The 65,660-nt window shown below is 45.0% G+C and overlaps 2 protein-coding genes across 2 annotated transcripts in view; one reads left to right on the top strand and one right to left on the bottom strand.

The window, feature by feature from the left end:
• Positions 1 to 9,557: 9,557 nt before the first annotated feature.
• Positions 9,558 to 25,395, bottom strand: LOC142579194 (uncharacterized). The gene is made up of 4 exons (XM_075689174.1): positions 24,352 to 25,395; positions 16,741 to 17,122; positions 14,651 to 14,764; positions 9,558 to 12,474 (listed from the first exon to the last, which is right to left on the bottom strand). Exons 1-4 carry the CDS (start codon positions 24,397 to 24,399, stop codon positions 11,693 to 11,695), a joined length of 1,326 nt encoding a protein of 441 aa, XP_075545289.1. The 5' UTR covers positions 24,400 to 25,395; the 3' UTR covers positions 9,558 to 11,692.
• Positions 25,396 to 57,847: 32,452 nt separating this feature from the next.
• LOC142576441 (uncharacterized) overlaps positions 57,848 to 65,660 on the top strand; it is an 11,494-nt gene continuing 3,681 nt past the window's right edge. The window contains exon 1 of the mRNA XM_075686609.1: positions 57,848 to 58,701. Coding sequence (XP_075542724.1) covers positions 57,880 to 58,701 — 822 coding nt within the window. The 5' untranslated portion in view covers positions 57,848 to 57,879. The remainder of the gene's footprint in view (positions 58,702 to 65,660) is intronic.

Genomic DNA, 65,660 nt, shown 5'->3' with positions numbered 1-65,660 from the left:
CTATTGGCTGAAGAATTTGTTCTTACGAACATCTTTAGTGGAAGAAATTTTGGTAAATATGTACACATGGCACGTTTTCAAAAAAGACCCTACTCTAGAGTTGTTCCATAGAGCAAGTTCCAGCCAATCGTGGTGCTTCACATAATATTAATGAGGGTGGTCGGCCAAAGGCAAACAGCACTAACGAATGAAAAGCATTTTTTGTGAATACGGCCCCAGATCCAGCCAAGCGTCATAACGAACAACGCGACGTTTTTTTTTTTTTAATATAAGGTTTTACTTGCCGAAGCCACTTTCTCATTTGAGGCACGCCGTAGTGGAGGATTCCGGAAATTTCGACCACCTGGGGTTCTTTAACAGGCACCTACATCTAAGTACACGGGTGTTTTCGCATTTCTCCCCCATTTAAATGCTGCCGCCATGGCCAGGATTCGATCCCGTGACCTCGTGCTCAGCAGCCCAACACAATAGCCCCTGAGCAACCACGGCGGGCATGGGCGTTTTCGCATTTCACCCCTGTCGAAATACAGCCGCCGCTTTCCGGATTTGATCCCGCGACGTCTTGCTTAGCAACGCCACACCACAGGCGCTAAGCCACCGCGGCGGCTAAAAGTGATAAAGAAGGTGATGTCCATAACAATAAGAAAGGAAAATGCATGCGGTTCTGCATGTATACCTACTCCGGAAGCTAACCGCCACTGAGATGAAAGCAATCGGAGATTTGTGCTGATTCTGTTATTCATATGGTGTAACTATGATTCATATAATAAATCATATAATGGAGAATATTTTTTGTGATATCAACGCTAATGAGGTGCTAGAGGCCTAGTGAGGTGACTATATAATGACAACTTTTGCCCCAAGCATCGCAAGAATCATGTATAGATAACCAAATAAATAAATAAATAAATAAATAAATAAATAAATAAATAAATAAATAAATAAATAAATAAATAAATGACCTTGCTAAGTCGGTCTTGGCCGAAATTACACGTTACCACGAACATAGTTTGCCTGCTTGGTATCCCTTGATTGTATTTGAAGAAATAGTAAAATACACGTTTCATTTATTTTAATACCACCGGGGTGAATTAGTGGCTATGGTGATGCTCCGCTAAGCGTGAGGTCGTGGATTCGATCCCGACCGAGGCAGCTACATTTCGACGGGGGCGAGATGCAAAAATGGCCGTGAACCATGGATTTGGAGCACGTTAAGGAATCCCAGGTTGTCAAAATTAATCCGAAGTCCCCACTACGGCATGCCTCATAATAAGATTCTGGTTTTGTCAGATAAAGCTCAGACCTTAATTTCAAAATTTATTTTTTATACATTTATTTCCGAAAATATGGTGAAATCGTGAACAAGAAACTTGTGGCCATAATGATCCGTATATCACCCAGCTCCACAAGCCTCTCCTAACCATCACTTAGAACTACATTGAGAAATGCTCCATATAAACGCATTTGCTCCTTTGCTCAGTCGGTCTCAAGGGTCAAAGAGAGCGTCGAGTTAGGAGGGTTACAAATTACACAAATCGAGGGTGACAAAAAAATGAAGAAAAAAGTGGAGAGGAAAGGCAGAGAGGTTGACCAGTTTAGCTCAACCGGTTTGCTACCCTACACATGGGAGCGGGATGAAAAGTGTTCATTGGAGTATACGGTACAAAACGGTGCTTGTAAAACTTAGTATGCGTTTCGTGATCAAGGATGCAAAGTATATAATTTGTATAAAATGCGACACTCTGAAATTTCGATAAAATTCTTTCTGTGCCTCGCAGTCCTACAGGATTTCGCGGTTACGTTTGCATTCTGATATCTTCGTTCGCATGCTATCCCCTAGTTGTTCGCTTAGTTCATCCTATCATCAGCATCATAAGGAAAATTATTAAATAAATCGACACACTAAATGGAAGGTAATTGCGTCTGCAAGTGTATAGGTCTAAAAACACAATCTGTACTAAGCGAAGTTTCAAGCGCAATAGGAAGTCATCGTATACGGCTAGAATCACAAATAAGTATACCTAACGATGAACATATTAAAATTATTGTATACGCAATGATTTTATATTGTGGCGCGCATTTTGTCCAAGTCATATCACGCTTTAAGATTGTCACAGTAAGTGATGAGTTTGGAAACGTTTGTTCCAGCATGCGTGTTACTTCTTGCACGAAAACATTGCATGTAACTGTTTCAACGCAACATTTTTCTTGATTTGGGTAGGGCTAACTTCTGCTCAGATAGCCAACCAGCACATAAATGACAACAATTGTGATGAGCCCACGCTGCGGTCGTCGAATCCAATCCCGCTGCTCAATTGCTGCCCGCTATTTACGCTTGCATGATCGTGCCTTCTGCACATCCCTGGGCATTCTCTAGTGCTTGCGTAGATTCGAGATTCCGCTACACTATTCGTGTCGCACTTACATATTCCTCAGACACGTCTATCGCGCCCTTCAAATGGCGATAACGTTCACGAAGTTTCCGACACAGTTAGTGCATCTTGCTCGAGGACGGTAACACAACAGCGATAATTCTGCGAACAAAGTTCCTTGAGGCATAGCCTCATTGTTGCAGAAAGCAACGAGCAAGTTGCCGCAATAGCTCAAGTGGACAGATCTCTGAGAGCACTTATAGACTCGCTGCCCATATTCAAGTGTATGTGCAACTAGTGTTCTCTCTCTCTCTTCTCCCATTTTTTCCATCTCACTTCTTCCCTGTGTCCCCTTCCCCTAATGCAAAGTAGCAAACCGGATGCACATCTTGTTAGCCTTCCTGCCTGTCTTCCTTCAAACTCTCCCTGTCAAAGGAAAATAACGCACGCACGGCAAGATGTTTTGCACATCTTTCGTACATAGGAAGCTGCGCACATGTAGTACCTCATTCTTCCTATATAACAAAAAAACAGTGTCATCAATTACGCGTCAGAATGTGTTTGTCATTGCGAACAAAATTATTTCCAGTGCAACATAATGCACTACTTTTCAGGGTCATTCATTTTACGTTTATGAAAAGCTTTAACCCCACGAAACATTTCGAGTGGTGGCGAAAACGCAAACTTCCTGCACCTCAGCTTAGCACGACTCGTCACACGGCTTTTCGTGCATTGGTGGCTTCAAGTGCAATTACTCAAATGACGTGATTTGAATGCAGCCGGCGATAATACATTTAGCAATGTCGCTACTCGCACTCTCAGTGACTCGAGCTTTAATCGCTGAGGTGTTTTCCCGGTAAACTGTGCCTACCTTGATCGCTAGGCACGCCACAGCGTTATTAAAGTTAAGGAAGAAAATTACCCCTTCGTTGCCGTGTGGCTGCCTGTTCCATAGAAAGCTACATCACGGTACGCACAGGGTTAGCAACAAAAAAATTTGGTAGCGGGAAACCTCCTAGTTATCACGGGGACGCTCTCTCTCACACCATAGTCATTACCTTTTTTTTCTAAATTCAGTACTACAAATTAAAAAAAAATAGCTTTAGAAGTCACGTGCACGAAAAGAAGCAGCTGCTTGGTTTTTTTGTGTTCCTAACGAAGTTCTCTGCCCTCCATGCTCATACTTCTAATTGTATTCTAACTTACATTCACAGCTTTCCGAATACCACGTATATTGTCACCATCTCTTGTCGTTATCATTGTCAGTGAACACTATTGTCTTGACTACAGGCACATCGCAAATTCGACAGGGCGCACAGACGAAGACACACACGGTACTGTGCGCATCTCGTCTACATTGCGCTGGGCCAGTAGTCGTGATTAACCAACAAGCCGAACTTACCGCACTTTTGCTATGAACTTACATGCTGCCAAAGCAAATATGTCTATAAATAAACCGATTGAAAAAAAAATGCTGTTGCTTCTTTCCCTGCTTTTGCAAGCGAGCCTTGTGAGAACACAAACTGGTATGCTTATTATAGTTTTTGTTAGCTACTGTTTCATAAGCATTACTTTGGTTTTCTTGCTGCCTACTTGGATGATTTTAACCATGTATCTTTCGTGGGTCCCCCTCCAGTTTCGGACTATGGAACCCTAGTCTGTAAAAAGATTTGTCTATGCAATTGTATCGTTACTTTATGCCAATAAATTCTGAATTTCTGAATCACGCTGACAAAAACGGGATGCCACACAGGGTCCATGCAATTAGGATACTTCAGGCTGTGTTTCCGGCATTGCAATACTTTGAAAACAACGCCTGCCTATGATGTCCTACTCGAGAGAGAGAGAGAGAGAGGAAAGGGGAAAGGCAGGGAGGTTAACCAGAGAAAAAGATCCGGTTGGCTACCCTACACTGGGGAGAGAGGGGAGGGGGAGGTAAAGTGGTAACAAAGTAGAGATAAGGAAAGGAAGGAGCGTAGACACACAGTCACCATCGGTCACTGGCACCGAATACTGTCATCGCACAGCACAGTGACACTTGCCACACTATCAACATTTGTTCAGGCTACAGCCGCCTGTCCAATCATGTCGCCCTCAAAAACCGCAACAGTGCCCTCGTCGCCCTCTGCTGCGATGGCTTGTGATGGCGGTATTGTAAAATAAGTTCCTCTGTGAGAGGTCTTTGGTCAAAGCGCGCTATCGCGGTTGCGAGTGATTGTCTCTGCAAATTATATCGAGGACAGTCACAAAGAAGGTGTTGAAAAGTCTCCTCGTTACCACAGTCCTCACACGTGGCGTCGTCGGCTCATCCAATTCGGTAAGCGAAAGACTTGGTGAAAGCCACCCCTAGCCATAGTCGACAAAGCAGGGTAGCTTCGCGACGGCAGAGTCCAGCTGGAATACAAAGGCGTAGAGAGTAGTCAAGATTGTGGAGTCGGTAGTCGTGAAAACTTCCAGCGTTCCACAAGGAGAACGTGATGTCACGGCTGATCATTCGAAGTTTTCGAGCGGCATCTGTCCTTGATAACGGTATCGGCTCCTCTTCGTCCCCTTGAAGAGCCGACCGAGCAGCGTTGTCAGCGTGTTCATTCCCTATGACTCCGCAGTGACTTGGAAGCCACTGAAATGTCACGTGGTGTCCTTTCTCAGTTAAGGTATGAATGAGTTCTCTAATCTCAAATACCAGTTGTTCGTGTGGTCCGCGCCGCAGGGCCGATAGCAAAGATTGCAGTGCAGCGTTCGAGTCACTGAATATTGACCACCTTCGAGGTTGTTCTTGGCTGACGAAACGAAGTGCAGCGCGAAGGGCTGCAAGTTCCGCGGCCATCGGTGTCGTAGGGTGACATGTCTTGAAACTGATGGTGGTGGCTTTCGCTGGGAAGACCACGGCTCCAGAGGAACACTGGAGAGTTGTCGATCCATCAGTATAAATATGTACGTGTTCGGCGTACTTCTCGTGCAAAAGGAGCAGAGTTAGTTGTTTAAGACCAGGTGATGACAGCTCAGATTTTTTCCTGATTCCTGGTACGGTGAGGTGCACTACTCGAGATCATCAGGCCGGACATAGATCTGCACTGTAAAGATGAGTTTTAACGTCACGAAGCTGAGCGGTGAACTATAATGGATGCCCTATTGGAGGGCTGCGGAATTGTGCTGACCACCTGGACCCTTATGCACAAAAAGCTGCTATGCTAAAATTGTTCGTACGAGAAAAAAATCCAGGCAATCATGATGATGGACATATCATCAGTGAAGGCGGCCAGCTAATGGCAAAGAGTTCTTACGAACAAAGAGCTTTGCGAATTCGGCCGCTGGTATTCTTTAACGCGAAATAAAAAAGCAGCATACGTGAGTGTTTTTACATTCGGGTTCCATCAAAATGCTGCCGCCTCGGCCGAGAAAACAACCCAAGGCTTCGTGACCAGCAGCGATTCACTATAGACACAAAGTTACCGCAGTGGTCGGTAGCTTATTTTGTCATGTTTTTATTGCTGTATGCTTCTCCCGAGTGTCAATGTTGTTTTGTGGGTTCGAGAACTTAGTCAAGCGGCCGTCTAGATCCCCCCCCCCAATTCTGCTTGAAACTGAACAGAAATAAAGTTGGATTTGATTTACTTATTGTACCGGTACTTTTTGTTGGGGTAGTAATAACGAAACGCCATTTGTTAAATACATGTGTAGTCATAAACGTTAAAAACATGTGTTCTACACACGCTAAAAAGATTTCACAGATGGAAAGTTCTTACTAGTTAAGGTAAAAAGGAGAAGACCATGCTATCTAAATTTTTACTTTAGTAAGCTGCCTGCTGACTCAGAAATAACATAAATGAATGGATGTTGAACTGCGTCAAGCTAAAAAGGTAAAACTAGCTAAATGAAGCATATTTATGCGTGATGTCAATATTTATGTGCTACAAACAGTATGCTGTATGCTGGATACCTTGCAAAATTTTATGCTGGTTGCTCTTAAATGGAGCTTACATCAGAAACGATAGTCATGGACTGCACTGAAGGCCCTTTGAAGAGGTGTATAGCTTCTCTCTCTCTCTCCCTGTGTAATGACGTACGTAACTGAAAGCATCCGTTAGAATTATCTGTGTAGAAGTACAGCGCACCTATCTGCCTATATATGGTTGGAATATGAAGTAGCGTTTCTTTTTATTTTCCACTCGTTTCAATTTTTAGTGTTCGTTTGTTTTTGTGTGTGTATCTCATAACCCTGAATATCATGTTTTGCGGAATGTGCAATAGGAGTGCAAATGGTTTATTCAGCCTGTGACTGGTGGAAGGGGAGGGGTGCTGCGGTTTAGGATTACGTATTCAAATGTTTAATAGCAAAACGTAAACGCCAATTGTCATATGGCATGCTTTAACTCTTTATTTCATAGGATGAATGCACCCTATGATTATTTATATAAACAATATTTTGTCAAGACGCATTGTCTGGATGAATTGCACTATGTTCATTATTAATAAGTAGTAAAAGGCCCTTTCTCTGGTTAGTACAAGATGCAAATTTTCTAGCCTGTGTTGCACTACTTCCCGAGCTGCCATGTCCAGCATACAAGCACCAATGCTACTGCAGGCTAGTCTTGTATATGTGCTGTAAAGCAAATTTTGAATAAATCACAATCATCCTGAAGTAACCTGTGGTTAGGAACCTTCATTGCACTCTGGGTGTAGCGACATTGGCCTGTTCAAAAAGGAAAGGAAAATGAATGCCAAAGCATGTTAACGACTGTTCGTGAAGAGTTCATTCCTGGTCAGTTAAGTTATAAACGATGCTTTGCAGAAACGTTGCAGAAAGAGCTGATCAAACTTTCTTTATAAAGCGGCAAAAAATTAATAATCTATGCTGTATATACCAGGTGTTTCTGCGAAGACGTTAAACAATTTTTAAAAATTGGCTGTGGCAGACTGCACAATTCTACTCCTTGATCTGGTCCATTCAAACAGGCGGTCATTACTCGCCCGAGACATCAAAATACATAATGGTCTACTTAACAAAAATCACTATTTATTTTCTAATAATGAATTTATGGTATATATATATATATTGCAAATTAAGAATTGTGTCTAGCGAGTTTCCAAGGCATATCCACTGTGAGGGTGTACTAAGGACGGCACCAGTTTTGAAGTAAGCGCAGTCAAACTTGACGTAAAAAGGCACATTCGTTGCACTTACTCATATAAAAAAACGTCATTTTATGCATTGAAGCGCAAAATTAATTCGGATGCCCATGTATTTTGTCGCCAACTACGGGGATTTTTATCTTGAAACTGGTGCCATCCTGAAAATTTGTTGTAAGTGGGTAGGCCTTGCGAACTCACCGCTACAATTTGCAAATTGCCATATGTACCATAAAGTAATTAATTGTAAAGCTCCTTAGTGATATTTTGTTGGTTAGGCAAATATGCATTTATTTATATTTTTCGTGCAAGTAATTTCCGCCAGTTTGAGAATTGCAGCTCAAGGATTAGAAAGGTGCTATCGGCCGCAGGGGATATCTAAAATTCGTTAAACTCTTGACTGAAAAACCCCGTATACCACCCATACAAATTTGAATCTTGTATTAACTTACAGCGAAAATGAAAAAAATCCGGGGCGTCTGGTTCTGAATGTCGCCCACACAAGGTATGTCCTGTTAAAAATTTGTCTCGCTGAACCGGTATTATGAATGTGTTTGAAATAGCGTGAGAATATGTTCGCGTTTTGAACCTTTCGAAGCTTCAACACAGGCCGACATGAGGCGTCACGCTTGGAGTGCTCAATTGTTTGTAGCCTTGGCAGGCTATTTTTTTACCATGTTCAGTTTCAAGACTTCGAAGTGGCCTTAGTGTACCCTCAGAGTATGTTTGTGGCATACTTTGAGAGTAACGACCTAACAAGTATCTGCAATAAATTGGATGAGCGGTTTAGTCTGTCACCATGCGCTGTGTCTTGCGTTTGATAAATTTTCTTCATTCATTTTTATTACATTTATTGCGTTATAACATGGATCTAGGTATTTCGTTTTCTAGTACATTCTGTATTTTAGTGTGGCATACTGACGAGTTCTAGCACTTCATTCTGGCGTGCGACACAGGCATTTACAAGCCAGCTTTGCTTTCATCTAAATGGAGTAGCCGAAAGTAGCTTTCCAACGATTGAAGGAGAGTAGCTAGAAAGAAATTTGGTGCAGGCTCTCCACGCAATCGTCAACGCAGTCTTAGTCCTGCCTATCTACCTCCCTTTTCATTTAATGAAGAGAGGTAAGCGACGCCGTTATTTTTTTCTCAACTTTCCTGCAAACTTTCTATAAACAAACATCGCTTCACAGTTTCTCATAAAAATATTTATTCTGTTATATTTTATACGGATCACATTGGAACATATTTTACTGAAGAGTAACGTGAGGGGAGGATGGTTCATGATGCGGTACAGGTTTCCTAATTTCCGTTATGGATCCTCAGCATGGTTTGACCATCAAGCGTGCAGTTCTGTATAACAGCGTCCTGTAGATAACAAAGGGAGTCTATGTAAGATATTAGGTCGCATACATTCACGTTAACGAAACAACAAATGTGTGACTTAGTCTTTGCACAAAAGACAAACGAGTCGGTCCATACGAGCATGCAGTCTCCGTGGTGGCGGCTCGATGATACACACTGCTCGGTGGCTGGTAGCCTTCAAGCAGTAAAATTAGAATACATGATACTTAAATCGAATTCCTCTTTTGGTAGAAATAAGCAATGGTCAAATAACCTACACGAAACGGCTATACGTTGCGCACTTTGCATCTCGATCACGCGAATGGGCGAACGCCGATGTCAACCGTGTCTGCTGCAGCTGCCCGCCTTCTTTTCCTGTAGAATCGCCAAACCCTCGTGGACGATCGCTCGCTCACATTAGATCGCAAATGGCTTCCGATACTTCGGCGTAGCACAGTATGCTACCCTACCCTTGCAGGATTTCACCCTGTACGAGTGTATACAACGCAATGACACATAATGCCTCGCATGAGCCCACTCATCATTATGCGTATGACAAGAACAGATTCTGCATCGGATGAATGAGCATGGTAGTGTCCTGGCCCCAGATAATTCTGATATCGTGCACGCTTTGGCGGCAAAAACCGTGCTAGAAACTCAAAGCAGGGAAGTTGACCTTGCGAGGCGAGAGAGATGGCAAAGAAAGAGAACGTGGAAAACAAAAAGAAAAGATTTAATTCATCGTCAATACGGCAGCGAAATTGTATCGATATCACAGCAAAATTGAACCTGAAACAAACGACGGCGTGTATACTCTAAGTCTCAGGAAATTTTTGAGCACTTTGTACTCATATACGAGTATAAAATGTTCAAAACTCGACAGATGTACCTAGTACTTGAAAATGACAGGATTTTCGGAATCATAACGGCAACTTACGATGCTTGCCACCCTTTATTTGCGCTAATATTTCATTTTTTTTCTTTTGCCATCGGACGTGCTATTTTTCACTCTATTCTTAATTCACGAATAAATATTTCTATACAAGCAGTTGAAAGCAGCCTGACCAATGCGGCTTTCTATTACAGGCTCTTAATATAAGAGCCTCGAAAAACGTTACCAAGTCTTACTTATGCATGAGGGAATGCATCAAGGCTGCTCCGAAACTTGGTCATATTTGGCATGAAGCATAATGTTAAAGTACCTTTCAAATAAAAACTTGACTTCCTGCAATGACTACTGTTTTTTTCTTAGTAACCAAACCTCTTATCCCCAAACCAGGGTTTTGCGCTGCACGTGCACTGTTACATAAACAAAACTGGCACCCTAGTTATGATACAAGTTTGGCACTTGTAGTAGTTGGTAAGCACGGTCTTAGTGAATAAGAACTGTCGTATAATAATGTGGTGTAAGCGTAGCCTGTATGCACGTAAAAGCTCATCTCTGTGGCAACAGGCTCGTCGTGTCTTTTACAAGGTGTAGAAATGACACAAAGTTACGCAATCGGCACTACTCTATTAGATCGTAGTGATGTATAAACGAACACATATGGCAGCTGCTGTGTTTAGGGTCCTTTTACCTCAGCAAATGGACAGAAGAAATTGCGATTTATTTATCACAAAAAATAATACAGTAGAAAAAATTGTTGGTAGTGTCATAGGTCAGAAGGTTAACAAGCGCTCCACAAGAAGAAAAGTAAACTTTCCTGAATACCTAAATTGCAAACATCCCTGTAAAGAAGAGTGCTCTTCTCCGAAAAAAAAATAGGAAGGGAACGCTGGAGGCACAACAGTGTTTGCACTGACACCTATAATCTTCCCGCAAGTTGCATTGCGACACCACAAGCACCTGAAACAGTCGCATCGTTCCAGGTCTAGAAACGGCATTTACTGTGCCATGTATTCTTCTGCCAAGAGAAATTTTGTCTAGAAAGAATAACACTATCGTTTTCAATGGTATGCTTACAACGCTGCCTTCGGACACTAGATGGTACCTGGTCACTGCTACGGCATTTTTCAATAATGTGTCGATCCTATCCCGCAAAGTTTTCTGACACATCGAGTGTTTTTCGAGAGTGGCGTCAACACAAGAATGCTCGCTTTTTTCTTCGCCCTTGAAATGTTCTCGCCCTCAAACTAAGGACTGAAATAAAGATCGCTGGCAGTATAACGCTCTTAGAAATTATTTTTGAATGAGTCTATGAGAAAGAAATGGTGACACCTTTGGAAATTGCTGCTCCTGTTACTTTTCACGGCATAAAAACACTTGTATGACACTTCCAAACACAAATACATACAGGAGAAGAAGGAACGACTGTGGCAAAAATCAAGAAATTCTGGTCCGCTGTTCAAAAAGGGTTAAGAAGCAAAATGTCTCTAAACATTCTATAAGAGAACTGCAGTGCGACACCAGCATTAAAGAAATGCACGAATGCAGCCACGCCGCATCTAAACACTGTGATCCTTTGACAAGCAATCAGAAGTCCAAGCAAATTTCCATGACCATGCATAGCATAATTCTGAATGCCTGGAAAGACATAATAGTGTTCAAGTTGAGTTTGCCAAAACTACCTATTTGATATGTTCAAGGCACACAATTCTTTTGTACCTGTATGTGTCAGCTATACGCTGAGAAATAGTAGAGTAAGAAAAGCGAGGCTTTAACGCACTCCTGGTAGTGCGTTTAACGCATTATTATTACGGTACATGGAAATCGGGCTTCCTCGATTACACGTAGAGCAGTGTCTATTAGTGCTAAACTCTAGTAATGAGTGTTTATTATTACTGCTCAATAACCAGAGTGTACGCGCACACATTGTCGTTTGATTAATAAAACCACGCGCGAAACGGAATCACTTCCTCTCCGCGAACCCAAAGCTGGTCATTTGGCCAAAGGTAGACGTCCTTCCGAAGATGTTGGCTGCAGTGGGGTGTATTCCGGCACCAGTCGCGCCCAGAACACCAGCAGCCGCGTTCTCCACAGCCTTCTGGATGTTCACAAGCCCCGGATTGAAGAGACCCGCTCCAAATGGCAGTGGCAAACTACCGGGTACGTGAAATCCTGGGTTCGAAGGTGCGAACGGGTTGTTCGGCAAGGAGGGCAAGCCGAAGGACCCTACTCCTCGCTGTAAGGGCGATTGGTCTACAACTCCTCTTCGCGCCTGGTCTAATTCCTGCGGTGGCAGGGGTTCGTTGAAGCCACCCGGGCGACTGCGGGGACCATTCATTGGTGGGCTGCCTATAATCAAGCCACCGTCCAAACGAGGCCCGTTACTTCGGTCGGGCACTGCAGAAGGCCTGTTCGCGCCACCCTCGTGTTGCGAGAACGTGTCGGTCGGCGGATGACCGATGATGATTCCTCCACCACCCTGTGAGCCGCCAGAGTTGCCTGGGCTGGGCGACAGCGATGGTCGCTGTTCGTTGTGCGGTGGATACGTGTTCGGTGTTGCGGGTGTGTTTGGAATGTAGGTAGGCGACTCGTCATCTGTGTAAGCGGACGTTACTGGAGCAGGGTAGCCCGGAGACACCCCCTGGTGGTTCCAGGGCATAGCATTGCCGCTTTCTCGGTTCTGGTTGGGCAAGCCACCCCGATGCTCGTTGTCAAAACCGTTAGCCTCGCGCGGGCGATCTGAACCTGCATGTTGAGAGCCGAAAGAAAGAATGAAAACTATATTTTATGTTTCCACAATTTGCTGCATCAACCTTATCGAAACATAATTTGACACAATTCCTTCATCCAGAATTAAAAAAAGTTGAGAAAATAAGGATGCATGCGCGAGCATGGTTTCCGTGACATGAACAGAAAAAAAGAATATGTATTTCTAATATCCGTTTAACGTGACAATGCGCAGTGGCGGTTATAATTTTACCAGATGTTTGTGATTATAAAACTGTTTCTGTATCCACATTTTTAAGATTTTGTACGTTGAGTTTGTGGGGTATACGTGTATCGAGCGATAGTAAGTATAGTTCAAAGTTCAGTGCCCTTCTTTTTCTCCTCGTCATCTAACTTGTCCTTTGCCCTTTCGTGCCGTAAGACGTTCACCACGATCGAAAACAAACTAGGGCTTCACCCAGCCATAAATGTCCACCGAACGTTTAAAATGAGGAATCGTGGGTGTAGAAAGCAAATGCAACCTGTTACTTCAGTGCCGCAGAGGGGATTCATGTCGCTATAACATAAACTACTACAGGTGCACTGCACACTACAGAAATCTATACAGAGGTAGTCGAAGCGGCGCCAAATCCCAACCATGTGAGCCATAGAGTTTCTCACTATATTACCTAGAGGGAAATCTGGCGCTGCTGCGCTGGGGTATGCATGGAAATGCCGGTATATTGTGACTTCGGATTGGCATCGTTCTCGGAGAGCCAGGCAAGCGCCGTTCCGTCGGTCACGATGATTAATTTTCTACTAAAACAGCGCGTAAAAAGCTGTTTTAGCTTTATTATTACCCAAAAGTATGTTTTGCTTAACTATGAGAACTTGTTATTGCATGTACAAATATATGAAACGTTAAAAGTATCAGCGGGCCGCTAAAGTTGGAGGACAGACGACAACATTCGTGCTTGTTTTGGAACAGTTCGTCGTCTCTTCTTGCTTTTCTTCGCTTGGTTATGCATTGTAGGTGAGTAAACTTCACTGGAAGATGTAATATGCGTGAATGGATACATTTTATGAAGATATAACTTTAAGAACGCGTTATTTGTGTTGCCATATCCACGTTTTAGACGAAGCCTCTTACAACACCAGCCAACACAAGTCTCGCAGACACATATACCGTGATTCCCATGATGGCACAGCGCCCCTTAGGAAACTCCCATAGACGGTGGCGCCAGATTTCCCTCTAGGTGTCATAGTGAGAAACTGTATGATTTGAGCTAAAGGGATACGGAACTTTCAGCCATTCATTTAGTGCTTCAAACAGCACTAAACAAACAACCTACTACGGGGAAGCAGAATGTATATATATGCACCACGTCTGATGCAGCCGTCAATATGCGACATCGTTTCTAGCCCCTTCAGTACAATATGAGCTCGACATGATTTTATCAAAAATAATAAATAAGTTCCGGATTGTAACATTTCAAGAATTATTACAACTTTCTAAACATCGATATTCGCCTAACCATGCTAAGCGGCAGCGAAAGTTGCATTAGTGTGTCACATTTTATGTAATATGTTCGAGTTAAGAAGCAGCATGTATAAAGCGACACAGTACAGCGAACGAGGCATCAGATACATACGCTGCATTCTGTGATGTCTGCCGCCTGCCAGTTTTCGAGTACCAACACACAGATTTGTCCCAAAGTAATACTTATACAGAGAAAGACCTAGAACTAGTGAACATATATACGTGTTTGTTGCCCTAACGTGTAAAAAGGCAGGTTGAAGTAGACAGGAAAGGGATTTGTAACCTTTCGTTACATATAGCTATGTAATTCAAACTGACAACTATTTGAACTACATTGACGCTTTTCTTCCATTTGTATAAGTGTGGTTAACAGCGACAAAACTTTGTTCTTATGCCAAGGACATTCTTATGCACCCTCGTATGATTCTTTTCTGCTTGGCTGGAGCGCAGCAATAAAAGCAATCCGCTCGTTTAAACTGCCAGGGTCACAGGTTAGAACTGTATTCCCATTTCTTAATTCCAGGAAAATTTCCCCTTCTACAGTGCAGGGTAGCTAACCGGAGATATCCGCTGGTTAACTTCCCTGCCTTTCATTTTCTTTCATCTTTCCCTTATTTCAATATGTTCAGAACTGAACACGGAGAAATGTTTAAATAAAGTGTCCGGACGACTGACCGAAGTCTTGTGGCCGTTGCCTGTCCACAGAGGAACCGCCGCCAGATGCACTGCTGCCTGGTAGAATCCCAGGAGACAGGTTTGGACGTGAGTTGCCAGCATTTGCACCTGTGCCTGATGGAATACGGGAGTAGGCGACAAGAAAAGTGTAACCTCATTCATGTGCAGGAAGCATTAATTATGACTAGAACACAAAGCCTGTATGGCAGAAGGCTAAGGATTACTTGCTCGACACCATTAATTTCCGGCCAAACTACAAGTTATGGAACAATAATTTCAGGGTAACCAAATTCATCCTCAAATAAAAAGGAGAGGTAGATAAGGAAGGCAGGGATGTTAACCAGTCAAGAGTCTGGTTGGCTACCCTACGTTGGGGGAAGGAAGAAGAGGAAGAGAAAGATGGGAGAAAGAAAGAGGTATAGTGAATTTCTACTGGTCCCAACTTGTATTTTGAATTACTTCAGCTTTAAAACTTCACGCTTTCCATTCCGATATTATGTGCCGCCAAAATATGTCCGCATGCTCTACTCCACAAGCAGGTGGCGCTTGGTTGATTTAATTTTTCCGCTGACCACAGCCAAACGGTGCCGTTTGTTGGTTCTTACCAACAAGAAAATATATTTTTTCAGCCTACATTTTATATATTTTGGTGACTGAATTCCTCCTGACATTAACCTTGCTTCCTATTTTTCACTTATTCCTTTTGTTTTGGAAGAAACGCTACTTTTTTCGTTGTGGGCTTTCTGTACTCTCCCCATCCATGATCACTATGCGCTTTACGCATGAGAATGAATGTACATGCGCACTGATGAAACAAAATGAGGCATTAGAGGAGTCCGTGAATCTCGGATACGTGTAAACGGGGACAAATGGATCTCTCGGTATTCGTAATCTACTGCGTACTTGCCACAATAGTATTTAAATGTTGCGCTACATTTTGCGACAGCACAAATCATTAGAAAGTAGCCCTAAATTTAGTTCGGTGGACTGCAAAGACGTCACATTCACTTTCCTAAGGAACAAACAAAAAACACGTCTTCTACATTTTAAAACTCGAGCTGAAGCATAACAACGTTCCCTCAAAGAATTAATATGGCGAAAAAACCTGGTAATACCTCGGTCATGTTTCATGGTATAGTTGCCTTCAATTCACTAATATTTTAGCGTACTGAAAATATCTGGTGCGAGCACTGAAACAACAAGGTAGTGCGTTTGAGGAAATAGCCCTAAATATTTCACTCTCACTTTTGTGGCATGAAAATTTTAAATTTTTTATCTTGTTTACACTTTTTTATTTCTTAGGTAAGATTTGTAAGGTTTATTATTTTACAAGACAGTTTTTTTTTTCGACACAAGCGGTCTAAAATTTTGCTGAGGCTGCAATATTCGTTCACCGGGTTTCTAGGAACGAGCCAAGGCTGTCCCCATGGGAAAATGATACTTTATACCAACTACTGACATCTATTCCGTATGTCCAGGAATTTTAGACATTGCACTTTCGTCTATCTGTCGATCTTCACCGCAGTGCAACAGAGTAACTCAATGGGCAGCATTAAAAAAAGGTATATTTCAGAAGGCCGCTAAAATTTCAACAACTTTCAGTTAGCAACATCGAGAGAGTACGGCCGTTTATTAACGTGCGTGTTTGCAGCTCTTAGTGTTAACGTCCTTGCTGCGTTATAGCATAACATTGGTCAGGATTAAAACACTGCTATAACGCAGCAGGAAAGCTACGATTAAGTGCCATCAATACAAATATTAGAAGGACGCGCCCTCTGGACGCTGCTGACTGAAAAATGTTGAAATTCAGGCGGCCCATTGAAATATAACTTTTTTTTTAATAAATGCTGCCCATTGAGTTACGCCGATGCATTGTGGTGAAGTTTCACAGATGGCCGCAGGAACAATGGCCAAGCTTCCCGGGCATGGGAAGAAAAGGAAAGTATACAAAGACCGGACCACCCACCGTGTCGGTGTCCGCAAAGCGCATTCCGTGTTTTCTGATTCCTACCATCACAAATCCACCAGTAAACCGATCATTAATGATGCGTTAAAGACAGGCATTGGGCGACGGAATCATCAATTCCTACCGGACAAGGAAGGTCTCCAGCTGCTCGAGTCCGGCCTGAGTCCATCGCCTATGGATGGTCTTCCAGTGGTCCTCGATGGTGGTCGCTTGGCTCCCCCGCTTCCTGGCGTCGAGGAAGTCGAGCCGCTGCCACCCTTCCCACCTTGCGAGGCGCTCGAGGAAGTCTTGGATGCGGTACCGCCCCCGTGGGCACGCTTTCTAAGCAGGGACACCGGCTTCCCGCCCACGATGCGGCCCTCGATGAACTCGTAGTCGTACTCTTCGGTAGTTGTCTCGACCTCCGGATACAGCTGCGCCAGCCTCGCCTCCGTTGGCGCCTGCCGCGGCGTCGCTGTGGCAGACGCCAATGTCAGCGCTAGCACCAATGCTATGCAGACGCGTACCTGCGAACGCCAGCCATCGGTGTGACTGGTCAACCCGCTCGCGAGCGTCCACGATGACGGGTTTCTGCCCGTCACGTATATCACCTTTATTTCTGCACTGCAATCGCTCCGCAGCGTGTGCACCGACTATTCAGCGCAGTGACAATCGGTACACCAATGAGTGTTTTTTGCGGCTTCATTATGAGATTTTGCAAGCCTTCAACTTCAAATTTAAATGTAAGTGACCTTGAGCCAAAAGTCAGAGCCGCTATCCGACTCAAACGAGAACATCCGGGCAAGTTGCGAGAACAAAGCGAGATCATTCGGGAAACCAGTCAAAAGTTAAGATTAAAGGTGCGGTCTCTGGCCACTCCTATCCTTTACACAGGACCGCATTACATACGCTAGTTACTGCCCAAACAAGTTAAGAAAATATTGCGTCAGAATTCTTCCTAATGTTTGTTCACAATATCACTCAAGCTGGAACTTCTAGTTCGCTGAAGTTGTACTTGTCACTTTCAATAGCGACGTTCAAAAGGCAGGTACAGGGCACGATACACTTCATTGGTCATCTTTTGGCGCTGAGCGCACTTTCGAACGCTAGTGGTCCGCGAGTTCCGCAGCACGGGTTTTGCGTCGCCTCGAGAGATGGCGCCACACTGTGTGGCGCCTCCTTCAGGCTCTTCCACCTGCCGCGGTGGCTTAGCGGTTATGGTGTTGCCCTGTTAAACATGAGGTCGCAGGATCAAATCCTGGCGGCGGCGGCTGCATCTCGATAGAGGCGAAATGCGAAAACTTCCGTGTCCCGTACATTGGGGGCATGTTAAAGATCTCCTGGTGGTCAAAATTAATCTGGAGTCCCCCCACTACGGTTTACCTCCTAATCAAATCGTGGTTTTGGCACGTAAAACCCCAGAATTCCATTCATTCTTCTTTTAGCTGGGCTGTGCACTCTGTCTCCCTGGCGACTGTCGCCTCCTGTGGTGCGGCTTTCAGGCATTTTCTTCTAAATGGCCAGCGTCCATATGGACTAGTGCACAATATGGTGTGGTGTGGTGTGATGTGGTGGGTTTTGTCGTTGCGAACATGCACTACACCCACTTTAAGAATGGGGCCTGCATCATCTCCAACCAGTCTGCTTTGCCGGTTGCCATTTCATGCTTACATCTACTTTCGATTACGGGAGAGCCAGCAAATTTTTTTTTTATTTTTTGCATACTTCCGTGCGGCGTGCGCGTAAGTTTCTTGGGCTTCTGACCGGTCGCTGTTTCAACTCTCCAAGTAAATCACACATTACTAGACGCATTGGGCCTGAAAAGAGGACATCGAATGGCTCCTTGCGGTGAAACTATGTGAGATTGTTTCCTATGATGATGATGATGCTTATTATGATCAGCATATTATATTTCCCTTTGAAATGTGGTGATGGCATGGAGTACAAAGCTCACCCACCTACCGTTTGCTGTATCTTAATATTTAAATACTTTTAATACATTAAATTAAATTGCTCAAAATAGATCGTTCTTGCCCCCCCCCCCCATGCACGTACTTTTTCATTCCTTTGCATCCCCAATTTTCAAGCCGTCTCTTACTATTCATTCAGATTCATTTACGTTGCCCTGGGCTTAAAACCAATGACCTCTGGCAGCCTGATTAAATCCACATTTATCTCTGGATAGGTTTTGTCAAATTGCAACGAAACATGTTCACTGGTTTCTTAATAACTTCGACACACCGCACCAATACTCTTTACCTAAATTTTTTGCTTATAACTCTGCGTTCTCAGGTGCAGAGTTCTCATATAACTCAAGCCATATCAGGGATGATGTGGCGTCGAACAATTGATCACTGCCCTTTCAATATTCGTGAAACTTTACCGTTTTGGTTTGATTCTTCCTCCCACCCCTTCAGGAGAAGAGGCGCTACCTCTCGTGAAAATATAACTAGGAAAGGTACGTTATAGTGCAATAAGCGCAACTTTGTTACTAAACTCTGGTTTACGTTTGTGCGTGGGCCGCATTTCACGTCACAATGTGTGTGTGTGTGTTTTACAAGCACTACGACGAAAAAACAAAATAATATAAAAACTGTTAGTCAACCTTGCCCACTTTTAGATTTAAATGCCTAAGATATCGCACTCACTTAAGTATTTATTGCTATAAGTGGCTTACAGTGGATATTATTTGATTTTATGCAACCGTGAACCACAATTTCTCTAGAATAACTTTGTTCCCGTCCCGTCGTCACTATCACACTCGTTTCCAAGAGACTTCGCTTTGGCTATAATAGTAAATCGACCTTTAAAAAATAAATTTCAGCTGAAAATATCTTTGTACCCTCGAATTGTTACATCCGCTCTCACCCGTTGACACGCCCGACAAACTATTTTTTCGTGGCTACAAATATCTAGAAAAATTATCATATTACTCGACTCCCACAGTAACAGGGGCATCTTTCAGAAAACTGCTGCTATGACAGCTCGTACTGGTAACTGCTAAAGAAAGCGAGGAAATTAGGAGCTGCCCCACTGGGAAGTCTCAGGCATCTGCAGGCAATTTCAAGTTCTGTCTTCTTTTTCTAGAAGCCGGCGCCCAAGTATGCGGTAATCATTTCTCTCCCCCCTTCCAGCAAGCAGTTAACAGAGGGCGTTCTTCTTCCATCTTTCGTCTCGTCCGACAATAATCAGCACGTTGGGTCGGCCTAGTAGAATCCACCGGCATGTTGTGTGCCGTGATTCGCCGCACGCTTTTGTGCACGTGATTCGGTTCTGTGCCGCCCCGCGCGCGTTTCGCAGAACGACGTCCAATTATCGCTTCCGGCGTGGCTTTGGCCATCTTAGTCCCCGGCGCGAGTCGGTTTATCACGACTTCTCCGCCTCGCTTCGCTGGCGGCGCGTGTACCCGCTCCGACCGGAACGTGAGGACTGAAATAAAACGCCACAAGGCAAACACACAGCAGACGGGAGGGGAAGTGGTAGGGTCGGGTGGCTCTAATATAGGCACGCCACCCGCCCACTGCTCCACAGCGATGCCGTAGCCGTGCAATCCATGGTCACGCATTACGTGTGCATGCGCACTTTCGCACGCCGCAAATGCCCGCGAAACGGCCGACGCGCAAAATGCGCCGCCAGCTTTTATGTTTACGCACGCAACGACCTAGAGCTACATAGAGACGAGGGTGTCCAAGGCTTCAGGCGCTGGGCACAGCGGCAAAAACGAACGCGTCCCACTAACGGCTACCCTCGGACAGAGCCATGTGGCGCCGCCACGTCTAGGCCGCGCGTCTTTTTTTAACAGGTCTTGCCACGTACTTCCACACTACAGTATGAAGCAAGCGTTATGACCCGTAAACCGCCGCTGCGTCGTGCATACCCCTAATCTCACAACATTGCACGACTCTCGATGTCTGGTTCTGTCCCGTACACGGTTTCGAGACAGTACTTACAGCCTGCTTCGAAATCGCGCCGGCCACACAGCAGGTGCCTGAAGCTGTTGTTGGCATCACTAGGGGGATTCCTTTGGAACCCCGGTTGTTTCAAAGCTGTGTACAAAGTAAAGAGTGTTTCCCTCGTACTTCACTGCGTCGAGGGCTCATAGGGGCACCCCACTGTACGACCAAAAGTCAGCTATCATCAAAAGCTTTGTCACCTGTGCATGCATGTGTATTTGAGAAACATCGTAGAAGTTCAATATTATTTTAGCGCCACATTGAGCTTATGAAACACTACTTTTGCTGCTCCTCTGTGCTATCTCTTCAGTGCTGCATGGTCTGCTAACGACATATATCACTAGACCTTGCAGACGTCTGTACAACAACCAGTCAATTATCAAGCGTGTAATTCTCATGACGGTGTCACTCAGGTTGCACCTGAAAGCTCGCAGAACATCGACGTTCTTCTAAAATCTGGTTATGCTCCTTTTCTAGCCTTGCGGCACTAAACATTGCCCACCAGCGGCGGCCAGGAAAAAACAATTAAAACACTACACCCTTTGACAATCCCGGAATCAAGCCCTTGGCCATTCTATTTTGGGGTTGCACCTCTAAATACAAGAGCTCGTGACAGTCAACAACAGATCAAAATGCTTATTGCTCGTCCCGGCTTATGTCGGAGAAATGAATAGGCCAGTTACAAAACTTATGAGTAAGACATTATTATCTAAATTTAAAATTTGCGGTAGCATGAACGACCGTGATTATAACGGCCCCAGAAAAGGGAAGGCGTGGCCAAATACATGTGAAGGAAAGTGCTAACGAAGGGTAGGGAGACGCTGAAGAGCAGGTCAGGCCGAGACCTGTGCCCTTGTCTCACTATGAGAAACAGCCACAGGCTGTGGTGACGCAGGCTGTCGCTGTTTTCCCATAATACCACCATTATCTTTAAAGCCAAACACCTATGTATATTTAAAATTTGGCATGACCTCTAGAAGACGATGATATGCAACGTGTATAAGTTGATGATGTGACTTGGAGCACTTGATTCCCACACCCGCTTCATGATAAGTGACACGTGACCACGTATACTGCGTGGCTAATCACTGCGTCATTCTCACTGAGCTCGATTCAAGGCGAAACCAATTGAAACATGAAATTTTCGCATCGCTTGAATGAAGGACAGGGAAATGCGTATTGGAGAGAACTTTTTCGGAAAATTTCTCTTGTTAATACAGATTAGATTTTTTGTCAGTGTTATTTCTAGTTAGACTGCTAATGATACAAAAGCAGAGTGCGGTTATCTGACACTTAATTCTAAGCATAGAGATTAGGACTGTAGTTCAATATTCGCAATCAAATGTTCAGAACCATTTGGCAGTTGAAACATCTTGGTAAACTAAATGCTGTTGAAATCGAGAATCTCTGACATAAAATTGTTCATACATTGGCACGCAACCTCTTTTACTTACGAGAGCTATCGCGGAACTTGAGATTGTTATCTAACGAGTTGAATAAGGACTGTAACACAGTGTTAGCATTGAAAGCGTTAATAGTGTAATACCTGTATACATTGCACCGCATCGTGAATGCATAGGAGCATTTATGTACAAACTGATTCAGGAAAAAAAGCCCTTGGTTCCACATATAAGATATTCCGGTGCAACGAAACAACCATAAAACCTCATTAAAACGCTTGCTTACTTCACACTGCCGTGCATCTAGCTCTGCCTAAGAAATAATAAACAAATTTAATGCAACATAGATCATCGTTGATTTGATGCTAATAAAGAGCGATACTATATTAATAATGATGTCACTAAATATACTGGCACAAAAACACATTCACAGGAAGATGGACACATAATGTAATCAACGCTGGTCTTTGAGTGCAGCTCCCATGTGCTACAATGAGGTATTACTTCATGATATGCATGCATGACATGCAGTTGTGCCGAACGTGCAAAGGCATCTACTGAGTGGCTAAAATGCTCTTCTGCGATACGTCGCACTTCTACTTGCTATAAACATTAGAACTGTCAGTAGGGTTTTATCGGTAGTACCGTTCCAAGAGGTAACATACTTACGTCTATTATATGCTGTTTTCTCGGGGTACATGCTTGACAAGAAACAATGAAATAGTTGTCAATGCTAGGCACAAATAATAGATTAAAACTGCAAAGCAATCATATAGAGGTCTATTGAGACATGGACGTAAAAAAACAACCCGCTTTCATATTAATTTCCCTTATATCACCTTACCGCTTTTAAACAAGACAGAGGTTTACAGGAAGTTGGTGACTAGAAATGATCAACAGCGACCGAAAAAAAAAAGGAACAAGCCTTAGCTTGGAACCATAGTGTCTGCAAGGGCCTGCCTTAGCTGTAACTCCGACTAAGACAACTGCTCTTGTCGTACGTTGGCTCCAGGCTGACGCTTTCCCTATTGGACCACTGCTTACATATTCAAACATGTTAGAGTCGAGCTGGTTTTTACTATTCGTAAACCACTTTTGATGGCCAGTTACAACTCTAAGTGTTACGTGCTAATACCTGCTCATGAGGAGGAATATAGTACTCAGGTATGATTACTATAAGCATATTTAGTTTCTCAGCTACGAAGCAGTCAAGCAATCGCTTCGGGGTTCGCAAGTGCTGCAAACATTGCGCCCAAAAAATTTAAAGCTTACCGCAGAACATATGTTTCACTTTAATTTTGAAATCCTCTTTGTGGCGCCATTCAATACTGGAAGATAGTCTCTCAATCTATGCAAACATAGATTGTCGGACACTCTCTGCCTGTCATATTCCTAGCTTCCCTCCTTCGTGACATCAGCCCGGTAATTCCTTCATCAAATACATACACTAATTATAGCCTTCTAATATTGCAAAATTGAGACCTTAGTCTTCTTTTAGCCTTTTCATTCCACAGACTTGCGTCGTGTGGTGTTCAAAGAAGCATGCTAATAATCCTTGATGACGAACTGTTTTCCATGATTCGATGACTTTTATTTTGTCCCATGCAGTAAATCGTCATAAAAGCGCAACAAAAGAAGAAAGGGAAGTGGTATGCGAACGCCTTTTTAATACAGTAGTTGTGTTTCGACGATATACGTAAAAAAATGCTCGTAAACAGTTATGGTGGCTATTGTGCTCACTCATAACCTAGGTATTTCAAGGGCAACGCTTGATGGTAAGAGAAAAAATGTAAATCTTACTAAAATGACTTCACAAAAACTAACACTGGAATTTTTTCGCTAAACTTGTGATTGATTAAAACATACTTATAGTGTCCCATTTTTTAAACAAATCAATGAACTCAATGAAACGAAATCCATCCAAAATCTAAACTTAAAACGCATAATAAAACTAAATAGTGCATAACAACAATAAGCTAGCCAATTCACCATCATGATTGTTTTCTCTTCGCATGTTGTTGCACTGAGTCGGAAAGTTTGTCCACATCGTCCTCCTTTATGCCTAACCCACAAAGCGAAATTGTGTTTGTACCTTGCGTAATCGGTGACAGTTATGCTAGCGATATACTTTGCACAGGTGCGCAATTGCAGATTTTTTTTTTTGGATTGCACATGCTCAGAAGTCGCAGCAAAGAAGTCGCGAACAAACAAGCCAACAAGGGAGCCCCACAATCATTGTGGCGGAAATCCTTCAAGGACGTGCAGAGGTTACAACGTCCGTTTCCCGGCGCGAACGGACGTCAGTAAAGAACGCGAGATCAGGCGCAGCAAAGGAGCCCAAGAAATGTGAGCTCTGGCAAAAAAGACAAGCAAAAAATAATAAAGTAGTAACGCCAGCCTCACCATGGGTCGTTTGTATCGGAGACCTTCGAAGCGGCAGTTGCTGGTCATTTCTTCCTTCGTCGTGGAGCACGGCTCAGCTCGGTGGCGACTCTCTCGCCTCGCACACAGAGGACACAGGTGTAGCCGCAGATGCGGCAGCGAACAGCGGCACAAGCGACAGCAACGACGGCACCAACACAGCGGCAGTCCTTCCGACCTTCGCACCACATTAGCCGGAAAAATCTTCGTCCATTAGAGACAGCACTTCCTCCTTTAAACGATGCCCTTTATCTGCCTCCAAGCGCGTCCCTTCACCGTCGGAGGCGCTTCGAGACGCCCAATGCTGCGTCATGCACCGGCGCCAGGTGTCGGCAACCGTCGGTCAGCCCGCTCGAAAGCCCAGCCGGGAAGGATTCCTTCTGGTTAAAACGCTAGGAATTCACCACCGCATGCGCCGCGCAGCGATGCTTGGTCAAGCTCCGCCGGAAAGCGAGCGAGCCTCCACGTAGGAGAGGAGGGGGCGGGACGAGGGGCGGGAGCCGATACAACGGACCAGGCCGCGGGGGGCAACAGCAAGGTGTTTCCCCAAATCACTGCAACCGAATTGACGCTCAACTATAGCTCGCCTCGCCTACCCGCCCTACGCGCGTCCGCGTGCGTCTTCTGCACTTGCTCCCGTTTCAGTATAAACCGGATGCGCTGCTCTTGGGTCACGGATCGCGCGCGCGTTGCACCGTTTCTGTCTGTCCCCGGCCCGATGCCGGCGCCTCTGTCTATCCTTTTGGTGATTGCAGCGTGGCCGACACGACGCTGCGCTGTCGCGTCGGCTGCGGACGTGACAACGCTGTCTTCCTCCGGGGGTAGGCCTGTTGCGCAAGACAGCTTGAAGCAGCCGCAGACGCTGCACTACGTGTCTTGCCGGGCACTCGCTGCATGTCAGTCTTGAGATGGTGATATGAGATTGAGCTCGTCTGGCGAACAGGCACCAGCGTGAAGGCCTCACCTGGGTCGCCTTCCGGGCAGTTGCACTGCGAGAGTTCGCCGGTGGACTCCGCGCGCGACCTCTGTTTAAGCTTTCGCTTCCACAATCCGATAGGTTCCACGAAACCACACAAAGCGTAGCTCGGTTGGTCACGGGGAAGCCTCGGGGAGAGGACGTCCCACAGAGCGGCGGGCCGACCCCCCTGACGCTGAGAAAGATCGTGCATGCGTCTGCTTTCTGTTTATGTTGGCATTGAAGACAAAGAGTAACCCGCTGCGCCTTGTTACACGCGGGCGGTAACTTTCATCTTTGTTGTTTCCTTTCTCCCCTCTCTTTTTCGCATTGCTTCTGCAAAACGTCTCGAGATGAAGCTCGGAAGCGCCGTGAAATGACTTGTTTACTGGTCGTGCGTTTGCTAACTTGGCGCCAACGATGAGCTCCTGCCTGTTCGCGGCGAGCTTTTTTTTTTTCCTGCCTTTTCTAATGCATTCTGAGCATGGTTGCAATTTTCCCGTATTATGTCTACAGGCCTTTAAGCACGTGTTTTGCTTGCGTCCTGTAGCCAACACTTCTGCTCGGACACGACGTCAATCGAACCAAATTTGTCAACTTGATGCTATGTGTTTCGCTGGAATCGGTTCAAGATGGGCGCCAAGCCTCTGTAAACCCCTGCGGAATGTCTACAATTTCGAACGCCTCTACGAATGGTTCGTCGACTCGTGAAATACAGAGGAATAAGAATAACATGACCGCCATTATTGTAGAAGGAAAGGTGTCGACGTTGATAGTGACTGAGAGAAAATATATTTGATCGACGTAATTTGCATCTACGAATACCTCTAGCAACGTTCCTGCATTCTACAATAAAGTGAAAGCCAGTACGACAAATGCACTATGAGCTGCGAATCATCAGTTACGTGTTACCTTACACCAGGTGTGCACTATACTCTGCCTTTAACGTTGTTATCCTTTGTAGCATATCTGAGTGAAAAATTATTATTGTGAATAAGGCATTTCGTGAGTTCTATTGTTTCATTTCCGCAGATGACAAGCTACAGTCTGACCCATTTCTTCCAACCCAGTCGTGTACTCTAGATAACGTTAGCGCAATAAATTTTGCTGTGTCTTGACTAACAAGACAAAATTTTCGAGCTTGTTTAAGCGCCTCCATTTAGGTTGGAGCAAGAATAAAGAACATTTATAGATGCTTATTGATAACGCTATGCAAATGTATGAAGTAAGGTGCAAATACACTTGTCTGCTCCTAACAGAATTGGGACAACGAAAGGTCACGCTGCAAGTTGCTGTTTACGTGACTCATTGCACGTGACTTTGTCCACGTATACTGCTCGGACTTTGTGCCACGCAAGAGAGCTGTGGAAAAACACCGCTCAGGAAAAACACTCTAAGCGCTCTTGGCCCGGCAGCGCAGGCTGCCACAGGAAATGGGAATCCAAATCTCAGAGACAAGCGCACGCTTTCAACCACCTTCAGTGTGCCTTTCGTTGTTTATGTCCTTCGCATTGGGCGGTTAAAGACCCGAGCTGTCGTACCGTGCGTCACTGTCACTTACGCACTAATGTTGGATGTGACAACTGGCTGACTAGCAATACGAAGATATGTCATTCAACCATCGAATCTTGCGCAACGCTCGTCGTTATTACCAAGGCAACATTCTGAGGAGCGCCTGTTTCGTGGAATATAGTTTCAAGATTATTTTCATATGAGCCATGATTATTTCACTGTGGACGTCCTCAGAAGTGAAATCTGTCCGTTTCGCTTGGTGCTGAGGTGGTGGTGATGGCTTGTGGCTACAAACATCTTTAGTCCGGCGGCCGAGGCCGGCAATTGTTCTGCCTGAGTGGCGGTTGCAATGTGAGATGGCTTTTCAAGCAAGTGTCCTGGCTACTTTCAGAGAAATTATTGTCACTGCAGCACTATAAGAAATGCCAGGTGGAATGAATCAATTGCCTAAAAATTTCTTGGCCTACCGAGGGAGCATTGACACGAGCATTTTCCAAACACAATGCGTAAACTTTCTCTTGTAATTATTTTTGGAGCACATTGATGCCCCTTTCCATCCCGTCCATATGTATGTATGCACCGGGGTAGTTGGAGAAGTATGGGAGAGGCCTTTGCCCGGCAGTGGGCGTAACCAGGATGATGATGGTGGTGATGTATGCGTGTATGTATGTATGTATGTATGTATGTATGTATGTATGTATGTATGTATGTATGTATGTATGTATGCATGCATGCATGCATGTGTGTGTGTGTATGTATGTATGTATGTATGTATGTATGTATGTATGTATGTATGTATGTATGTATGTATGTATAAATAGTTAAGATTTTAAGCCCTTTACTCTTTCAAGAATAGTACGCCGCTTTGGAGTGACGACATGGCGTCTAGACTAGAAGAGGGTTGGCTCAAATCATATAGGTACTAATAATATCATTTCCGCAAATAGTTGTGACACCAATGACCTACTATGAGGTACGTAGTATCATTTTTTAAATTAAAAATTAAATTATGGGGCTTTCCGAGCCAAAACCACTTTCTGATTATGAGGCACGCCGTAGTTGAGGACTCCGGAAATTTCGACCACCTGGGGTTCTTTAACGTGCACCTAAATCTAAGTACACGCGTGTTTCGCATTTCGCCCCCATCGAGTATCATTTTCGCAGACCGCATGTACAGGCACTAAACAATGCTGTTTTTGGCGCCTACAGCTGGCACTGAAGCTGTCATTTAAGGCGTATATAGGCGCCAAATACTTTACTTTATTAAACAACTACCGCGGAGCATCTTAGACCACTAAGTCCCTGTTTAGTGAAATTTACTTAATTTTCTCGATGAAATGGAATGCGGCAAATTTAGTAGATTACAAGATTTATCTGAAATCTGGTCTGACAAACAAGCAATATGCAGGATTCTTGGGTTTCATGCAGTCCCTTATTTCACTGAATGTTAGTTTGTGCACAGAAAAGCAACGCTTAACATCCACCAAAGTTAGCGGCTGCATAGTTGTACTTCGAAGCGTTCGATCATCCCATACCCTCAGGCGTAGCAGAAGGTTCCTCGGTCAGGGCTGTTCATTCGGATTAGCGCTTGCGTATGTTTTCTCTCCTTTTTTTTTACTTCTGGTCTTAACTTCCGAAAAGATGTACCAACAAGGCCAAAATTCAACGGTAACGAACTCCACAATGATTTCGGCTTCAAGTGTATCATCGCGTAGAGCATTTTGAACCCTTCTCACAGCAATATTCTAAACCATTGAAAAGCTGCTAATAACTGCATTTACATTGGCAGGATCTTTGTGGTAACAATCGGCTGCCTTCATCCAAGTTTCCGAGCGGGTCATAACATTACAAACAAAATGGCGATAGGAAAACGCATAGCAAAAGGTTATTTTTAGGCAATGAAATTCTAATATGGGTCCCAACATTGAAATAAGCATTTAAAAGCACAATAATGACGGGACACGATAAGAACGTAAGGATATAATAGGCATTTTACCTTAAGTTCCGGTCTCTAGTGATTATATCGCTGTTGAAAAGGTTTCTGCATGCATTCTAAAGAAATGATACCAAGTCGGTATCAAAACATAGCCGACTAGAAGACTGCATAAGAGCAGAGTTTTCAACCCTCAACCTTTGAAGATAGGCGCAACACTTTGCAAATTTTCTTTGTTCCTTGATAAATAAAATGCGCTTGTACCCTTAATGTCACTAGTGATGGCGGCAACACGTGAAGAGATGGCTTTATGAATGTACTATCGCGGATAAGCGACACCTGAACGGAAAAATTAGGAATCACAAATGCAAAACTAGAAACTGCATTGGCAAATGTTTTGTCGCGGAAGGGATTTCTTCATTTACAAGTGTTAGGACACCCGTCACTCATAATAGAAACCAGACAGAGAGAAACATTCCTCCTTGTGAATGCTGGAGCTACTTGCCTGCTCATACGTCTATATATGCTATAGGTACTGTGGATGACTTGAGTGATACATGAAGCGACCCATTCATATATGCTTCACAAGGCCACACCGTGACGGGTAACTAAAGTATCTGGTCAAATCTAGTGTTTCGGAGAGAAACGAAGAGCGTCGTCATGGCACGCAATGCACATATTAAGAATTAGTTTTTTTTTTAATAAGGGTGCAGGTAACTGCAGTTGACGTATAGGGCTTATTTTAGGGGATGAAGTAGAAGCTTGGGCGAGTTGGTTATTCAATATCGACATGTCTACAGAGCGCAAAAGACGAGGACACAATGAAGATTTGCGTCTTAGTGTCTGTAGAGATCACTAGTGCTGGATATATAAGCCCCGAAGGAACAAGCCGCTTTCGTCTTATCTGTCGGGCCATCCCAAGCGGGTTCAACGGGGCATTGTAAATATTTGCTTCACAAGTGCACTAAATAAGTCATGCTGCCACTCCTTAACGCGCAGAGTCCTTGCGCAGGCCTCCCGCCTGACATGTTCTGGGTACCCCGAGGTTTCGTTAGTTAGTCCGGCTGCAACTGCGTGTGGGGCGGCGGCGCGCGGTCGCGCTGCCGTACCTTGAAAGCGATCTGCGTTGGGGGCAGCACGTTCTACGTGCGTCGACGGCTCGTACGCTTGTGCGTGCTGTGTGTTTCTGGCGCTCAGTTTGCGTTGAAGCGATAGGCACCACGAAGGTCACTTCGCTCGCTTCTACTACCGCTGTGCTACCACGCCAGCGTTTCAACAGCAAGTGTCCGCGGTCATCGAGTGTGATGTGTTCATGCTTGGTGTGCGCGGTGACACCATGCTTCTTAATTAGTTAGCACGCGAATGTTACAAGTTGATACTGCCGATAAAAGTGTGGTCCTTACTTCTTATGGTCCTTACTTCTTACATCGCAATCAATGCTCGCTTTTCTGTCGGAACTCCGACTTTCTTTTACAAAGAACACCGGTCTCAGTGAGCAATTTTGGTCCTACTGTGTGCGCCAACTTCCTCCCTCTGTCTCTTCCCCCTTTCCGTTAGCCACAGTGCGGGGTAGCGGACCGGACGCTCGTGTAGCTGACTTCCGCACCTTTCCTCTCCTTGCTTTCTCTGAGAACTTCGATGTACCATAAAACCATGGCAGGCAAAAGACAAAATTAATTCTTCATATTCATTTTTTTAATTGTGCTGCTCTGCCTTCATATTTCCCCGATATTAGATCCCTTGCGCTCATCTGACCTTAAGAAATAGTTTAGCAGCAAATAACGGTGCTTTGTACCCAGACAAACGCGTTGGAAAGCAGCGCTTTTACGAGTCCCAATTAATTTTAGAGCGCAGCACTTAGGTGCTCGTTCCCGGGTTGAGCGTCGGCGTCCCTCGGCGTAACCGCGCGAACGCGCTCGTGCCACTGCTCGCGCGTTCGTCGTCGTCTTCTTCCACAGCTGGCTCCGATGCCGCTCATCGTGCCAGTGTTGCCACACTACCCTTCCCTTTGCGAAGGCGCTGATGGCACTGACCCACTGTCTGTCGGTGCGGCAATTTCGGTGTCGAATCCGTTGCCTCGATATATCGCGAATTGAACACACGCATCGAGCTGCGCTCAAATTTCGCGTTAGGGAATACCGTAATCGTCGGGCACTTTTTCTCAAATATATTTGTGCTCTAATCAAAGAGTCCACCTAATTCGAAAGAAATGAGAAACTTAGAAAGCACTTGAGAAAATTGCTACACATTGAAATTGAGATGGGAATTCATTTATTCATAATAAATTACAGGTTATAAAGAACAATATTATACAGAAGGAGGTCCCATAGTCGATGACTGTATCATTACATGAAGCTGAGTTACATAAGCCGCAGAACGATAAATCAGCTAAATGACTACTGATAAGTTAGCACAAAATACTGTGGCTAATATAGCCCTAGATGAATTTCCAAAAATTGTGATAGTAGGGTGAATAAAAGCGTGTAAAATTTACGCGATACATGGTAAACAGGAGGACTTGAAAATGCTGGTTTATGTAGCGCAAATCAACAACGGAGCATCGTCAGTAAAACGTAAAGTTTTACGGGTATGCCGTAGTTGCTAGAGTGAATCAGATAAAAAGTCACAGGCCTGCGCGACACACGCAGCACAGTCACAGTGTAAGCTTGAGGAGCGGCACCATATAGAGCTCCATTTCCGGCACCACGCACTACAGGTCTTCGCGGCGAAGTACCTTCGCGTCGTTTTCACGAGAACCATCTGAACTGTCCGCCCAGCGTCGACGGTGAGCTGCGGCTTGTCCTGCTTTCTGCACAGCGGTCTGCTGAGCCCGCTGTTGCCAGATTGCAGCAACGTGCGTAGCTCAATGATTCGCTTCTTCACCAGCGGTTCGTGCCTTGCGAGGAGGCGCCATAACGTGTACGTAAGAGTAAACATAGGTATCCGGACTACGTGGCCTATGTCCCATCCTTCACTCATGGTACGGTACATTGCTGTTGATGATTGCGATGATAATGATGGCATCCCCTTCGAAACGGGATGGTGACAAATAGTCACCAAGCCTACTACATCCAGGGTCAGCTGCATGCAGCAAGCAACTGCTATATGCAACTGCTGCATGTCGGGACACCTTGTGGAATATAACGGAACTGCAATGCAAAGTTTGTACGTATCGACACTACGCGGCGCGCATGTCAAATGGCATAATACGATGGTAATGGTGGTTATGCCGATTTAATGGTATTTCCTTCTTAACGGGACGGTGAAGCACAGTCCCCTAGCCTGCTTGAATTAATCAGGTATGTCACACATGTTTATCATTACATCATTATTTCAACATCTCCTTAAACTTCTTTTCCTTCCTCAAAACTTCTTGGCCTTGTACCGCTACCTATGCAGCTGCTACATGGCATACCACCTGGTGTAATAATATGCGACTGTAATGCAAATGACGCACGTATAGACGCTACGCGGCGCGAATCTCACATTGCAAGGCAAGTGGCACGATACGATGATGATAATGATGATGATTTATTGGCATCCCCTTTGAAACGCGGCGGTGACATAGGCCCATAACAGCTTACGCTGTAATCAGCTACACATGCATATACAGCACTTCGTTATGACTTAACTCGTCGTCTTTTGTGATAGCTCCGCAGAACGCGGGCCTAAACATTACGCGCCATTTGCGCGCAATCAAGATGCAAGGTAAAGGTGTTATTGTGCATTTGACTTACTCTTTTCTATACCACGTTTATTTTCAGTCTACCAAAATGAGGGCATGAATGCCCACGTGTTGCCCGATTCGTCAGAAGAAGGTGAATAGGCATTCTTCCGCAGCAGGTCCCACTACAAGGGAAAAACCCCAGCGTATGGCAGTACAAAACTACGCGTATAAAAAAAATCAGCAGCCTTTCCGTAGATGGTGCGTACACTACTGCTCCTACAAGCCGCGAATGACGTCGTCACCACAATTTTCTTACGGATGTGGTCATGATAGCATGGCTGGCACCGCATAGCTACACGAGGGGAGAAAAAAGGATCTAAATGCTTAAAAGCGTGGGAGCAGACAGCGCATTGCTAAAGCTGACACACGTTCTCAAATAAACGCTTCCATATAGATTGTTCGAGAATTCGCGGGTGAGTCTGGTGCGTACGCTATTAGCACAATACAAGCCTGGATACACCTGTTATCTCACACCTTAGGGCACTTTTTGCAAGCTTCTTGCTGAATTGCAAAGGCGCTTTCGCGCGTTAATTGAATACGAAATGGAAGTGCGTCACCGCCGGCTGTAAGAAATGTGCGCGGCCACTTCTGCTGGCTCTCCAATCGGTCGTCTGCGACATTCGTTCCCGGAAGGTACGCCAGCTGAACGCAATACTTTCATGATGACTGATTGGCTGGTAGTCGTTTACCAGGGGGGGAATTACTGGCACGGGAATTTTAGTTTTCAGCTATGTACCCTTCGAGCAAGCCGTCCTAAATCAATTGCATGATTGTTGCGGCTACTCGCCGCATTATTATCAGAAAAGGTCTGTGAATTTTATTTCCCCACACAAAATTAGTACTTAACCACTCAAATTATTTAGACGCAGTCATAGTGATTAAGGTGGCGCGGTGTTGTGTGGACCGCGAGTCAAATTTGTTGTACAGTAATTTATGTCAGCTTGGTACCACGTTATATGCGCTGTAACGGACACTTCTAAAGCGCAGCTTTCTTCGCATCCTCTCGGTTTGGCGTGGCTAATGCGCGCTGTATGCTGCTGGGTCAATCGGTGTCTCGTCGGATGCGTATACGAATATGCGTATACGGATATATGCGTATATGCGTATACGGATATGTATACGAATATTATATGTGCGCATAATACAAGTGCCAGCAAGCCGGCTTATATAGCCCGTGTATGCTGACCGACAAAGCATACAGGACCGGTAAGCGCACCTCTGTTCCGTGTAATAATAATAAAAAAAGAAATTTCTACATAAAACCTCAACATATAATGTCGCCTCATGGGTATATCTGAAGCACGCAAACCTCCTATTGGAACAGCTCATAACATTGAACGTATTCTTTGATTTGCTTCCTTTTCTACGTTTTATCCATTAGGAATGCGCCACTCAGTATGCCCATTCTCGGCCAGTTGTCGAAAACGGGTGTGTGCCACTGGGACACAAGGGGTACAGAATGCTCGGATGTAGCTGGGTATGTCTTTATTTTCTGTGAATGAATCTCCATTCTTTCATCGACAAGCATCTCACCTTCGGCCTCGTAACATCAGAGGGGGGGGGGGGACGTCTCCCCCTTTGCATCCACCTGAACTGGTGTAGGCATTTCGGCATAGCTTATGACTTGTGTTGTGCATAAGTATAAATAATGCACGGGACAATGGTTGTGACCTTTGTGTTGGGTAAACATAAACATTGAACGAGATCACGTGTTGCGCAGGATGAAAATAAACGCAATTGTGCGTATCTCCGTTGGTTGTATAGCATTTACGTACTTACCCGCTTAACTAAAGCTTCGCGTCACACGAATTTCAACATGTGCGTTGGATCTGTTTAATTATTTAACGTACTCGACGCGTTGCGTCAAGCAGGTTACACCATAAGTGACTTATTCTCAGGTGCACTTTACAAAAACCAGTTAAATATAGTACGAGAAAAATATAGTACGATGAAGCTCGTGGAAAGATGATCACTTGTATGTCGGCGCATGTACTTCAATAAGCCGCAGTTGTAAACAGCCCTACAGCGTGCGCGTATACTCTCTCAATTCTATATCCTCTCAATCTAGCGCTTACTCTTAAAAGCTTTTGAAGCTATATTACTTTGTATGTCAAACCATATTTTTATAATACGCATAGGAGTTCCTAATCACTGAGTGTTCCATAATGTATTTACGGCGAATTCGGTGATGAAACCTGCCAACGAGTTTGTAGCAGATATTAGAAGTGATTGTGCTCGCCCTATCAATAAGAGCGATCAGATAACGATGAAAGTTATTGGAATTCGTTAATCAGCTATTCCGAACAGTTACGTCTGCATTTGCTAAATTTTGCTTTGAATACCAAGTGATCCCTTCACTTTAACAACGGCTCTGACTTTTCGGAAATGTCTGGGGTACTTCAGTACATGCAATGATGCAACTGTACAGGACGCTCCTTCTTGGGTATTTGCGATACAGCTTGCCTGTACTGATCAACACCTGCAGAAGTAATATCCGTACACTCGAAAGCGTCCAGGCCAAGGCACTTAGAGTGTGCCTTGGATTGCCGCGGTGTTCGTCAACGGCTGAAACAATTGCCATTGCACACGATTTCCCAGCGAAGACCCATATAGTCATGGAAGCGCTCACAGCACACGTAAAACACCTTGATCGAGCCCCTGCCCATCATCTAGCCTCACTGCCAGAGGATCGACCACGTGCTTCCTTTTGTGAAACAGTGCTGCCTTATCGTGCATACCTTCCATCAGGTTATACAGCTCCCGCGAAAGTTCCGTTTCCACCGTGGTGCTTGGCTCAGGCAAAGGTTCGACTAATGGTACCAGGAATACGAACAAAAGCCCAACTCTCGTCTCCAGCACTCAAGCAGCTTTCACTGCTCTTGCTGTACGAGACATACAACGAGCATCACCATCTATATACTGACGCTTCAACCACGGTGACTGGGTCCGCAGGATCGGTGATCTTTCCTGCAAAACCTTCCACCATAAAGATTCGACTATCTCACCAGACTACATCGACTGCCGCGGAGCTTGCTGCTATTCGTTGTGCACTTCGTGTAATTTCTGAAGAACTACCCAAGAAATGTTTCACTGACTCCAAGGCTGCACTTCATTGTTTGGTTTCTGCCTTACGCCGAGGACCCCACGAACAACTAGTTCTAGAAATCAGACTGCTGCTTCACCACCTCGTCGAGCAAGGGCACGACATCACGTTGCAGTGGATTCCAAGCCACTGTGGCATAATGGGCAATGAACATGCCGACGCAGCAGCACGATCTACACACGAGGAGGGCTTGCAAGACTCCATTCCATTCTCAAGAACAGACGGTGCAACGAAAATTCGTGTGCTTGCAAATGAAGACATCAAAACTTTATGGGACACACCCAGCTTAAAGCATACACGTCTACACTGACTGGACCCATCCCTTCGACTTCGGCACCCATCGGGACTCTCTCGACTAGCGACAGCAGTACTTTGCCGACTGTGGCTTGGTGTCGCCTACACAAGATCTTTCGCCTTTCGAGTCGGTATGGACGACAGCGCGGCTTGCAGACACTGCGGTGGCGAAGAGACTATCGAACACGTGCTTTGCCCCTGTCCTCGATACAGCGCGCACCGGCTGTCACTAGCGACCGCGTTGGCACGCCTTGACGACAGGCCACTTTCAGAACAGTCAGTTTTAGAATGCCGACGTGAACTGTCGTCGCAGAAAAAGTCGGTCAAGGCTCTGTTGACTTTTCTACGTGACATTGGCCTAGTAGAAGGACTATTATGTCCCCATTTCGTCCCTTTTCATATTTTTTTCTCACGCTTTTATTTTTGTCACGCTCTTCTTTCCGTCTTTACTTCCCCTTTCCCTTCCCCTAGTGCAGGGTAGCAAACCGGAGGTCTTAACTCTGGTTAACCTACCTGCCTTTCCCTCATTTGCATCTCTCTCTCTCTCTCTCTCTCTCTGAATTTTCCAGCGAGAGTCCGGACTTTGACTGACCGAACAATAACAATATATTATATTTTTCTGTTTGAACTACATTCTAAAAGTCAGAAGCTTCTATTTTCGATTTCATAGCAGTATTATCGCCTCTTTTCTCTCTCAACTCTCCGAGGCAATGCCGGTAAAAGCAGTGACATCGTCTGTGATGCAGAATTTATTATAAAAATTGTTGGCAAAACAAACTGCTCGTTCTATCAAATGTCTTATGGAAAACTTTTGAATAGTGCTTCCTGTGAACATCTTAACAATTTGTTGATCTTCAGCAAGTGTTCGAAATTGCGACTGCATCTAAAGGAGGACTGAGGGAGAACAGCCTCTGATATACCGTAGTCGCAACGACAGACGATTGCCCGAGACATGCCGAAGTTGTGGGTTTGAGTTCCGAAGGGTACGTGTTGTCTTTTACATTTCTTCTCTTTCTCTTTATTACAATCGCTAATTTGAACGAAAGCGTAAATTCTATACAAGCCCTCCAAACTTTTGCCTCCCTTGACCCCTAAATATATATATATATATATATATATATATATATATATATATATATATATATATATATATATATATATATATATATATATAGGTGGTTTCTTCAAAGTTCAGCACGCAGGACCCAACGACGTAACATATGCAGGAAAGAGACGACGTACTTTTTGGAAGACTTATTTACTAAATGTTTTCGGCTGGTGGACCAGCCTTCGTCGGTGTTCAGTAGGTAACTGTACTCTGACGAACGCTGGTCCACAAACATTTAGTAAATAAGTCTTCCAAAAAGTTGGTCGTCTCTTTCCTGCGTGTGTGTATATATATATACATATATATACATATATATATATATATATATATATATATATATATATATATATATATATATATATATATATATATATATATATATATATATATATATATATATATATATATATATATGCGTCTTTGTGTGTGTACTTCCTTGAGGGCATTTCGTCTTCATACACAAGATAGAACTGTTTCTCGTTTTCTTTAATGTACACTATTTATTATTATGGGAATGTTTTGTTCATACCACCGAGTATATTGTTTGAAAGCTTCATCGGTTGTCATGAGTAACAGAAAAAAATGAGTAAATAAATGAAGGAAAAACGCAACGGCACAAGTTGCATATCAGCAGTCAGAATAATTCTTGTCTGTCATGAGGAAAGGAAAGAGGGAAAAGAATGGAGAAGAAAAGAAACAAACAAATAAACAAAGAAGCAAACGATGGAGCCAGGAGTGCTGACCTCCTACTCGGAGTGAATGCGGTGCCCCGGCTGTGTTCTGGAGAAGTCAGCGTTCAGCCACCCGAACCTTTGTTGGAGAGGGGCCCCACAGACTGTTTATTGTGTCGGCGTGACTTTCACCGCCAGCTAAGCACCACGTAACCAACAAGGCCAACTGCTGGGCGAGTTGAAACACGACCAACCGAGACGAAAAACGACGCGAAAAAGACCCATGCAAAACATACACGGAGTCGCGGAGTACACAGGACAGCTGCCGGAGCAACAGCTGGACTTCAATAGTTACGCAAACCTTTGCGGGTGAGCGTAAATGAGACTCGCCACCCTCGTGTTTCTATTTTAACAAAAAGCAGTGGACATTAATCGGTCGTGTTTCTGGCCTATTTTACGGCTTTAATAAAAATAATGGCCTTTTAGGTGTCGAAACCACGAGATAATGGTTAGGCACGTCGATAGTGAGGGAGTCCGGAATGATTTTGACCAGCTGGGGTTATTTAGCAGGCTTGAAGTTAAACGGCTCATAATTCAAAGCTGTCCTAGCGTGCGAAAACCAAGCTGGCACGCGAAAATACGCCGCTTTTTATCCTTCGGTTGGGCGTAAACCTACCTTGACCTTTTACTACTTTGTGTCCGTGTAATAAATTTCGCTCGGGAGGGCATTCAATGCAAATTCCGTTATCAATGCTATTAAGGACAACAGTACTATGGTTTCTCAACTGCACAGGTATTCAAACCTGCAATGACAGACGCATACCATTTGATACCCCGCATTTCATGTGCACCCAAACAGAACACCCCCCCCCCCCCTTCAATGCGCATGTCAAGATAAACTAGTATGCAATCATGATTTTGTTGCGCTGAATTTTAACGCTGAAAATATAAACGACAACGACTAGGACGAAGCGCAACGTATGCAATCCGCATTTGGGAGCTAAGAGTTAGACACCCTAACCACTCAGCAATAGCACAATTGGGCAGTTCTAATTCGCAAGCCTCATTGTTGTGCCTAAAAGAAACCAGCTTAGCAAAGTTTAGGTATTTTTTTCACATAGTCATAATTTAATGTCTGAAATACAAAAGGCTTACGCTATAGCTAATGATTTTCAACATGACGTAATGTTCCAATGCATCCTAGGTCACAACGCTACTTTAAGGAGCGTTAATGTTTATGACATGGGACGCGTGGCTCCCCAAAAGGACAAATTGTCACTAGTACCTCGAATGGCCAGTGATTCGCGTTGTTTTTTGAACAAATTATGGGGTCGAAAGTCCAAGCAAGCTTTCTTCGTAAATTGTGCGGAAAACATTCGCTTATATGATACAAACACCGGCGTACAATTGAATATATCGATTAAAATCTACCACTCTGTTGAACAACAATTCATAGGCTTCGACTAGGTGCAGCTTATACCAAAAGCTTCTTGTAAAACATATGAACAACTGACAGTGCAACCTGCTCCTGTGAAGAGGAAGAGGAAGACATAAAGCACCTTCTTCTACACTGAAAAAAGGCATGAGCCGTTCCCCTATGTGGAGGTGGATTACCAGCGAAGCTGTTTAGCACACGACACATAGGTGACATAGAATTTGGAACAAAAGTACGAACATATTTATTCTCCCGGTCGGTGGTCATCGTGATGGTAGGTATGCACACACATTCTCGTATCGCCTCTGTTATTAAATGCGTCCGTCGCGTAAGACAATGAATGGCTCATACTGCCTTAAGTAATGGTTTATACAACAATAAATAAAAAAATTAACGCGGCCTCCCCATTACGACGACAGAAGAGAAATTAAATTCTACCCTGGAATAATGAGCTGCAACGGATCCACCTGTGTAAGAAGACGACGATGACGAACGCGCAAGCAGTGATGGCACAAGCGCGTTCGGGCGATTGCGCCGAAGCGCGCCAACAAGCTAGTTCACGGGTTGTTTGCGAACGATGGAAACGCCCTATAGCCATATACAGCTTCGCTGTAAAAATAGCACACTCCCCGTAAGAGGCTTCTCGCAAAACTACAGGCTTTTGATTGACGATCACTATCACTAGGGAAAACTTTGGGTCTAAGGCCGTCAGAAAAGCTGCAACACATCGCTGAACATGCAATAGTAAAACTTTGGGAGGAATCACAAATATCCAAAAAGTAACTAAATTATGGGCCCTATAACGTAAAACTACTCCAATATGTTTTTTTATTCCAATCTCCTGACGTCAAATTTGCGGAACCACCGACGTAAGCATCGGGCGGTGACCCACAGGGTCGTCTGGACAAACCAATCAAATGCTCTTCTCGTTCATATGAGGTCACTTTTGTTTGCTTGAAAAACGAATAACATTTATTACACTGAGCAGCTTGTCTTATCTAATTGGCTGACAATAGCCGAGGAGCACGCTCAAGTGGAGAGGGATTCGATGGGGCCGAGCCAGTGCACGGAATATCGATAACCGGATGATGAGGGTGGTGCCGGCGTCTGCGATTGGTCCGCTTTCCCTCACTTAGCTTGCGGTGGCTGCTCGAAAATCGCGGCGGCATGCAACGGAAGCTTAAAAACGACGGTAAAACGGATCCTCAACAAAGAAGAGTTGGACGAACGAGGTCGTAAACGTGCCGAAAGTGCTCGAAAACGTTACACGGCCGCGCAAAAAGTTTCATAAAACGCAAATAAACCCATGCTTTCCGGCAGGTTCGAGTAGCCAGTGCCTGAGCGATCGGCGGCAGCCATCTTTTATTCCTTTCGGAACGGGGCAGCCTGAGGCTATTCAGAAGAAAATTCAGTTTTGTGCATGCATCTTAACGCGTACATGTCACTTTGACGCGGGGAGTTTTCGCGGTTTTGTGACGTCGCGTGACAGGCAGGCGAAGTGGGTGCAGCCCGAAAACTTTTGACTAATAGCCGAGGGCTAATCGCGAAAAGGCGTCGAATCAGAAACAACTATTTTGCTTTTGTTCGGTCAAATCATGCATAATCAGTGTGTGCACGTCATATCAGAGGGGGAGGTATCGCGGTTTCCGTGACGTCGCGTGACAGACGGGAAGTGGGAGTGGTCCAAAAAAGTTTTGGATCAATCGCGGAGGGTTGATTGCAGAATTGGAATAGAAAGGTATGGAATAGTTTTACGTTATAGCGCCCCATATAACAATACCTGTTAATGTCTGTTGTAACTCTTGTTCTTCTTCCTGCTCAGCTTGTTTTTGTTCTTTTGAAATAGCATGTATTATTGTTTACGTGTTTTCTTACATTTAAATGTTTCTGCGGCTCTTCTGTCTGAGTACGCGAGTGTTCTACTTGGAAGGGTGCACTCACTAGATAACTTGGGTCGAATTCACAAATGTTTTTTTTCGTAAGTGCTGTTCGCCATTGGCCGGCCGCGTTCGTTAATCATATGTCCGGCATCAGGATTGGCTAGCATCTGCTTTCATGAAAAGCTTTTGCGTAAGAACTTTCTGTGAATACGGGCCTTTGTTACCAACTGCCCAAGAACGTTTATATTTTGTGAACATTATTGTTTTGTACGGATATATATTGTGCGAACATTTATACTTATGTACGCCAATGTCCATGAGTTTATTTTTCTAAATTCTTTTTGTTATTAACATTATGATGAAATATTACCATGTTAGTATAGCCGGCGCCGCATACTATATGGGCGCCAACGTCTCCTTCAATTCAGTTTATACCCGCCGCGGTAGCTTCGTCGCAATCGCGTAGTTCTAGATGCTAAGCTCGAGGTTGCGGGTTCGATCCCCGCCGCGGAGGCTGTGTTTTAATAGGGGCGAAAGATAAAAACGTTTGTTCAATTAGACTGAGTTACACGTTAAAAGAGCCAAAGTGGTCAAAATTAAACTGGACTCTCCCTCTACGGCGTCTCTCATCGTCATATCGTGGTTTTAGCAAGTAAAATCGGATAATACAATACAATTATTGCAGGCAATAAAGAAAAAAGAACACGCATGCTCTGAACCGGTCAGCTGTTTAGCCAGTTCACGCAACGGTTCTACTGATAAGTTTTTCATGCCTTTCGGTTCAAACGTAATAACACAGTTAAATTACTAAACGCAGACGCAGAATGCCTTGAATAAACGATTGGCAAAAATGTTGGGACGATACTTTCAGAATAAAAATAAGGAGCGAGCTTGCGAATATAGTCAGAGCCTTGACGTTCACTTAGGTCGCTGTAGCCACAAGCAGCTGTTACGCTTTGGTCCGACTACTGACAAATTTATTTAATGAGCACGAAAAAGCCTTCCAAGCATTTACCACCTTGAATTTAGCTGTTTCGCAGAGTTCAGCGCTAATTAACTTTATAGCAGCTGTAAGAACTGTGGCTTGCACAAAGGCTTCATCTCTCAAAAAGGAATTTTATTCCTCGACACGCGGGCATCTTGAACGTGAAAAAAGAAAGGGGGGGGGGGGGGTTGAACACTATCTAGCAGTGCGCGCAGGACTGCGCAGCATCTTGCCTGCGTCACAAGAACTTCCTTGCGAACTCATTCTGCTGCGGAGAGAAACTTAGGCTCTCTGCTGCTGTCTGTGTTGATGAACCATAGCGCAGCCCTGGTCTTCACAAAGCTGCGTAAGTTGCGGCCGACACTAGAGGCGAAAAAAACTCACGGAAAGCAGGCGCGCACGTCAACACAGGAATAGGGTCACAAGGGGCGGCGATAGGGAAAAATGGCGGCAAAGGCGACAGTATAGTCGTCCTGTAGTGGCGTCGATAACATAGCCTGCTGATGCGATGAAAGGAGCCGTCCAATTGATAACTTCAGAAAAGCCACCTGTTGTAGTAGAGAATGAAGGGGCGAAGCACATGAAGTAATGAAAAAAGGATAAATAGCAGAAAGAAGCATTTAGTTGTATGAAAAATTCTGTGACATCACGTAATATTATGTAACTTTTACGTGTACTACACACTAAAGAAATTTCCCCCCCTTAAGGATGTTTCTTTGTTTCTTGCTTGCTTAACTCGCCCATATGCAAGGTTGTTTTGTTTCAATTGCGCCCTTTCCCCTGCTGGGTGTCTTCACAGAATGGCATCTTACGTCTCTCTTTTTAGAGGCATATAGGTTATATTAGCACTCCCTTACTCATCTGTATGTCCGTTAAATGTGAGAGGTATATATTTTTATGTAGGTACAATGGCATCTGACGGAGCGCGCATGCTGGAATCTATGGGGAGCGTAGCTTACTCGATGCAGTTACTTAAAATGATATCACATTGTTCATCTTCCGCACCACATTTTGGAGCATAGCGGATAGGGTCGGCCTACTACTTCTGATTGATGCGCGGTAGACATCTCCACAGCAGCGCCCGGGTCTCGTGGAGGACCTTACACACTTACGTTTATCAAAGTGACGTTTCTATACCTCGCATCGCTCTTACAACCTAGCGCCCACTATGACGACTTGTTATGGTACGACTTGGACCCATCCCGAACGCGATGTACTCTGAGACAGCGACTCAAAGCGCTTGCAGCCACGGGGGAAGAATGGTATAAACTGACCTGCTCTCGCTTTTACTAGGAACTAGATGATATATATGCGACGTGACGGACGCGAAAGACGATAGTTAAGGTTGACTGTCACCCCCGCGTTTCATTCCCGAGTACCTGAGCGCACGGAAACTCGCGCGTGCGTGCGTGCCACATCTCTGAAAGAGATAGCTTGCGTTGACGCAAGAAAAGAATATCTGCGATCTTGGCCTATTGGTTGGAGCATCGCCTATTAGGGGATGGTGCTCAATCCCAGCGTACGACAGTCGAGTTATTTTCTGTTGACGACGGCCGCAACGATGCGAATTAGGAACCTAAATACCGCAAAGAGCCTCGTATGAGACAAAGGATGCTTCGCATTAAAATAGGCAACGAAAACATCCACACTGCCCTGCCTAGAGTCGATCTACGGACCCACAATTGGAGGTTGGAAATTTTATCTCTTAGCCGCTTTACCGATGATACAGCAAGGAATAATAGTGCTCCTCGTGAACGCTTTAAGTTTTCGCGGTTTTCATTCCTTATGTTTAGTAAAACTTCTTGGGTGAGTTGGTCGTTACGTATAGAAGCCATTGTAGCACAAATAAAAATTGGCAAAGAAATGTACAGGACACCATAGCACCCGGGCTGTCCTGTCCTCTTCTTTCTCGGCCTTTTTTTTGTGCTACAATGCATTCAATACTTATGTTTAGATTTCTAGTACCACTACGTGGTGTTTTACGTGCCAAAACCACTTTCTGATTATGAGGCACACCGTAGTGGGGAACTCCGCAAATTTAGACCACCTGGGGATCTTTAACGTGCCCCTAAAACCCAAATCAAGTTCACCAAGGAAGAGTGGGACTCTCTTCTGCGTAGCCCAACTCTAGAAAAGCAAATATATATATATATATATATATATATATATATATATATAAGCCAAGACGACAAGGACAACACAGGGAAATTACTTGTACTTACCAATTGAATTAAAGAAAGGGTAAATTAATGGCAATGAAAGTGGATGAAAAAATTTCAGCCACTTTCATTGCCATTAATTTATTTATTTCTTTTATCCAATTAGTAAGTACAAGTAATTACCCTGTGTTTTCCTTGGCGTCCTTCTCTGTTTGCTTCTCATGATAGGATGAATAAAAATCGTGCTCCTCGGTTAACCCCCTCTCTTCTCGTTCGTTACATAACGAGGGTCTCGAATCCGGCAACATTGATGCCTTCCGGTAGCACGTGTGGGTCAATCGACCAGTTGTGCTCACCCAAAAAGATCACGTATCGATCAGATCAGATCAGATCGCATCGACGCCATTGAGGCGCGAATGGCTTCATCCGCCTCCGTCGTACAACCGCTAACCGTTCCCGCCATACTAAAGGAAGCTAGACTTCATTATCACACCAGCGCGGCGACAGGAGGTCCTAGTCTTTGCGGCTGACCGGAGGTCCCATACTTTGCAGCTTTATGGCTGACCGTCAGGTCATCCATAATGGATAGATCCAAAGAGAGTTCGCATGTGGCAATGGAACTGCAGAGGGTGTCTAACAAAAAAGCCCCTCTGCAGCAGTTTTTCAGGTCTTTCGCTGCGAAACCTCAGGTCATTGCTGTCCAGGAAACATTGACCTCCGCCGCCTCGCTCCAGGGCTACAGCACCGTGTCGGGCCGGCCCCAGGGGCGAGGGGTTTGCACCTTCATCGATAAACGACTAACTCATATCACCCACGACCTCAAACTGGCGAGTGGTAGTATCGAATATGTCATGGTTGAGATCCTGCTCGATGTTCCGCAGCGGAATCAGCGCAGAAACAGCCTGTTCGTCCTCAATGTATAGGAAACCCTAGAGACTCGCGCCAGCAGTTCAAGACCATTCTCAAGAAGGCGACCGACTTGGCCGGCCCTCGACCCTTGGTCGTCGTCGGCGATTTCAACGCACCATACGGCATCTGTGGTTACGTCTACGACACTACCAAGGGGCGCGACCTGTGGCAAGACGTCAACGAGATGGACCTCACTCTGGTCACTGACAAGAATTTTCCTACGCGCATCGGCAACTCCGTCACCCGGGACTCGACACCCGACCTCGCCTCCGTGAGGAACGTCGAGGACGTGGGTTGGGAGAACATCGCCGTGGAGTTCGGCAACGACCACTACATTCTCGAGACCAACTTCAAGGTGTCTCGGAGTAGGGTCAGGGAATTCACATTCATCGATTGCGATCATTTTCGCAAGATTCGTGAAGAACCCGGGAGAGCCAGGGCACCCGCCACTCTCGAAGAATGGTGTGAAGGCATCCGCAACGACGCTTCCGCGGCCCCCAAGAAAGTGGAAACCAATCTCGACGTCGAGCGGATGGACAGCAGACTCGCCCACCTGATCGAGGCCGAAAACGCCCTGCTCCGCCGATGGAAGGGTCAAAGGCTCGATCGCCGACTCCGAAAGAAGGTTTCGGAGCTCAACAAGGTCATCGATGACCACTGCAAGGCGCTATGCCAGCAGCAGTGGGACGAGCTCTGCGAATCCATCGACGGACAGATGCGCAACGGCAAATCCTGGGGTATGCTGAAGCACCTTCTCAACGAAACCGGCTCGAAGTCAAAACAAAGGCATGCGTTGGCCCGGGCCCTTCACGAAGCCACCAGGTCTCACACGGTCGATGAACTCGTCGCAAAACTCATACAGAACTACCTGTCTGTCCGTCGCGACGGGGATCCGCCGAGCCAACTGCCGGACTACTGAGGCCCTCCACGCCCCGAGCTGGACGAAGACTTTTGCATTGCCGAGGTCACACAGGCCATCTTCGCGCTCAACCGCAAGTCTGCGCCGGGTCCGGGCGGAGTCACTAACAGAATGTTGAGGAACCTTGACGACACGTCGATTGTCTTTCTGACCGACAAGATAAACGAGCCCTGGAAGAGCGGCATTGTACCTGCAGAATGGAAGATGGCCTGCGCGGTGCTCATTCCAAAGCCCGGCAAGGCCCCAAACATCGAGAACTTGAGGCCGATTTCTCTAACCTCCTGCGTCGGTAAGGTCCTGGAGCGCGTCGTCCTCAACAGGCTTAACGGGTACCTCGAAGACAACGAGGTTTACCCGTACAACATGATCGGCTTCCGCGCCGGACTCTCGACGCAGGATGCTATGAAACTAATCAAGCATCAGATTCGGGATGGCCGTTCCAGAGAAGTCAAGGCTCTGCTCGGTCTCGACCTCGAGAAGGCTTTCGACAACGTGCTCCACACCTTCATCGCCGAAGACCATTTCAGAACTGGGTCTCGGTTCCAGATTCCACAGCTACGTCAGCTCTTTTCTAACTGACAGGAAGGCCAAGCTTCGCATTGGAGACTTCCGCTCCGAAGATGTGCCCCTCAGAAGGCGGGGCACTCCTCAGGGCGCCGTCATCTCCCAAACACTGTTTAACATCTGTGTGATTGGTCTTTCCGAAAGGTTGGGGCGCGTCGAGGACGTCAAGCACACCATCTACGCCGACGACATCACCATATGGTGCTCCGGCGGCTGCGAGGGCAGAGTCGAAGAAGCCATGCAGGAGGCGATCGACGGGATCGAGGAGTATCTTCGCCCCACCGGACTTCGATGCTCCCCCGCCAAGTCGGAGCTCCTGCTTTACAGAAAAGAGAAGGGAGGCAGACCCAAAGATTGGAAGCCAGTCTCCGAAAGCAGCATCAGACTTCGCACTTGTGACAGGGGGGTGATACCCAGGGACGACGTTATTCGGGTCCTGGGCATGTTTGTCGAATTCAACGGCGGGAACGGAACTGCTCTCCGCAAGATCATCGCAAAGACGGAGAACGCTTTCCGCCTCATTCGCAGAATCGCAAACCGGCATCAAGGCATGAAGGAAAACAATCTTCTTAGGCTGATCAATGCCTTCGTACTCTTCCACCTCACGTACAGGATTTCTATGCACAACTGGCTCAGAGCGGAGCCAGACAAGCTCAACGTTCTCATCCGCAAAGTAGTCAAGAGGGCTCTTGGGCTACCCATCAGGACCCATACCGAGGATCTCTTGAAGCTGGGGGTACATAACACCGCCGAGGAGATTGGCGAAGACCAAGAACGCGCGCAACTTAGTCGCCTGACCACCACAGCGGCAGGTAAACGCATCCTCGAAGAGCTGGGTTACCACCCTGCAGAATTGCCGTTGGTCAGTACCCCGATCCCTAGGTGCATTCGAGACAAGTTCGTAGTAGCCCCTGTGCCCCGAAACGTCCATCCCCTCCACAACGAGGGCAGACACAAGGCCAGAGCAGCAGCCATCTTCAAACAGATAAAGCAACACATTAGAGCAAGCTTCGTCGACGCCGCGGAGTACAGTGACGGGAAGACCTTTGCCGTCGTTGTGGTCGACTCGAGCGGCAAGATTTCCAATAGGGCCTCTATTAGCACTTCAGACCCCGGAATCGCCGAGCAAGTCACCATCGTCCTCGCCCTGCTAGACGGTCGTGGGTCCGAAATCTATAGGGATTCCAAAACGGCAGTTAGGGTTTTTCAGAAGGATTGCATCGCCAAGGAAGCTGTCCGTCTTCTTAGCGGCTCGAGTCCATATGTTCTCACAAACCATTCAATTCACTGGTTTCCCGCTCACGTAGGGTCGGTCGAGGGTGCTCCCCCGAACCTCAATGAGTCTGCTCACGAGGCTGCGTGTGACCTCACCGACCGCGCTTCCTCTATAAGGAGCCCCTCCTCTCTACGGTCACAGGGAGGCTCCTGCTACTCACAACGAGATTAGTAAATATTTCTACATGTCCAAAAAGATATTTCCCCCACCTCATCCCAAGTTGAATAGGGTGCAAGCCGTTTCGATTAGGCTTCTACAGACCAGCACATATCCGTGTCTGTCCGCTCTCCACGAGGCTAACCCCGACGTGTATAGCGACGACGCCTGCCCGTCCTGCGGGCAGACCTCCACTCTAGCTCACATGCTCTGGGAGTGCGGGTCGACATACCCCAAGTTCATCAAGAAGGAGTGAGACTCGGTTCTGCGTAGCCCCACTCTAGAAAAGCAAATCCTGGCCGTCCGGCGTGCCCGCGACCGGGCCGGTGGGCTAGACCTGCCGGTCCCGACGTGGGACTAGCCGGGTGCGCGACGAGTTCGCGTCCTCGCCGGACATGCAATAAAGTTTCTTCACTCACTCACTCACTCACTCACTCACTCACTCACTCACTCACTCACTCACTCACTCACTCACTCACTCACTCACGTACTCGTGACACCTGCAGCAGAAAGGATGTTCCACATGGGGGAATGGCATGGCGGTAGCTCAGTTGGTTAGAGCATCGCACGCATAATGCGAAGACGTGGGATCGTTCCCCACCTGCGGCAAGTTGCTTTTTCATCCACTTTCGTTGCCATTAATTTATCATTTCTTTATTCAATTAGTAAGTAGAAGTAATTTCTCCTGTGTAGTCCTTGGCGTCTTTGTCGGCCTTCTCATGATTTGATTAATAAAAATCGTGGCCCTTGGTTAAGTCCCTTTCTTCTCGTTCGTTCCATAAGGAGGGCCTCGAATACGGCAGCATTGATGCCTTCAGGTAGCACGTGTGGGTCTATCGACCAGTTGCCCTCACCCAAAAAGATCACGTACTCGTGACGCCTGCAGCAGATAGGATGCTCCACATGGCGGAATGGAATGGCGGTAGCTCAATTGGTTAGAGCATCGCACGCGTAATGCGAAGACGTGGGATCGTTCCCCGCCTGCGGCAAGTTGTTTTTTCATCCACTTTCATTGCCATTAATTTATCGTTTCTTTAATTCAATTAGTAAGTAGAAGTAATTTCCCCTGTGTTGTCCTTATTGTCCTTGTCGGTTGGCTTCTCATGAATTGATTAATAAAAATTGGGCCCCTCGGTTAAAGGGCAACTCCAGCGATTTCTTGATGTCCACTGATGTAAACAAAATTTTGAATATATGTTCTTTTTTGCATTCTGATTATTTGTGCCAAACTATAGGGCTGCCAGTTATTCAGTTTTCCTGAATTTGAATTTTAAAAATTTGTTGCGTTCCGTACTCATGGCTTTCTACTGGCCACGAGGTGTTTGAGAGGTCAGAGTCTACACCCCACTGTCGCTGAAATCGTCGCTTAAATCGCCGCTGTCTCGTTCGGAAACTCTGTAAAAGCTCCCTGTGTCGTCAAGAGACATCATCAGCTTCGCTTCTTTGGTGTTAGCGCCACGTGTACTGCGTGTTTACGTTAGGGTAGTGCAGGACCTGACGTCATTCACTCATCGTAACGTCACACGAAGCAGCTACCTGTTTCGGTTTTGGTATCTCGTTTATTGGTTATTTCAAATTATTGATGAAGTTCTAAACAAATCAAACCACCCTACAAGTGACAGGACCGGCAATACCATTTTAAAAGGACAATATCTTAATATGGTTAAAAAAACGCCGGAGTTGCCCTTTCACCTCCTTCCGTCTCATTCGTACATATATATATATATATATATATATATATATATATATACTGGATTTCTATTTTATCGTTAACAATCTCTAAACAAATTCTGGGGCATGTAGTAGAATTCTACATCCTGAGATATATTACTCTCAGAGGCAAGCATTACTTGGATAATAACTCAAAACAAATATTTTATCAATTCACAATGTCTCGTCAATTATCTTTTATAGTAAATACTTTACAGCACATCTTGCAATTTACAAATTCTAGCCGGTGACTTCAAAATTCATATGCACTTAGTACAAATGATGAGATCGATAGCAGTTTCAAGAAATGCGTTCCCAAAGTTTTCGACAAAATGCGTTGGTGTTCCAGTAACCTTTGAGCTTTGATGCATAAAAAGGCGTTTCGTTAAAAAGTAATGTAAGGTTTTCTGGCGCTCAAGCAACCAAGGCTATAATGCGTGATTTTACTTTAAGAAACGTAAGTGGAACAACGGTGTATTTTCACCTCGAGTGTGACAGCGCTTATTCAAAACTTGCGCTAGTCTCAAGACTCGTTCGAAGTAGATGTGCTTTGTGAAATCACTGGTTTCAATTCTAATATGGCGATATGGGCGGCAAAGTAATTCGTTAACAACTTGTTAGTAAAATTTTCTTAAGTAGTCAATCCTGAATTTTAATTTCAAGAGTAATAACCACCCCTTTGAGCAGTGCAGCTCAATGAGTAGGTTTCTGCTATATGCCACATCATTCATGTCTTTAAGTCTTGTTCACGTTAGACAAAAATGCCCGGCATAGTATATGTTTATATATATATATATATATATATATATATATATATATATATATATATATATATATATATATATATATATATATATATATATATATATATATATAAATATATATATATATATATTTCATGCTCGGAAAGGAACGCTCTATCCAGACGATGAGCGGCGAATAAGATTTGTCGAAACTGCTACGACTCTACAATGGCCAACAAAACAGCGAAATCAGTTTGCAACAATATGGCTCAACTAAAGTGTTTCTGTATTTGGGGAATTCACCGGATTCTGGTGACCTCAATACCTCTGCTCCCTGCGCTCATCTGACCCGGTTAGTGACAATAAACCTTGGCCCAAGCAATGCGGCCATCCGTCGGGTCACCCAATCCGCCAGGAAATCGGATCGGATTGCAATTGGAGACGTAACGAGGAATGTGCCGCCCGCTTCGATTGCCTCAGATTCCGGCAATGGCCGGCAGCTGACGAGTGCAGGCCGTGCAGGATGTCCTGGAGCAGTCTGCGGGTGCATCTAGAATGAGCTTGAAATCGGGCCAACTTGAGCCTAAGTGCTTGCACAGTCACTACAGGACATTCCCCGCCGTATTCTACAGTTGCTCAACTTCAGATGCATTTCACTATTGCTACTACTTTTCTGAAGCTCCAATAGCCATTAAAACAACACTTCAAAAGAATAAGAGAAACTTTAATTCCTCGCTTGTAAGATGAAGAAATAGGTCTAGATACTCAATTTCCACTCTGTAACTTCACTTTAATCCATGCGTATCTTTATTGCAGCCGGAGTGTTCATCGCAAAATGCAGGATGAGCACGTGTGCATGGGAAAAATACTACGCTGCAGAACGCGCATACCTATCGGCAATTCGCAAGTCGAAAGATGCATTGTTCGGTGATGACCTACGGAAACTTATAGTAAATAACATAAAAAAATTCTGGCAAGTGATAGACGCTCAAGATGCGCACAGCGTAACAATTACCTATAAGGAAGGTGAAACGGTCGACGATGTAGAGTGTGCGAACCTTTTTAATGCAGCGTTTGTGTCTGTATTTACAGAAGAACCTATCATGTACCCTTTTTCCTCACGTAATAATGCAACCAGTGTTATGCCAGCAATTACCTTTTTCCTAGATGGTATTTAGTCGTTAATCGACAGTGTTAAACTCACCTCGTCAGGCGCTGTAGATAACGTTAATTCTAAACATGTCACCGCGGCGTGCCTGTGTCTGCTGTTCTCGCAGTCACTTTCAACTCGTGAAATACCATATGGCTGGAAAGAGGGGAAGGCTGTTCCCGTCCACAAAGCAGGTGACCGGAATTGCGCGCCTAACTATCGCCCTATTTCATTAACGAGTGTGCCCTGTAAGCTCATGGAACACGTCATATACACAGAAATCATGAAGTTTCTTGACTCGAATAAATATTTTCATACGTCACAGCGGGGGTTCTGCAAGGGCTTTTCCTGCGAAACACAACTGGCTATTTTCTTGCATGATATTCACGCCAACTTATATTCTACCCTCCAGACAGACGTGATATACCTAGATTTTGCAAAAGCGTTCGACAAGATACCACACCGACGTCTATTACTAAAACTCTCTCTTGCGAACCTTAACCCCGACATTTTACGATGGATCGAAGCGTTCCTGACAAACCGATCGCAGTTTGTTACAATTAACAACCGCATATCAAACCCTCTACCAGTTACTTCCGGTATACCGCAAGGATCTGTTCTTGGCCCCTACTTTTCTTATATATGTTAATGACTTACCGCTTCACGTGTCTTGCAAGCTTGGTTCGTTCCCTGACGACTGCGTCATTTATCGAGCAATTGCTAGCACATCTAATCAAGACTTACTTCAGGAGGACATTAACTCTTTACAGCTATGGTGCGACTGTTGGTTAATGAAACTTATTCCTAAGAAATCCAACTTGGTGGTATTTTCTCGTCGGCACGACCCATCTCCTTACATATACACAATCAGTAACATTCCCGTGCGTGCTTCGCCGTCTTGCAAGTACTTAGGCGTCGCTGTATCTAATGGATTATCCTGGCGCACACATGTCACGAACATCATTTCATCTGCTAACAAATCACTAGGTTTTCTCAAGCGTCATCTAAAACGCACTCACAAAGCGGTTAAGCTTCTGACCTACTAGTCAATAGTCCGACCGAAACTGGAATATGCATCCGCCATATGGAATCCCCACCAAACGTATTTCATCAATGTACTCGAAGCCGTTCAAAAGCGCGCCGCAAGGTTAATTTATTCTATGTTTTCATATGACGTGAGCATATCTTAATTAAAGAATGAATTGGGTTTACTTCCCCTTTGTACGCGCCGGCACATTGCAATTCTTTCACTTTTCCACAAATTTTGTTACACCTCGCTAAATCAACCACCGTATATCCTCCCCGCAGCCCGGACATCTAATCGTACAAGGCACACCTTTGAAGTCGGCCGCCCTCGCACGCGCGCTGTTATGTTTAACGCCTCATTCTTTTGCCAGGCCGCTACAGATTGGAACATGCGGCCTCACCAAATAGCCGCCATCACTTGCCGTTCTACGTTTATGGAGAGTGTCACTGCACATTTTTCACTATGAAACTGAGATGTGAACGCACTTATCTGATCGTGCAATTTTAGTTTGTATTATTAGGGTCCATGTATTTGTAGGGACCAATTTAACACTTTAGGTCATGTAGTATTTTTGCTTTTCCTTTTCCTTCTGTTGTTTCCGTGTTTAATTATGTCTTGTGCAAACTATGTAATGATGTATTCCCACCCCTTATGTAATAACCCTATCAAGGGGTCTTTAAGGTAATGAAGTGAATTGAAGTAAAGTACATTGTAAATTGAAAAGATGTACCTTTTGCGAAAATAGAGATAGAGTGTAGTCTTCATAAGGCATTAACCTCGCTATAACTGAGACTTCGGCTTCTTTTTCTGCAAAAAAATAATTAATTATAAAAACCTCCCAAAAGGCTAGTTCTTCAAAATGCAGCAGGGTTAAATTTAAAACGACAAATAGTGCGTTTACAAATGCCCACAAGTTGGCATAACCAACCCGTAACAAGGTCATAATAAATGCAGCTTGGAACCTAGGGCACAAAACTAAACCTATGAAAGACACTTAGAAGTTGGACTGCAATTTAAGCACACCCATTATAAAGTATAAGGACGCCAAATAAACGAGGACGCACAGGAGGAGAGAATGGGACAGGGCGTTTATTTGGCGTCCTTATATTTTATAATCAACAGCTACCAACTAGCCCAAAAAGAAGTGCTTTTAAGTATACTCATATTCAAGTTTGTCCGCTTTTACGCATATACATGGGCCGTGATAAGGCAATAGCAAAAGCAGGCTGCTTAGTAAAATATCAGAACAGGTTGTTAGCTCTAGCGGTTTGCCGCATTATTCACAGAAGTTAGTCGCCGGCTCTAAAAGCTGACGCATCGAAACACTTAGCTTTTTCTTCTTGGGCCACGTCAGCCAACGTATCCGGAACTGCCTATGCCCAACCTAGGTATTCCCAAGGAATTATACAGCAGACATAGCAAGATTAGCCGCTGCTTAAGCAACCAGCAAAGTATTGGTGTCGCCACGCAAGAATACTACACTGTTGATATAGATTAAGAAAACGCACACTTCGCGTTAGTACAAGTATTTAATTCACTTATCGCCCAAGTCCCTGTCCATAGACTGCTTCATTAATGCGATATTTCCGCCAACTTTATGTAAGAAAATACGCCTATCATTACTGATGTATCAGGGCTAAATGTACGCTTGCATTTTTTATTGCAAATGTGCATACACTGCTGTCGTTTACGACACGAAATGAGGTCCTGATGAACACTGATTCCGAAGAAAAAGTCCGCATTTCAGTTGTGTTGGCACAATGGTCTTGTTCTTATGTTAATTCCTACCATCAGTACTATTTATAACATCACTGCTAGCCCTTTTGCCCTTTGTATTTTCCCCCCTCTTTATGGGTCCTGAGGACCCAGTGGCATAGAACAGGTCTTACACCAAGTATACCTTGTATTCATACTGATCAAATCGCTTAAAATTTCAGGTATAACTTGCATACATTGTGAGAAGCACTTTACGAGTCCGCCGCGTGCTTTGAGCTTTCAAGCACTGCTCCTTCGTCTCAGCAGGCCTGCCTCTGGAAACACCCGTCTCCAATAATGTGCAGCAGGCTTCTAACTTTTTCTCATGGCACCTTAAATGCACTACATGCCATGGTTTGCACAAGCGCTCATAGAGAATAAATCACGCTATTCTGGCATCCTTCATCGTAAGACCTCATTTTCGACCTCAGCATTCCTCGGCTATGCCTCAAGCGCACTGTTCCCCAAACAGAGATCCGTTCCTTGGTGTTTGAACGCTAGAATTCGTCTTAGGAATACTACCTAATAGATATATATATATATATATATATATATATATATATATATATAGATATGAATCATACAACTTTGGACCCCAGCCAATAGCGCGGACCTATGGAAAGAAGAATGACGGTGATGGGTGTAACGTTAAGGGATAAGAAAAGAGCAGATTGGCTGAGGGAACAAACGCGAGTTAATGACATCTTCGTTGAAATCAAGAAAAAGAAATGGGGGGGGGGGGGCCGTCATGGACCGTCAGCATGCGGCAGCGCGATCCCACCATGTTCGCTGGCCTTCGTAGTGACGAGTTCACGACTGGCTGGACGATTCTGACCGCGTGAGGGAGTCTAACCAGTGGGATGATATGCACAAGCTTCGCAACGTCGCATTCTACTTCACTGACGTTGCCAGGACTTGGTTTCTTAACCATGAGAGCACCTTGCTGACCGGGCGGCATTCAAACACCAGCTTCGGCAGATTTTCGTCTGCTCTGAAGTCCCCAAGAAAAAGCTTGATGGACGCATGCAAATTTCTCGGGGAAACACACACCTCTTATATCGAGGACATCCTCGCCCTTTGCCGCCGTGTTGACGCCACCATGACGGAATCTGATCGTGTTCGTCATATCCTGAAGGGCATTGCCCACGTCGCGTTCAACGCACTGGCGATGCACGAACTGTCACTCCGTTATGGAACGTATTCGCGGATCATCTCGCACACCTAACGCTCCGCTCCGTCGGCATTTGAAGAACTTCAAGATCGAAACTTAGATGTTTTACCGGTACGTGTTTCATCCCGAAGGACACCGTTGGGTTCCTGTCGTTCCCCGATCACTTCGGGCCAGATACTGGAGACCTTTCACGACGATCCCACTGCCGGCCACTTCGGTTTCCATGAAACCTATGAGCGAATTCGCAGCCGCTTCTCTTGGCCTGTACTTGCAACTAGCGTAGGAAGTAACGAGGAACCAAGACCTCGAGGAGCACAACGCACGATACTCACGTAGTGGCCGCGTCGCGGTAAAAGCTTGTCCTCCCTGCATGGAGGGAGCCTAACCGATTCTGCAGGCATTTTTAATAAAGTTGTTCTCTCCCTCTCTCTCTCTCTCTCGCGAAGTACGTGGCTTCCTGTTCGCTATGCCAACACCACAAATAACTGACCTCCCCTCCGGCTGGACTGCTCCAACCTGTCCCATCTCCTGAAGCTCTTTTCGAAGTCGTTGGTATCGACCTCTATGGACCGTTACCCTTATCCACTGGCGGTAAACGATGGATCGTCACAGCTGTCGACCACTTGACACGGTACGCTGAAACGGCCGCACTATCTTCGCGATCCGCAGCGGAGGTTGCAGCCTCTTTCTTGGAGGCCATTTTTTTTACGGCACGGAGCCCCACGTGTCCTTTTGAGCGACCGCGGCAGGGCCTTTCGGTCTAAACTTATCGATGATGTTCTCCGTGCGTCCAATACCATCCGTAAAACGACTTCCAACTACCACCCTCAAACTAATAGTCTCACAGAGCACTTTCATCGCACGCTGTCCGACATGATATCAATGTACATCAACCCTGACCTCACCAATTGGCATGTCATTCTACCATTCGTCACTTTCCCATGCAACACGGCCGTTCAACGCACTACGGGGTACTCCCCCTTTTTCCTTGTGTATGGCCGTCAACCGATCACTATCCTCGACGTTTCTTTCTTTGGTGTCCCCGTGCCCTCGTCCACATCAATGTGTGAGCAGTTCGTTTCGCGCATTGCCTGGTGCCGCCAAGGTGCCCACCTCAACACCGACGCCAGTCAACAATACTGCAAAACTCGCTATGATGCATCCCACGTGTCGTTCCCTTCCACCCTGGAGACGAAGTGTTGCTGTGGACCCCAGTTCGCGCTCCTGGCTTATGCGAGAAATTTCAGTCCTACTTCATCGGGCCCTACATTGTTCGCGAACAGACTTCGCCAGTTAACTATCGTGTCACTCCAGTTCTTCCGCCTTTGGGCAGCCGCTGCCGTGCCACAGAGATTGTGCATGTTTCGCGTTTAAAGCCTTTCATACGGCGTTTTCCGCCGTAACCAGCGGCCAGGTTGGCCGCGTCCACGCGCGGGGGAATTGTGTGAGCATTATATTACTCGTTCATCTACTTCATCTGTATATATTCATCATCATGGCCAGCGTCAACGTCTTCGGCGCGCGACCTGTAAAATAAACCGTCGAGGTTTAACAGCTGTCTCGCAATATGTGTAAATAATTAAATAAGCAAAATCATTTAAAACAACCCTCTTTGTATACGCGAACGAACGCTTCCTGGGGATACCCCGTTGTAGTCAGGTGTTTTCACTTATTCTAGCAGGAACATGTGCTTCAGAAAAATTCTGGACATGAGGTTAGGGGCATGTCGGCTTATGCTGACGAATTCCTTTTTGGCAATTGTTCGACAATGTGCAAGTTGTACACAGCGGGAGGTTGTCTCAGGAAATACCAGCATGTCTCAACCCGAGGGGCCAATTTCATATGCTGCTGCAGTGGGCAAGACTGCAGCAGCACCAACAGGATGCTTAATCGCGTCTTGTTTTTCGTGCAGTTTCTTTGCTGTTCACCCGGAATCTTCAATGCTGGCCTTTCCTCGAGGTCCTTCGAAGTGGATGCGTCCGTTGACCCTGCGCTGCATTTGAAGCTACAGCCTGTGCCCACGTATGATGGTCTACCTCCGAACTGCCCTGTCACCTCCCCGTGTGACAGCTTCAGCAGGTGCGATAGTGGTCCTATCGTCGCGCCATATGGTTCCAACTTACATTTGACGTCATCGGACGGCCCAATAGGAGCATGCTGTTTGTCAATGACGTCATCGACACAACGCTTAAAAGTCCTGGACCCAGCTTTCCTCGTCAGTGGGCAAGACTGCAGCAGCACCAACAGTGCGCTTAATCGCGTCTTGTTTTTCGTGCAGGTACGTTACTTTACAAACGCTCATTGTTTGAGATCAGATGATCGTTGTTTGCTGCTGCTCTCTTGCCCACAGAGCTTTTTGTCTTGTTTTATGCATGCACTGTTCTGCGCAAATCGACTTGTCCTTAGCGGTGATATAGAATTAAATCCCGGTCCCACGAGAAAGACGATTCGTAACACTGGTAATTCAGACGAAACTTCGTGTTCATCTGCTGAACCTGATAATGACTTGAACAATATTTCTGGAATGCTGACAGAACTATTGGCTGGGCAAAAAACGATCGCTCGAGACATCGCTGACATCAAGGTTTTTCAGCAAACTGTTAACAAGCGTTTTGACGCTCTGGAATCCCGTGTGGCCGCTCTCGAAGAAACTAGCGCTGATCCTAGCGTCTCACTTGACCATTCTGGTTCTGACGTACGCTCTTTATCTCAGGCTGTTTCGGAACTAATTAAAAAGAATGATGACCTTGAAAATCGGTCGAGACGCAACAATTTAATTTTGCATGGACTTGGTGAACACAATGCTGAAAACACAGATACGCTTTTGTCTAATGTACACCAATTTTTCGCAGAGAAACTTCAAATTGAATGCCCGCCCATCGAACGTTGTCACAGAATTGGCACCAAACGTGAAGGTAGATCGCGCCCAGTTATATTACGAGTACTAGACTTTCGGAACAAAGTAGAAATAATGAAAATTGTCTCAAAGCTGAAAGGAACAAAATTTTACATAACTGAAGATTACTCGGCTAATGTACGTACCATTCGCAAAAAGCTATGGGCAGCAACTTCTTCTTTTCGTGACCATGGTTCTGTGGTGAGGTTGCGTTATGACCATGTTTTTATAAACGGTGTCCGCTACAGGTGGAATGATGCAGCTAATGTCCTAGTTGACGATTCAGGTCTCGCTGTAAACACCGTAGTGAATAATTCGAGCCTTTCTGAGAACACTCTCCCGGCCACGTCCTCTTCCCCTTGCCAAATTCACGACTTTTACAAGCTTACTTTCTTGAATTTGAATGCAAGAAGTCTAGTAAATAAGTTCCCGCTGTTTCTTTCCTTGGTAGCCTCCTATTCCCCTCATTTCATTGGTGTCACTGAAACAAGGCTTCACGATCACTTATATGACTCTGAAATCACTCCACCCGGCTATGTAGCTGTCCGATCAGACCGCAAAACTGGCAGGGGAGGCGGTGTCGCCCTTTTCTTTAAATCGGATTTAAAGTTTTCAGTTATCTGTCCTCCAGCAGATCTTGAGTCTGTTTGGTGTAAATTATACTTAGGCAAAAAAACAATCATAGTCTCTGTTTTCTACCATCCACCTGCCTCCTCACCTGATAACATTTTTCTTCTCGCTGATTACATCAACACGCACAGTTTTCATGCATCTAGCTTAATTCTAATGGGAGACTTTAACACACCAGATATTCACTGGCCCTCACTATCGCATCACAGTTGTTTAGGTAGCGAACTAATTAACTTTTCTTTATCTTTTGGGCTTACACAAGTAGTCACTGGCGCCACAAGACAAAACACACTTCTTGACCTAGTGTTCATTAGTTCAGACCTTGTTGATAAGCTGTCTGACTGTGAAATTACAGACGGAATTTCAGATCACAGGGCAGTGTTTGTATCGCTAAACTGCACAGTTTGTAAACCGCGTGCCGAAATTCAAACTTTTTTCAACTTTAATCGCTCTGACGACACGTCTATTCTTGATGTCTTATCAGAACGTTTTGAATCGTTTTGCACACTTAGTAAAGATTGTGACGTGAATACATTAGTTCGCCAATTTGAAAACATTATAAATCTGTGTATTCGACGCTTTGTTCCGTTAAAAATTAAGAAAAAAATCGTGCCCTCCCTTGGATGACTAGAGAAATCTTGCAGTTATCACGCCGCGTTAGAAGACTGAGACGCTCAAAACGCCGTAATGACCCTGATGCAATTGCTAGATTCACCTCTGCCAAAGAGGAACTAAATTTGAAAATGAATACGGCCAAAGATTTTTTCTTTCATATCGAGCTGCCAGGATTACTAAGAAATAATACTCGGAAGTTCTGGCGTTCTGTCATGCCTACTACTGAATCTTCATCTTCATTGACTATCAATGATGAAACTATAAATGATCCTGCACATATCTCAAATGCATTCAATGAATATTTCCATTCGGTGTACGCAAATGATTCTCATGTCTGCCCTGCTTTCGATAATGATTCAGATTTTTCTATTTCCGACATTTCCGTTGATGTTAATGGCGTTCTTAATTTGATTTTAAATTTAGACACAAAAAAGTCTAGTGGCTCCGACGGTATTCCTAATTCCTTTTTACTTCGCTATTCACAATGGACATCACGCTATCTTGAAATTATATTCAAAAAGTCTCTAGATACAGGAATCGTTCCTTCATCGTGGAAACTTGCAAGAGTAATACCCTTGTATAAAACAGGCAGGAAGACAGACATAACGAATTACAGACCAATTTCTTTAACTTCCCAATCGTGCAAAATGCTGGAACATATTATTTACAAACACATAATAGATTTTCTGGAGTCCAACACCATTCTAACTAATGTTCAGCACGGCTTTAGACGTGGTTTCAGTACTATCACGCAGTTAACCGACTTCACCCATGACATCGCTTATCAGTTGGATTTCGGTAAACAGATTGATGCTATCTTCACTGATTTTTCTAAAGCTTTCGATTCATTACTTCATTCTCACCTCTTGCAAAAATTAAATGCAATACTAAAAAATTCCCATCTGGTCAATTGGATCGCTAGTTTCCTTTCTAACCGGTCCCAATACGTCGATTTTAGTTCTGCAAGGTCATCCATATTTGAAGTAGGCTCCGGGGTTCCTCAAGGATCCGTCCTGGGTCCCTTATTGTTTTTAATTTATGTCAATGACCTCCCAAAACATGTTTCCTCTAATATTCGTCTTTATGCTGACGATTGCGTCTTATACGACGTGATTGATTCTCCGAATAGTTTTCAGCGATTAAAGGATTCCTTTGTCTCTTTCAGTGTTTGGTGTGAAAAATGGAAAATGAACATTAATTTTAAAAAAACGGTTGTTTTGTCCTTCACGAAAAGAGCAGCACCTGTAATTGAGACATATTCACTGAATGGGTCACCTTTAACCAGAGTTCGACAATACAAATACCTTGGCGTAACATTTACTCACAATCTCTCATGGACTACACACATTGACCAAACATGTTCAAAGGCCCTAAAACAGCTTGGATACCTACGTCGTACTATGCAAAAGGCTCCGAAGGCAACAAAACTTTTAATGTATAAAACTCTTGTTCGCCCCATTATCGATTATGCCGCAACAGTCTGGTCACCACATAACCAAAACAACATAATCAAACTAGAAGCAGTGCAGAAAAAAGCCGTCCGTTTCATTTTACATCGGTATGACCGCTATTTTTCACCCTCTTCTGCCCTCCCTACACTGAATCTAACATTACTTTCAGTACGTCGTGAAATGGAATCATTAAAATTTTTGCACAACATAATTAACAAGTCATACCACACTTCAAACACAGCTTGCATATCTTTCACCAAGCCTTCTTGCACGCGTAATTTCCACGAGCTTAATCTTAACCCTCTCTATGACCGTACAAATACCTTCAAGTACAGCTTCTTTCGCCGCACAATAGAAGGATGGAATTCCTTGCCTGGCTGCCTTCGTTCACTCCCGATAAGCGAATTCGAAAGTGCTGTCTATGAAAACCAGTATAGGTAACTACTTAAATTAGGTTTAGTTTATACTTTATGTGTGCGTGTTGCTGTGTCGTTGCTTTTTATGAATCGATGAAAACCATTTGTAAGATTTTGTAAACGATTGTAACGATGTTGTAAGAGTCATTGTTGATTTTACTTTATTTTTGTTCAACACTGTTTTTACCCACTCCTGCAATAGCCCTCCTATGGGGCTGCAGTATGTACAAATAAATAAATAAATAAATAAATAAATATGAAAGCGCAACACTCTCATCTGCGTGCTAGGATATCTGCCAAGCAATTATTGGCGCCAGATATGATACGACCATTTTAATCTTGGTGCATTTATGCAGAAAGAAAAGTTGGAAGGTGATACAACCTCTAGTTGAAATCGATAACGGTCAATCAATGTATTCCTGGGCGAGTTGGTGGTGAGAATGGAGTGTATGAACCGTATAACGTATTGTGAGAGCCACGCTGGAACGACAGCGTCTGATCTACGTCTACCAGCGGTTAAATGTCCTTGCGACTTTTTTTAGTGCATGCACAGCGACGTCTGGCACCCTCTTCAATGTCCGCTTTGGTCAGCGATTTGTTCGGGCGTGGCACAGGCAATGCGAAGGCGATTAGTGAGCAAGCGAGCGCCGGTCTCATTCCATGCCGCTACCCCCGATGCGCAGAAATTTCCCCGGTGTGGGCGCGACGTAGCGCTCCTCCACGTGCTGAAGGCGGAGTCACTGCTCGCGGCACACTATCGCATCACCCTTCGCGAGTCGGAAGAGCGTCGAGCTTTTAAATTGCACTGCCTTTGCGGTCGGCCTAATTCTTACACTGCGCTATCTCCTGGATCGCCAACAAAAAAGGCTAGAATTACATACCATGCATACCCCATGCAGAGAAGTGGCGGTAGTTCACCAAGGAAGATGTTGTCTTCAAAATGATGTATCGTGCTTCCCTTGGCCTGAAGCTTGCTGCCGAAAAGAATACACACCGCCCGACCTAGCCCCGCTTACAGCGGGTGTTGAAGCTGTCATCAAATACTGAGGTTTCTCGAGTAGCGCCATTGCCTCTCCCAGTGTATGAATTCTGTACGGATCTTGCTTTTAAGTCCGTTTCTGCATTTTCGAATAAATCGTTGTGGGTGCGCACAATAGTCTCTGATAAATGTTTTGTCAGCTATAATATGTCTTAAGAACCCCGAATAGATGATTCCATACCTCTGGTGACGTTCCCGGTTGCTCACCTTCTAGTTTTGTTTCTTTACCTGGAAATATCACGCGACCACCTTCATTTAGCGACACTGTAGACCTCCAAGCCAGCCAGCCTCAAGACCAGCCATGAGAAAAATAGACTGCGCAATAAAGGTGTCCCTATATTTCGTTTAACTCTCGCATGAGCCCGAGTTCTTTTTATCGCTTCCCAAGGCTGTAACACTGCGAGCCCAGAATTATTTGAATTTGCGTATAGCATAAAGGAAGGATGAGAAAAAACTTGCAATGTTTGCCAGAAATAAGCTTCCAGAAAGGCTGTCTCATTTTGCAACAAAAATAAACTCCGAAAGCAAGACCTTCGTTGGAATCAAGATTCTTCCAGAATACCTTCCAGCGGAGTTGCATCATACATCAAGCAACTAATATTGTCCTTCCCATCAGCTGAAAACTAGAGAGGCCTTAAAACGAGTTTTTCAGGGCAAATAAAGACGTGTGACTGGTTCATGAGCAGGTTCGTGTGCGTATTTTTGTATTTCACGGAACACCGCCATATAAATAACACATCATACCGTAGGATACTGCTTGCACGTAGTACGTCAGGGTTGTTATTGTTTTGTGGTCATTTTTTTTTTCTGAAGTACTCAACAGAACAACGCACCTAAACACAGTATCAATAGGCAGAGAAGCGTGCAATAGACAAAACGTGGACTTCCGGATGTATTAAAGTGAATCATAATTTTCATACCCTCCCGGGGTATCCGCTGATGAGTAGCCACTGAATGAGAATTATTGTTGCCAGAAAATGCTGTCCGCGAAAGGCGGAAACGTAAACTGTGATTGTGAGACGAGGGCATCGGGCCCAGCACCGCTCTAAACCCCAAGCCCACGTTTATCACAGTTTCCTTCGGACGACTGCAATTGTGCTGCCTTTCGCATTAGCGCTCAAATTAAGCCCGAACCACCGCTTCAACATAAGTTGGTGGCATCCCGATATACTGTGTAAATCGAGAAAGAGATATGAAGTACACATTGTAGTGCCTATTTTGCTCGGGTAAAATGTTAGCGTGTTCTTCTTTATTCATTATGAAACTAAACCTATTGGTGCTTTTCTTTAAGTTGAAGAATCTATGAACGACTTCAAGCCGTTAGACGGAGAGCAGAGCGTCGGTTTCGTCGTTCCGGACGGCTTGAAGATTATCATAAAGGTCAAGCTGCACACCGAAAATCTAACCGGGACATGTAAAAACTGGGACAGCAGCAGTGGCGTGAGTTCTGTACGTCCGTTACCCCCTTCTTTCCCTTACCGAAAATCTGGAGGCTAATAAACGCCCTTGGTTATCCGGTATCACAATATAGTCCCTTCAAAAACCTTGCTACAGCTCTCGGCTTATATGAACACGAAATTGCAAACACGTTCTGCGTAGCACTAGTAAATTTCGCACAGCCTGTATCAATTAAAGATGAATCTATCTTTTCGGTGCAGCAACAGATTGAAGACGCTTGCAATTTACCTCATGCCCAGTTGGATATTCCGTTCTCTCTAAAAGGACTGCAGCATTCTCTCTAGAAGACAGGCCAAAGAACAGCGACTAGTCCTGACGATATCTTTTATTGCACCTTGAAAACCTTGTCCCAACGGGGACGTCGACTCTCCTACACGTCTCCAACAACATGTGGGAGGAAGCACATCTTCCTGTCAGTTGGAGGATCGCTAACGTGGTACCATTGCTAAAACCTGGCAAAACGCCACTGTCTCTTGATTCATTCCGTCCTGTTAGTTTAACCATCTGTGTTTCAAAGGTGATGGGGAAAATGATCGATATTTGACTGCAATGGTGGGTAGCATCCAGCAGTTGTCTACCAGATCAAATGTTTTTTTTTTTTTCAGAAAACGTAGATGTACAGTGAGCTGCATCTTTTACTTGGTAACGTTTTTTACCACGAGATTAGCTGTGGGAACATTGCCGTTGCTGTGTTTATTGATGTTAAGAAAGCCTTTGACTCAGTTAGTAACCTTCATGTTCTACTTGGACTCTCAACTTACGGAATGCATGGAGGGGTTCTCAAATGGATCGCTAACTTCTTGAAAGACATAAAGACATATATACATATAATGACGGACAAAGCGATGCATACACCATAAACAAAGAAGTTTCGCAAGGAATTGTATTAAGTCCCCTTCTCTTCAATACAACAATAGGAGGTTTACCAGCAGTACTTCCAGCAGACATAAACATATCTATGTATGCTGATGACATTTGCATATGGACATCGAACAAGTCTCTAGAGGCTGTCAAGCATCGGCTGCAAGAATCTTTGAACGCAATAGGCGACTATTTAAGAGAACGGGGCATGCAGATGTCTTATACCAAAATCAGCGGTTTTACCTTTCTCAAGAAAAAAGGTTAGAAATTTTGGTCTTTCAACAGATGGCCATGAGATCGAGCTGCTTCGGAAACATCCATTTCTCGGCGTGATTTTAGACCACCAGCTTCGATGGACTCATCATTTGACCGCTCTGGAGGACCAAATTAGTTTTGTGATAAATGTTCTCCGCAGTATCGCCGGTACGAAGTGGGGTGGAACAACTGCACCCCCGCTTCACGTCCATTCAGCAGCTGTCGGTCAGAGAACTGCTTACTCCACCTCTGTATTGCACAAATTGTCTGCGACGTCCCCCCACCGGCTACAGCTGTTTTACGCTCGGAGTTTACGAGTGTGTCTTGGAGTCCCGCAAGCTACGTCCAGTCACCTAGCTATTACAGAAGCGCGGGAACCACATTTCACCGTAATTTGCAGCCTGGAATCTTGCCGACATCTCTTAAGAATTTCTACCCAGCATTCTGTGCACCCACTTCTCTCTGATAGAGAACCGTCCGGGTGCACAGATACACGCCATGTTTCAGGAGCATAAAGCACGACTTCCA

The sequence above is a fragment of the Dermacentor variabilis genome, chromosome 1 (genome assembly GCF_050947875.1).
Source record: "Dermacentor variabilis isolate Ectoservices chromosome 1, ASM5094787v1, whole genome shotgun sequence".
In the NCBI taxonomy this organism is placed as follows: Eukaryota; Metazoa; Arthropoda; class Arachnida; order Ixodida; family Ixodidae; genus Dermacentor; species Dermacentor variabilis.
This window is presented reverse-complemented; position numbering and strand designations above follow the sequence as displayed.

Bases quoted from the DNA above. Each gene is read 5' to 3' on its own strand.
- LOC142579194 (XM_075689174.1), bottom strand. From the start codon at position 24,399: ATGACCAGCAACTGCCGCTTCGAAGGTCTCCGATACAAACGACCCATG. The intron at 17,123-24,351 runs GTGAGGCTGGCG...TGGCGTTCGCAG, and splicing joins TCCGATACAAACGACCCATG to GTACGCGTCTGCATAGCATT. The intron at 14,765-16,740 runs GTAGGAATTGAT...GTATTCCATCAG, and splicing joins CTGGAGACCTTCCTTGTCCG to GCACAGGTGCAAATGCTGGC.